The sequence below is a fragment of the Mustelus asterias genome (genome assembly GCF_964213995.1).
Source record: "Mustelus asterias chromosome 26 unlocalized genomic scaffold, sMusAst1.hap1.1 SUPER_26_unloc_40, whole genome shotgun sequence".
Lineage (NCBI taxonomy): Eukaryota > Metazoa > Chordata > Chondrichthyes > Carcharhiniformes > Triakidae > Mustelus > Mustelus asterias.
Genome location: NW_027590110.1, coordinates 210,161 through 282,249, shown reverse-complemented (window position 1 = coordinate 282,249; position 72,089 = coordinate 210,161). Strand labels below are relative to the sequence as shown.

The window sequence follows — 72,089 nt, the reverse complement described above, 5'->3', positions numbered from 1 at the left end:
GAGGACACATTGGAGGGATCTTCTAGTGAGGCATTATGGGTGGAGCTCAGAAATAGGAAGGGTGAAATCACAATGTTGGGAATGTACTGTAGATCTCCCATCAGCCCGTAGGAGACAGAGGAGCAGTTGTGTAGTCAGATACTAGAAAGGTGTGAAAAAAGCAGCGTCGTTGTGGTGGGTGACTTTAACTTTCCCCCACATTGACTGGGACTCCCTTACAGACAGGGGCTCGGATGGAGGGCAACTTGTTAGTTGTGTCTCGGAGGGTTTTTTGATACAGTATGTTGACAATCCAACCAGGAAGGGGGCCATACTAGACTTGATATTGGGGAATGAGCCAGGCCAGGTGATCGATGTTTCAATAGGGGAACACTTTGGACTTAGCGACCGTAACTCCATAAGATTTCGGGTAGTCTTGGATAAGGACATGAGTGGCCCTCGAGTGAGGGTGATTAATTGGGCAAGGGCTAAATACATGCAAATTAGACAGGAACTGGGGAATGTGGATTGGGAGCGGCTATTTGAGGGCAAATCCATGTCTGGCATGCGGGGGGCTTTTAAAGGCCAGTTGATTGACGTGCAGGACAGGCATGTCTCCGCAAAAATGAAGGATAGAAATGGCAGGATTCGGGAACAATAGGTGACGAGTGAAATTGTAAGCTTAGTGAAAGTAGGAAGGAACTTAAACGTAGAATTAGGAGGGCTAAAAGGGGCCATGAAATGTCTTTAGCAAACAGGTCAAGGAAAATCCCAAGGCTTTTTTATGCATATATTAGGAGCAAGAGGGTAGCAAAAGAAATAATCTGGAAGAAAATGTGGGTGGCCTGATTAGTAAATTTGCGGATGACACGAAGATTGGTGGAGTTGCTGATAATGCGGGGGATTGTCAGAGAATACAACAGAATATAGATAGATCAGAGACTTGGGCACAGAAATGGCAGATGGAGTTTAATCCAGACAAATGCGAGGTGATGCATTTTAGACGATCAAATTTAGGTGTGAATAATATGATGTGACAGAACTCTGAGCAACATTAACATACAGAGGGATCTGGGCATACAGGTCCATAGTTCCCTAAAAGTGGCAACGCTGGTGGCCAAGGTTATTAAGAAGGCATATGGCATGCTTGCTTTCATCAGCCGAGTAAGGGCAGAAGGTTTTTTTTAGTTAATTTAGGGCATCATGATCGACACAGGTTTGGAGGGTCAAAGGGCCTGTTCCTGTGCTGTACTTTTCCTTGTTCTTTCTTGTACACTCCATCGTGTCTACATCGGCTTTTCGGAGCAATCTCATTGTGCTCTTGTTCAGCTGCTCTCTCCCCATTGCTCTGTAATAATTTCCCTTCAGATAATGTTCTTATTTGCTTTTGAAAGTTGCTACATACTGAATCTGCTTTCGCCGCCCTCTGGATAATACACTGTGTCATTAAAAAATGTTGCCTCATGTTGCCAAATATTGTCCAGTTGATCAAGCACTTTTGAGGTGTAATCATTGTTGTAATGTAGGCAATTGGGGAAAGCAAGCTCCCACAATGTGATTATTACCCGATAGTCAGTTTTTGTGATCCGACGTGGATTGTGGGATAAATATTGGCCAGAACACCAGGAAAAATACACCCTCTGCTCTTCTTCCAAAGAGCGCAACGTGATCAAACAAACATACAAAATAGGAGTAGCAGCAGGCCATTCTGCCCCTCGGGCCTGCTCCACCATTCAACAAGATCAGGCTAATCTATTTCTGTTTCGAGTTCAACATTCCCGCCTACCCACGATAACCTCTGATTTCCTCACCTAACAAGAATCTATCTACCTCTGCCATAAAAATATTCAGTGACCCAGCCTCCACCACCTTCTGAGGCAGAGAGTTCCAAAATCACACAACCCTCTGATAGAAACAAATTTTCCTCACCTCTATCGAACATGCCCACCCAAAAGACAGCACCTATGGCAGTGCAGCACTCTCACTATACTGCACCAATTTTGGATTTTGTGCTTATAATTTCTGAAATGGAGCTTGAAGTCAGGGCATAGTGACCCAGGGATGGGAGCAGTTCCCGTTGGGGGTGGTCCCCATTGGGAATGGTCCCCGTTGGGGGTGGTCCCCATTGGGGGTGGTCCCCGTTAGGGGTGGGACACATTGACCCAGGGATGGAAGTAGTCTCCATTAGGAGTGGTCTCCATTAGAAGTGGTCTCCATGGGGGTAGTCCCCATTGGGAGGGGTCCATATTAGGAGTGGGACACACTGACCCAGGGATGGGAGTGGTCTTCATTGGGTCCCCATTGGCGGTGGTCTCCACTGGGAGTGGGACACACTGAGTCAGGGATGAGAGTGGTCTCCACTGGGAGTGGGACACACTGAGCCAGGGATGAGAGTGATCTCCATTGGGAGTGGTCTCCACCTGGCCCCCATAGGGGGTGGTCACCATTGGGACTGGAAGAAACTGACGCACGGATGGGAGTGGTCTCCATTGGGTTCCAACTTGGAAAGGTCCCTATTGGATGTGGGACACTCTGACCCAGAGATGGGAGTTGCCTTCATTGGAAGTGGGACACAGTGACGCAGGGATGGGACTGGTCTCTCTTGGAAGTGGTCTCCATTGGGGATGGTCTCCATTGGGGGAGTTCTCAAATGGGAGTGATCTCCATTAGGGGTAGTCTCCATTGGGGGTACTCCCCACTGGGAGTGGATACACTGACGCAGGGATGGGAGTGGTCCCCATTGGGAGTGGGACACACTGACGGAGGGATGGGAATGGTCCCCATTGGGAGTGGGACACACTAACACAGGGATGGGAATGGTCCCCATTGGGAGTGGGACACACTGACGGAGGGATGAGAGGGGTCCCCACTGGGAGTGAGACACACTGACCCAGGGATGGGAACAGTCTCCATTGGGAGTGGGACACACTGATGGAGGGATGGGAGGGGTCCCCACTGGGAGTGAGACACACTGACCCAGGGATGGGAACAGTCTCCATTGGGAGTGGGACACACTGATGGAGGGATGGGAGGGGTCCCCACTGGGAGTAAGACACACTGACCCAGGGATGGGAACAGTCTCCATTGGGAGTGGGACACACTGATGGAGGGATGGGAGGGGTCCCCACTGGGAGTAGGACACACTGACAATGGGATGTGAGTGGTCCCCATTGGGAGTGGGACACACTAACCCAAGGATGGGAATGGTCTCCACTGGGAGTGGATACACTGATGGAGGAATGGGAGGGGTCCCCACTGGGAGTGGGACACACTGACGCAGGGATGGGAGGGGTCCCCATTGGGAGTAGGACACACTGACCCAGGGATGGGAGGAGTCCCTATTGGGAGTGGGATGCGCTGACCCAGGGATGGGAGTTGCCATAGGAACATAGGAATTAGGAGCAGAAGTAAGCAAATTCAGCCCTTCGAGCCTGCTCCGCCATTCAATCAGATCTGGTCTCAAATCCATCTCCTCACCTGCTCCCCATCTCCCTCTTTCCCTTTTTTTAATTGGAAATATATCTATCCCCTTCTTGAAATCATTCAATGATTCAGACTCCACCACGCAATGGGGCAGCGAGTTCCACAAATTCACCACCCTCTGCAAGAAGTAGTTCCTCCTCATCTCAGTTTTAAATCTACCGCCTCTCAACCTATACTCTGTGACCTCTCGTTCGAGATTGCCCCATAAGAAGAAACATTTGGTTAAAATTTTATATACCTCGATCAGATGCCCCCTCACCCTTGTCAACTCCAGTGAGGACAAGCCCAAACTATTTAATCTCTCCTCATACATCAACCCCTTCATTCCGGGAATCAATCTGGTGAACCTCCTCTGAACTGCCTCCAATGCCACCACGTCCTTGCTCAAATAAGGAGACCAAACCTGGACATGACTCCAGCCGTGGTCTCACCAACACCCTATACAATTGCAGCAACACTCCTCTACTTTTATACTCCAGTCCCTTTGCAATAAATGGCAACATTCTATTTGCCTTTTTTATTACCTGCTGCACCTGCATACCAACTTTCCACGATTCATGAACAAAGACACCCAGATCCCTCTGCCCGGACACATTTTGAATCTGCTTCCCATTTAGGTAATAATCTGCCTTTCTATTTTTTCTGCCAAAATGGACAACCTCACACTTATCCACATTAAGCTCCATCTGCCAAATTTTGGCCCATTCTCTTAGCCTACCTATATCCACCTGTAGAGTCTTTATATCCTCTTCACTGCCTGCTTCCCCATTATTTTAGTCTCATCCACAAATTTTGCTGTGTTACACTCTGTCCCCTTCTTGCAGATCAAAGAACTCATGCAAGTTTTTCAAGCACAACTCACCCTTCGTAAAACCATACTGACAATGAGCTTTGTCCTTCCAAATGCTCAGCCATCTCCTCCTTAATGATTGATTCCAGCAACTTCCCCAGCACAGAGGTCAAGCTAACTGGCCTATAATTTCCTACTTTTTGCCTCTGTCCCTTTTTGAATAAGGGCGTCACATTAGCGTGTTTCCAATCCATCGGGACCTTACCGGAATCCAGGGAATTTTGAAATATCACAACCAATGCATCCACTATCTCTGCGGCCACCTCCTTTAATACCCTCGAGTGCAGACCATCAGGCCCCAGGGACTTATCTGCCTTTAATCCCATTAGTTTATTCAATACCTTCTCCTTAGTGATATTTATTGCACCAAGCTGCCCTGCATTAAAGACAGTTTTTGAAAAATCTTCATTTTTCTCCACCATGAAGACAGAGGCAGAATATTGGTTTAGTGCCTCCGCCATCTCTGTGTTCCCCAATAATACCTCACCAGTATCGTCCTCTAAAGGGCCAACATTTAGTTTAGCTATTCTCTTCCTCCTTATATACTTGTAGAAGCTTTTGGTTTCTGTGTTTATGTTTTCTGCTAGCTTCCTGTCGTAGTTCACCTTAGCTCCTTTGATTCTATTTTTAACAGCCTTTAACTGAACCTTAAAGTTCTCCCAATCCTCCAGCTTGCCACTAGCTTTGCAGTAGTTTCCCTAGTTTTTGCCTCTATGTAGGGTGAATATGATAGGGTGAATGCACTCAGTCGTTTTCCCAGGGTTGGGGAATCGAGAACTAGAGGGCATTGGTTTAAGTTAAGAGGGGAAAGAATTAATTAATGGGAACCTGAGGAGCAACCTTTTCTTTTTACACAGAGGGTGGTACGTGTGTGGAATGAGTTGTCAGAGGAAGTGGTTGAGGCAGGGACATTGACAACATTTAAAAGGCATTTGGACAGATACATGGATAGGAAAGGTTTTGAGGGATATGGGCCAAAAGCAGGCAAATGGGGTTAGCTTCGATGGGCATTTTGGTCAGCATGGACCAGTTTGGGCCGAAGGGCCTGTCTCCATGCCGTAGATTCTATGTCCTCTTTGACTTCCTTGTCTTGCCATGGAACGTTTTCCTTCCTTTAATAATTCCTCTTCCTCTCAGGAATATACTTTAATCGAGAGATATTCAATATCTCCGTCAACATCCGCCATTGTTCCTTAACGGTCCTGCCCTCAAGTATTTGTGTCCAATTTACTTGGGCCAACTCTTTCCTCAGACCTGTATAATTACCTCTGCCCAACGCTAAAACTCTAGTATGGCACTCTGGCTTCTCTCACTCAATCGGAATCCGAAATTCTAGCAGATCCAAGAGGATCTTTAACAACAAGACTATTTATCAACACTTCTTCGTTACTAAATCTAAAATAGCCTGTTCCCTGGTTGGTTCCATAACATATTGCTCTAAGAAACAATCCCTCATATACTCTATAAAATCTCCCTCGAGGCTACCTTTGCCAATTTGATTGATCCCGTCTATATCCATGTTAAAATGACCCACGATTACCTTATGCCCTTCTCATAAGCCCACATTAGTTTATATTGGTTTATACTATGCCCCACTTTGGAAGTATTGCTTGGGGGCCTGTAAATTGCTCCGACCAATATGTTTTTTCATAGAACCATACAGCGCAGAAGAGGCCCTTCGGCCCATCGAGTCTGCACCAACACATCCTCTTTTTTTTATTCCCACCATATTGATTCAACATAGATCTAAACGGGTATGATATAATTGGGATTACAGAGACATGGCTGCAGGATGACCAGGGGTGGGAATTGAATGTCCCAGGGTATTCAATATTTAAGAAGGACAGCCATAAAGGGAAAGGTGGTGGAGTGGCACTGCTGGTTAAAGAGGAAATTAACACAATAGTGAGAAAGGATATTAGCTCTGACAACATGAAGTCTGTATGGGTAGAGTTGAGAAATACCAAGGGGCAAAAAACATTCGTGGATGTCATATGTAGACCCCCAAACTGCAGTGGTCATGTTGGGAACGGCATTAAACACGAAATTAGAGATGCATGTGGTAAGGGAATATCGGTGATCATGGGTGATTTTAATCTGCACATAGATTGGGCAAATCAAATTAGCAACAATGCCGTAGAGAAAGAATTCCTGGAGTGCGTATGGGATGGTTTTCTTGACCAATATGTGGAGGAACCAACTAGAGAGCCGGCCATCTTAGACTGGGTACTGTGTAATGAGAAGGGAATCATAGAAACCCTATAGTGCAGAAAGAGGCCACCTGGACTGGGAGGCCACCCATCGAGTCTGCACCGACCACAATCCCACCCAGGTCCTACCCCCATATCCCTACATACTTACCCGCTAATCCCTCTAACCTACGCATCTCAGGACACTAAGGGGCAATTTTAGCATGGCCAATCCACCTAACCCACACATCTTTGGACTGTGGGAGGAAACCGGAGCACCCGGAGGAAACCCACGCAGACACGAGGAGAATTTGCAAACTCCACACAGACAGTGACCCAAGCCGGGAATCGAACCCAGGTCTCTGGAGCTGTGAAGCAGTAGTGCTAACCACTGTGCTACCGTGCCGCCCCAATCATTCCCAGTTTAGCTGTACGAGACCCCTTGGGGATGAGCGACCATAACATCAGGAATTTTTTTATCAAGGTGGAGAGTGAAATAGTTGATTCGGAGACTAGGGTGCTTAATCTTAATAAAGGAAACTATGAGGATATAAGGTGTGAGTTGGCCTTGATAGATTGGGGAGAATTACTTAAAGGGATGACAGTGGATAGGCAATGGCAAACATTCAAGGAACAAATGGGGGAACTGCAGCAACTCTTTATTCCTGTCTGGCACAAAAGCAAAATGGGTAAGAGGGCCAATCCATGGCTTACAAAGGAAATTAGAGAGAGTATCCGATCTAAGGAAGAAGCATATAGATTGGCCAAGAAAAATAATAGGTCTGAAATTTGGGAGCAGTTTAGAATTCAAACAAAGAAGGACCAAGTGATTGATTAAGGGGGAAATACAGTGCAAAAGTAAGCTTGCAGGGAACATAAAGACTGACACTGAGGGTTTCTATAGATATGTGAAGAGAAAGAGGTTGGTGAAGACAAATGTAGGTCCCCTACAGACAGAAATGGGGGAATGTATAATAGGAGACAAAGAAATGGCCAAGCAACTGAATATACTTTGGTTCTGTCTTCATAAAAGAGGACACAAATCAGATGCCAGAAATGTTGGAGAATGCAAGATTTAGTGAGAGGGAAGAAGAGCTGAGGGAGATCAATATTAGTAGAGAAATGGTGCTGGAAACATTGATGGGATTGAAGGCGGATAATTTCCCAGGGCCTGATAATCTATATCCCAGAGTACTTAAGAAAGTGGCTCCAGAAATAGTGGATGTATTGGTGGTCATCTTCCAGGATTCTATAGATTCTGGAACAGTCCCTGCAGGTTGGAGGGTAACGAATGTCACTCCAATATTCAAAAAGGGAGGTAGAGAGAAAACAGGGAATTATAGATCAGTAAGCTTAACATCGGAAGTGGGGAAAATTCTCAAATCCATCATCAAGGACCTTATAGCAGAGTATTTAGAAAGCGTGGCAGAATCAGACAGAGTCAGCATGGATTTATGAAGGGGAAATCATGCTTGACAAATCTGTTGGAATTCTTTGAAGATGTAACTAGTAGAGTTGACAAGGGGGAGCCAATCAATGTGGTATATTTGGACTTTCAGAAAGCGTTTGACAAAGTCTCGCATAAGAGAATATCGTGCAAGATGAAAGCGCATGTGATTGGGGGAAGTGTATTGAGATGGATAGAAAACTGGTTGGCAGAGAGGAAACAAAGAGTAAAAATTAATGGTTGCTTTTCAAATTGGCAGGCAGTAACTAGTGGGGTGCCACAGGGATTGGTGCTGGGACCCCAGATATTCACAATATATATTAATAATTTGGATGAGGGAACAAAATGTAACATCTCAAAGTTTGCAGATGATACCAAGTTGGGTGGGAGGGTGAACTGTGATGAGGATGCAGAGATCCTACAGAATGATCTGGACAGATTGGGTGAGTGGGCAAATCAATGATAGATGCAGTATAATTTGGATAAATGTGAGGTTATTCACTTTGGAAGTAAAAACAAGAAGGCAGATTACTACCTGAACGGCTGTAAATTGGGAGAGGGGAGTGTGCAGCGGTACCTGGGTGTCCTTGTGCACCAGTCACTGAAGGTAAGCACACAGGTGCAGCAGGCGGTAAAGAAGACAAATGGTATGTTGGCCTTCATTGCGAGAGGTTTCGAGTACAGGAGCAGGGATGTGTTGTTGCAATTATACAGGGCCTTGGTGAGGCCACACCTAGAGTATTGTGTGCAGTTTTGGTCTCCTTTTCTGAGGAAGGATGTTCTTGCTGTCAAGGGAGTGCAGCGAAGTCTTACCAGGCTGATTCAGGGAATGGCGGGACTGATGTATGAGGAAAGATTGACTAGGTTAAGATTGTTTTTGCTGGAGTTCAGATGAATGAGAGGGGATCTCATAGAGACTTAGAAACTTCTAACAGGACTAGACAGGGTAGATGCAGAGAGGATATTCCCGATGGTGGGGGAGTCCAGAACCAGGGGTCACACTCTGAAGATTCAGGGTAGACCGTTTAGGACGGAGGTGAGGAGACATTTCTTCACTCGAAGAATGGTGAGCCTGTGGAATTCGTTACCACAGGAAGTAGTTGATGCCAAAACATTGAATGTATTCAAGAGGTGGCTGGATATAGCACTTGGGACGAATGGGATCAAAGGTTATGGGGAAAAAGCAGGATTAAGTTATTGAGTTAGACGATCAGTCAGGCAGCATAGTCGGTGCAGGCTCGGAGGGCCAAAGGGCCTGTTCCTGTACTGTAATTTTCTTTGTTCTTTGTACGGTGAAATGTATAGGTTGTTGCACACTATACAGACGAAGCATACCGTTCATAGAGAAGGAGTGCAGAATGTGTTACAGTCATAGCTAGAGTGTAGAGAAAGATCAACTTTAATGCAAGGTTGGTCCATTCAAATGTTTGATGGCAGCAGGGAAAAAACTGTTCTCGAGTCGGTTGGTACATGACCTCAACTTTTCTATCTTTTTCCCCAATGGAAGAAGGTGGAAGAGAGGATGTCCGGGGTGCATGGGGTCCTTAATTTTGCCGGCTGCTTTTCCGACGCAACGGGAAGTGCAGATAGAATCAATGGATGGGACTGGGCTACATTCATGACTCTTTGTAGTTTCTTGCGGTCCGTTAGAATAATGGTGTTGGAGGCTGAGCTGTAGTCAATAAATAGGAGTCTGACATAGGTGTCTTTGTTATCTCGGTGTTCCAGGGTTGAGTGCAGGGCCAGGGAAATAATAATGCCTGTTCACTTCTTTCCTGCTTCTGATGTGGCGACACGGTGGTTAACACTGCTGCCTCACAGCGCCAGGGACCGAGGTTCGACTCCTGGCTTGGCTCGCTGTCTGTGTGGAGTCTACACGTTCTCCCCATGTCTACGTGGGTTTCCTCCGGGTGCTCCGGTTTCCTCCCACAGTCTGAAAGACGTGCTGGTTAGGGTGCATTGGCCGTGCTAAATTCTCCCTCGGAGTACCCGAAGAGAAGCCGGAATGTGGCGACTAGGGGAATTTCACAGTAACATCATTGCAGGGACAAACTGATTGCCAACTGGACATCACATTATGTTAATGTAAGCCTTACTTGTGACTAATAAACTTTAATACAGCCTTGGTGTCATCGTTAACCCATAAAGCAACTCCATCTCCTGCCCTATCCTGTCCATCGTTCCACAATACTGAGTAAGCACCCTTGGACATTCAACTCCCAGTCCTGCTCCTCCTTAACCATGTCTCTGGAATCCCCACCAAACCTTACCCATTGGTCTCGATTGGTGCCACAACCCAGGGTCCCCACAGGGAGTGGCACTGCGCCTGCGCGGCCGCGGCCCCGACCCCTCGCGAGACCGGAAGTGAGCAGGCGCGAGCAGCCGGCAGCCGTTTCTCAATCTCTCTTCACGTTCTGGCGATTAACCGCCCCCCCCCCCGCGCGCGCCTGAGGCCGGAGTTTTTAATTATTATTATTTTCCGCTCCCGTCGGGAATTCTAACTGGGTTTTACCGCTGAATCACCCTCTCCCTGGCCAGACTCAAACTTTTACCCGCGGGGCCGGCAACACATTCGCGTCCGAACCGGCCGTCCGCCTCCTCGAGGCTTCACTCGTTTCGTTTCCGATTGGTTAACGCGGCTGTCAATCAGAGGCACCAAGGGTTTCGATTGGTTGTCATGCCTGTCAATCACTGTCCCTTAGATCCACCCATCTTGTGGCTGATTGGCTTGTTCCCTTCGCTCCGGCTGCTGATTGGCTATGTCACGTGTGATTCATAGCCCCCCCCCAAGGTCCGCCTTCCTCGCTTGTGATTGGCTTTGTTGCCTTGTCTCCAGCCTCCGATTGGGTAATCCGATAGTCAATTAATCTGTACCTTGGCGCCCGCCCATCTTGCTGCCGATTGGCTCCTTCGCTCTCCTCCACACCGTATCTGATTGGCCTAATCGGCGATCAATCATTGTGACCCTGGGAACCGCCCACGTTTCTGTTGATTGGCCTCTTGCCTTTGCTCTCTCCGGGTTCCGATTGGTTGATAGCTCCTGTTCGGCTGTCAATCAAACCCAGTGAGTCATTGCCCCTGGGCTTCCTAAAGACATGTTGTGGAGGTGCTGGTGTTGGACTGGGGTGAACACAGTAAGAAGTCTCACAACACCAGGTTAAAGTCCAACAGGTTTATTTGGTAGCACAAGCCACTAGCTTTCGGAGCGCTGCTCCTTCATCAGGTGAGTGTGAGTTGTGTTCACAAATAGGGCACATAAAGACTCAAACTCAATTTACAGAATAATGGTTGGAATGTGAGTCTTTGCAGGTAATCTTAAAGGTTACATTGTGAGTGGAGAGAGCGTTAAGCACAGGTTAAAGAGATGTGTATTGTCTCCAGACAGGACAGTTAGTGAGATTTTGCAAGTCATGGGGTTTACAGGTAGTGTGACATGAACCCAAGATCCCGGTTGAGGCCGTCCTCATGTGTGTGGAACGTGGCTATCACTCTGCTCAGTGACTCTGCGTTGTGAAGGCCATCTTGGAGAGCGTTTACCCGAAGATCAGAGGCTGAATGCCCGTGACCGCTGAAGTGTTCCCCAACAGGAAGAGAACACTCTTGCCTGGTAAAGTGGACCTCTTCACCGCACAGGACCTTCAACTGATGCTATACACTAGATACATCGATGACATTTTCTTCCTTTAGACTCATGGTGAACAATCACTGAAACAACTATATGATGACATCAACAAGTTCCATCCCACCATCAGACTCACCATGGACTACTCTCCAGAATCGGTTGCATTCTTGGACATACGCATCTCCATCAAGGACGGTCACCTCAGCACTTCACTGTACCGCAAGCCCACAGATAACCTCACGATGCTCCACTTCTCCAGCTTCCACCCTAAACACGTTAACGAAGCCATCCCCTATGGACAAGCCCTCCGTATACACAGGATCTGCTCAGATGAGGAGGATCGCAACAGACACCTCCAGACGCTGAAAGATGCCCTCATAAGAACAGGATATGGCGCTCGACTCATCGATCGATAGTTCCAACGCGCCACAGCGAGAAATCGCACCAACCTCCTGAGAAGACAAACACGGGACACGGCAGACAAAATACCCTACATCGTCCAGTACTTCCCCGGAGCGGAGAAGCTATCACATCTTCTCCAGAGCCTTCAACATGTCATTGATGAAGACAAACATCTCACCAAGGCCATCCCCACACTCCTACTTCTTGCCTTCAAACAACCGCACAACCACAAACAGACCATTGTCCGCAGCAAACTACCCAGCCTTCAGGAGAACAGTGACCACGACACCACACAACCCTGCCACAGCAACCTCTGCAAGACGTGCCGGATAATCGACATGGATGCCATCATCTCACGTGAGAACACCATCTACCAGGTTCACGGTACATACACTTGCAACTCGACCAACGTTGTCTACCTTCATACACTGCAGGAAAGGATGCCCCGAGACATGGTACATTGGGGAGACCATGCAGACGCGACGACAACAGATGAATGAACACCGCTCGACAATCACCAGGCAAGAGTGTTCTCTTCCTGTTGGGGAACACTTCAGCAGTCACAGGCATTCGGCCTCTGATCTTCGGGTAAGCGTTCTCCAAGGCAGCCTTCACGACATGCGACAGCGCAGAGTCGCTGAGCAGAGACTGATAGCCAAGTTCTGCACACATGAGGACGGCCTCAACCAGGATCTTGGGTTCATGTCATTCTATCTGTAATCCACGACTTGCCTGGGCTTGCAAAATCTCACTAACTGTCCTGGCTGGAGACAATACAAATGTCTTTAACCTGTGCTTAACCCTCTCTCCACTCACATTGTCTGTATCTTTGAGACTTGATTACCTGTAAAGACTCGCATTCCAACCATTATTTTGTAAATTGAGTTTGTGTCTTTATATACCCTGTTTGTGAACAGAACTCCCACTCACCTGATGAAGGAGCAGCGCTCCGAAAGCTAGTGGCTTTTGCGACCAAATAAACCTGTTGGACTTTAACCTGGTGTTGTGAGACTTCTTACTGCACTCTTAAAGCGTCATATTCTCCTCTTAAAGGGACAGCTCCCTCCAGGGGAACACATTTCAATAACTGCTGCTTTAATGCTAACTTATATTTCTTCTCCCATTGCTCTTCTCTGTTGTATATCATTCCAAACATTTAAAATCCAGATGTGTAATTTAAAAGAGACTTATTTTGGGCACATTTCCCAACACCAAGTCTCACTTTCCACCCAGGAGGAGGCCATTCGGTCCCTCGAGTTTGTTCCATCATTCAGCTAATTCATGACTGATCTGGGTCACCTACCTTGAATCTGTTAATACCCTTTGCCTGGAGAAAATTAATCAGCCACAGTGAGGCCAGCACTGGATGTGGCTGGGCGCCGTACACCTCCCTTTGGAACGCTCCACCCCACTGTGGACTGTGGATGCTCACTCGATGAGCATAGTCCAGGCAGAAATCAATAGGACTTTGGGTGGCAAAGGAGGTGGGGAGAATGCAGGGAGGTGGAGTTGAGGTAGATGATTAGTCATGATCTTATTGAATGGCAGGACAGGCTTGAGGGGCCGAATGGTCTACACTAGCTCCGATTGAGAGAGCTGTATGCCCTTGAAGAAGTGAAACCAATCAAGGCACTGTTTTGTTTTTAAATCTTTTTGAGTCCAAAGTGACTGAATTATTCTGCCACCTTGTCTCTGTCACTTCTCTGGGCTAATCCCATGATCCAGGAATGTCTCCTTTGGTTAATGTTGTCCCTTGTACTTCTACCTGACAGGGGAGTTGGCACTTCCTCCACAGCAGATATGGCGGATTGGCAGTCACACTTTCGGAATGAAGATGAGGAGGATCCAGAGGAAGCAGAGGAAAACGAAGGGAGGTCTCCCCTCAACCTCCTCCACTCCAGAGAGAACAGCCCTAGCTCCCTCAACCTTTCCTCATAAGACCTACCCTCCAAATCAGGCAGCTTCCTGGTAAATCTCCTTTGCACTCTTTCCAGCGCTTCCACATTCTTCTTATAGTGAGGTGACCAGAACTGCACACAATATTCCAAATGTGGTCTCACCAAGGTCCTGTACAGTTGCAGCATAACCCCACGGCTCTTAAACTCCAACACCCTGTTAATAAACGCTAACACACTATAGGCCTTCTTCACAGCTCTCTTCACTTGAGAGGCAACCTTCAGAGATCTGTGGATATGAACCCCAAGATCTCTCTGTTCCTCCACAGTCTTCAGAACCCTACCTTTGACCTGATGGGCCAAATGGCCTCCTTCTGCACTGTAGGATTCTACGATTCTAACATGCTGTACACCTCTCGATAATAAACATTTGAGGCTGATGAGACGGGTTTTTGATAGGAGAGGGAAACAGGCAGGGAAGTGGAGTTAAGGCCACAATCAAATCAGCCGTGATCTCATTGAATGGTGGAGCATTCCTGTTCCTATTTATTATGTTTAAGTACAACACACTGCGCACGTTTTGATAATTCTAACCCTGACCTGAAACCATAGCCTCAATGAGTGACAGAACAGTACTCACCAGTGCTTCCCCCAGATGTTATATAGGGTGGCACAGTGGTTAGCACTACTGCCTTACAGCGCCAGGGATCCATGTTTGACTCTCGGCTTGGGTGACTGTGCGGAGTCTGCACATTCTCCCCGTGTCTGTGTGGGTTTCCTCCAGGTGCTCCAGTTTCCTCCGGAAAGATGTGCTGGTTAGGTGCATTGGTCCTCTGGTTCTTGATCCTTCCACCAATGGGAACAGTTTCTCCCTCTTGACTCTGTCCAGATTCCTCGTGATTTTGAACTTTTCCAAGGAAAACAGTTCCAACTTCTCCAATCTATCCACATCACTGAAGTCCCTCATCCCTGGAACCACCTGGACCTTTTCTGAAGCCGTCATATCTTTCCTAAATTGCAATCTCCAGAATTTGACGCAATACTCCAGTTGATGCTGGACCAGTGTTTTGTAAAAATTCATTTTCACTCCCTTGCTGTTGTACTCTGTGCTGTTATTTATAAAGACCAAGATCCCATGTGCCTTTTTATCCACTTTCTCAACTTGTCCTGCCACCTTCAGTGATTTATGCACATATACACCCAGGTCTCTCTGCTCCAGCACCCACTTTAGAATTGTTTGTTTTATTTTATATTGTGTCCTATGCATTCTTCCAACCAAAATGAATCAGAAAGAGGCTATTCGGCCCATCGAGTCTGCACCGACCACAATCCCACCCAGGCCCTACCCCCATATCCCTACATATTTACCCTCTAATCCCTCTAACCTACGCATCTCAGGACACTAAGGGCAATTTTTAGCATGGCCAATCAACCTCACCCGCACATCTTTGGACTGTGGGAGGAAACCGGAGCACCCGGAGGAAACCCACGCAGACACGAGGAGAATGTGCAAACTCCACACAGACAGTGACCCAAGCCGGGAATCGAACCCAGGTCTATATAGCGTGCAAGAAACTATACTTTTCACTGTATACTAATCCACGTGACAATAAATCAAATCAAACCAGGATGACATCCCCCCCCCCCCCAACCCCTGCAGTCTTTCCGGGGCCTTCTCTGAGTGATGTCACTGCGGTTCTAGCAGTTAGAAGGTCGTTGAGCCACAGCTATCGATTTTTTTTTACAAAAGAGAATGTATTACATCCACTCACAGAGATGTCCAGCTGTTACAAACACCATAAATCCCTCCTAATACAAAGAAGCGTGTAGTGGTTGGAGAATGATCACAAGCTGCGATTACTCGGTTTTGTCACCGGCCGCTCTTTTCTATCAGTTAAGGTTGTGACGTGTTGATTTATGTTTCAGAGGACATTCGATACGCAGGCAGGGACAGCTTAGTCTTCCTCATCGATGCCTCGGAGGCCATGTTTGAAATGAATGGTGAGGCCACTTCAGCATTCGACATGACTATTCAGGTAAGAGGAGACCAGTGACAGTGCTGTAGGTGACAGTCGTTAAGTATGTTCAGGGCTGAGGTAGACAGATTTTTAATCAGTCAGGGAATCGAGGGTCTTGGGGATAAGGCGGGAAAGTGGAGTTGAGGATTATCACATCAGATCAGTCATGATCTCATTGAATGGTGGAACAGACTCAATGGGCTGAATGGCCTCCTTCTGTTCCTATGCCTGATACTCTAATGGTCCTATAAAACCAGATGTCTGTCTCTCCCTCACATCTCTGAGAGACACACACACACACAGTCCCTCTTCTTGAAAACATTCAAGGCACATTTTTACCTCAAAAAAGGTTTTTGAAATTTGTCCTGATGTTTTTCAAAAATACTGTGAAGAAAATCTACCGTGCAAAAGGGACAGCACGGTGGCACAGTGGTTAGCACTGCTGCTTCACAGTGCCAGGGACCCAGGTTCGATTCCCGGCTTGGGTCACTGTCTGTGTGGAGTTTGCATGTTCTCCCTGTGTCTGCGTGTGCTGAGTGTTTTAAGAACATAAGAAATAGGAGCAGGAGAAGGCCATCTAGCCCCTCAAGCCTGCCCCGCCATTCAGTAAGATCATGGCTGATCTGATAGTAGTTTAGTTCCACTGACCCGCCCACTCCCCATAACCCTTAATTCCCTTATTGATCAGAAATCTATCTACCTGTGACTTAAACATATTTAATGAGGTAGCCTCCACTGCTTCAATGGGCAGAGATTCCCTACCCTCTGAGAGAAGAAGTTCCTCCTCAACTCTGTCCTAAACTGACTCCCCCTTATTTTGAGGCTGTGTCCTCGAGTTCTTGTTTCCTTTCTAAGTGGAAAGAATCTCTCTGCCTCTACCCTCTCTAGCCCCTTCATTATCTTATATGTCTCTATAAGATCTCCCCTCAGCCTTCTAAACTCCAACGAGTACAGGCCCAATCTACTCAATCTCTCCTCATAAGCTAACCCCCTCATCTCCGGTATCAACCTGGTCAACCTTCTCTGTACTCCCTCCAAGGCCAATACATCCTTCCGCAAAGGTCGGTTGATAGTGCTGCTGACTGATTAGACTCTCTCTACTTGCAGTGTGTCCACAGGGTTTACACCAGTAAGATTATTAGCAGCGACCGTGACCTTCTGGCTGTCGTGTTCTTCGGGACTCAGAAGCACAAGAACTCTGTTGACTTCAAGCATGTTTATGTCCTCCACGACTTGGACACACCAGGCAAGTTTATCCCCCAGATCTGGAGCAAGTCCGTTTAAACTCGGTGTGGGGTATGTCCCTCCCTTGGGACTCTGCTCTGTGCACGTTGTGGTGTAGGTACGCAGCTGGGAGCAGTAAAGTGACAATAACCAGGCAATCTGATTCAGTGATGTTGATTGAGAAGTAAATATTGGCCGGAATACTGGGAATACACTTCAGAAGTATTGACTGTAAAGCGTTTTGGGACATCTGGGATTGGGAAAGGTGCTATATCAATGCAATTGGTGCCTTTCGGTTGCACTTTTCACATTTACCCACCGTCTTCTCATTGGATCACTGATATGAAGAGCAGGCAACAGGCATGATGGACTGAATGGCCTCCTCATCATAGAATCCTACAGTGCAGAAAGAGGCCATTTGAGCCAGTACTGACAACAATCCCAGGCCCTATCCCTGTAACCCCATGTCTTTACCCTGCTAATCCCCTGACACTAAGGGTTAATTTAGCATGGCCATTCCACCTAACTGTACGTCTTTCAGACTGTGGGAGGAAACCAGAGCACCCAGAAGAAACCCACGGGGAGAATGTGCAGACTCCACGCAGACAATGACCTGAGGTCGGAATTGAACCCGGGCCCCTGGCGCAGTGAGACGGCAGTGCTAACCACTGTGCCACCCGTGCCACCATGTATGTAAAATTCTATATTTCCTTGATCCCATTTCCTTTGTCCCTCTGTCCAGTTGGGTTAACATTCTTTCTGCCTCAACCACAAAACTTGAAAATAAATTTCACATGTTTACAACTCACAATTCTCCAGGACTTGTCTGGACCACAGGAACGGAATGAACATTCTGCTAATAAGAATAGTCTATTTGAAACTCCAGATTTAACGCCCATTCTTGGACCTAATTGCTAATTACCGCAATCTCAGCCCGTCCAGAGCCACTAAGCGGACAGCTCAAGTCCAGATGAGATTCCGTTTCCATGGAGCAGAACATGTGTCTCCTCGAGCCCACTTCCACTGGAGGTGTGGGGAACTCTGGCTGGCATAAAGAACAAAGAACAATACAGCACAGGAACAGGCCCTTCGGCCCTCCAAGCCCGCGCCGCTCCCTGGTCCAAACTAGACCATTCTTTTGTATCCCTCCATTCACACTCCGTTCATATGGCTGTCTAGATAAGTCTTAAACGTTCCCAGTGTGTCCGCCTCCACCACCTTGCCTGGCAGCGCATTCCAGGCCCCCACCACCCTCTGTGTAAAATATGTCCGTCTGATATCTGTGGCATGAGGCACCATTTTGCAGGACAGCTCAGACTGAGGTTCAAAACGCACAAGTCCTTGGATGCATTGTTTTGAGGTCCTGGTGGAATAGAAATATTGTGGTTACAAATTGTGGTGAACCATCGTTGGTTCCCATTGGATACTGCTGAGCCGGGGCTGGCCAGGACTACAAGGATGTACATATGTTACTGTTGGATTGTGCTATTGTTGCTGTTGGGTTAGGGTGGGGTTGTTACACCTTTGTATTGTAGTGTTGTGGCACATCCCAGTCGGGCTCCGCCTCCTGGGAGAGGTATAAGAGTCCCTGCTCTGGCCGGGACCCCTTCAGTCTGGGATAGTGTATATAAGTTCTGGTAGCTTCATTAACAGTAAATAAAAGCCTTTCATTTACTGAGCTTCAAGCCTCGTGTCTGAATAGCGCATCAATTTTATTTACTGTCGTTAAACTCTCGTCGAAAAAAAAAGAGAGAGAGTATGGAGCAAATTCTCAAGCCGGAACGCCTTATGCTAGATCCACGTGCGGTGGGCGCTTCTAACACCTTCGACCACTGGCTGAAGTGTTTCGAAGACTACCTGGCAGCCTCTGCAGCGGTCACCACAGCTGATGACAGACTCCGGGTCCTCCATGCGAGGGTAAGCGACACTGTCTACCTCGCGATCCGTGCGGCCACTAATTACCCCAAGGCCGTCGAGCTTCTAAAGAAGCGCTATACCAAACCACCTAACGAGATACACACTCGTTACCTCCTAGCCACTCGACGACGGCAGTCTGGCGAAACGATGGAGGACTATGCCAATGAGCTCCTACAGCTAGCCAGGGGCTGTGACTGCAAAGCTGAGTCGGCTGAGCAGAGCATGTACGACCTCACCCGAGATGCGTTTGTGGCCGGGGTCGGATCGTCGTACATTCGACTTAAACTGTTGGAGAAGGGTAACCTTAATCTTACCCAGGCCATCGAGTTAGCAGAGATGCTCGAGTCGGCTTCAAAGAGCTTAGTTTTATATCCGGAGGACCACGTGGAGACAACGTGGCAGGAGCAGTCGCAAATCCCTCCTCGTCCCTCGGGTTCGAAATGCTGTGTAATGGCGTGCTCCCATTCGGGCCAGACGAAGGCTGCAGCCCCGTGCGGCCCGCGGTGCTACTTCTGTGGAGGAGCAAAGCATATCCGGCAAAAGTGTCCCGCTAAAGCTGTATTGTGTACCGCATGCGGTAAAAAAGGGCATTATGCAAAAGTGTGCCAATCTAAACCCAGGAACAGCAGTGCGGCCTGCGATTCTTCAGAGCTTGGGTCATCATCGTCGAAGTTGTCGCGGGGTTCGTCCACGTGCGAGACCAGGACGACGCCATTACGGTCGACGGAGTCGGAGGAGTATGACCACCAGGGGTCGCTGAGTTTGGCGCCCTCACCCACGTGCGATTCATGGGGGCAGCCATGTTGGTCGACACTGACCACGAACGACCAGCAGGGGTCCTCCGCATCGATTTCAGCTGCCTGCAGTGGCGTTCATGAACCAACGGTGGCGTCGATCATCCTGGACCAGGCCAAGCCTCATAGACTCGACCGTTCTATGATGAATATCCAGGTAAATAATCATGTGATTTATTGTCTGTTTGACAGCGGGAGCACTGAGAGCTTTATCCACCCAGACACTGTGAAGCGGTGTGGACTCCAGATTCAACCTGCCAAACAGACAATCTCTATGGCATCGAGGTCCCGGTCTGTTGCCGTGCTAGGGAGTTGCGTGGTAACCTTGAAAGTACAAGGCACAGTTTACGAGCGCTTCAAGCTCCTTGTGTTGCCGTATCTTTGCGCGCCAATACTTCTCGGACTAAACTTCATGGTCCACTTGAGGAGTGTAATCCTACAGTACGGTGGGCCACTCCCTTCACTGGCAGTGGGAAAACAACAGCAGCCTCCAAATTGCCCAACGCGCCCCGCCTGTAGCCTCTCGACGCTGAAGATCACCACACCCTCCTTGTTTCAGAATCTTGTGCCAGGCTGCAAGCCCATCGCGACTAAAAGTAGGCGTGACAGCACTGAGGATCAGATCTTCATTAGATCTGAGGTTCAGCGGCTCCTCAAAGAAAGGATCATACAACCCAGTGTTAGTCCGTGGTGAGCACAGGTCGTGGTGGTCAAGAGCGGGAACAAACCCCGGATGGTCATTGACTACAGTCAGACCATTAACCGATATTCGCAGCTGGATGCGTATCCCCCCCCGCGCATATCTGATATGGTCAATCAGATTGCGCAGTACCGGGTGTTCTCCACCATAGACCTCAAGTCTGCCTACCACCAACTCCCCATTCGCCCAGAGGACCGACAATACACGGCTTTTGAGGCGGATGGTCGCTTGTATCATTTTCTCAGGGTTCCCTTTGGTGTCACCAATGGGGTCTCGGTCTTCCAGCGTGCTATGGACCGAATGGTGGACCAGAACGGGCTGCGGGCTACCTTCCCGTACCTGGATAATGTGACCATCTGCGGCCATGACCAGCAGGACCACGACACAAACCTCCTGAACTTCCTACGCACTGCTTCTCGCCTGAACTTGACCTACAACAGGGAGAAGTGTGTGTTTCGTACGCGCCGTTTAGCCATCCTAGGATACGTGGTGGAAAACGGGGTCATTGGCCCTGATCCAGACCGTATGCGCCCCCTTGCTGAACTTCCCTTACCTACTAGTGCAAAAGCACTGAGAAGATGCTTAGGCTTCTTCTCTTATTATGCGCAGTGGGTTCCCAATTACGCGGACAAAGCCCGTCCGCTCATTAAGTCCACGACTTTTCCCCTAACGCCAGAGGCCCGATTGGCCTTCGATAAATTGAAAGCCGACATCGCGAAAGCTACGATGCACGCGGTAGACGAGTCCATCCCCTTTCAGGTGGAAAGCGATGCATCTGATTTCGCCCTGGCCGCCACACTTAACCAGGCGGGCAGGCCCGTCGCATTTTTTTCCCGCACCCTCCAAGGCCCCGAAATTCGGCATTCAGCGGTGGAAAAGGAGGCCCAGGCCATTGTGGAGGCCGTCAGACACTGGCGCCATTACTTGGCGGGAAAACGGTTCACCCTGATCACGGACCAGCGGTCCGTGGCGTTCATGTTTAACAACACGCAGAGGAGCATGATCAAGAATGACAAGATCTTGCGGTGGAGAGTTGAACTCTCCACCTATAACTACGATATCATGTATCGTCCAGGGAAACTCAATGAGCCCTCGGATGCCCTCTCGCGTGGAACATGCGCTAGTATTCAGGAGGACCGTTTGCACGCCCTCCATAATGATCTGTGCCATCCTGGGGTCACTCGGCTCTACCACTTTGTAAAAGCCCGCAACCTGCCTTACTCAGTGGAGGACGTCAGGTCGGTAACAAGGAGCTGTCGGATTTGCGCGGAATGCAAACCGCACTTTTACCGACCTGACCGGGCACATTTAGTCAAGGCCACTCGTCCTTTCGAGAGACTGAGTGTGGATTTTAAGGGCCCCCTTCCCTCAACAGATCGGAACGTGTACTTTCTCAATATCATCGATGAGTACTCTCGGTTCCCTTTTGTTGTTCCCTGCTCGGATACATCCGCTGCCACGGTGATCAAGGCATTCCGTGATCTTTTTACCCTGTTCGGGTACCCCAGCTACATCCATAGCGACAGGGGCTCGTCGTTCATGAGCGATGACTTGAGGCAATTCCTGCTCTCATACGGGATTGCCTCTAGTAGGACCACGAGTTACAACCCTAGGGGTAACGGACAGGTGGAACGTGAGAATGCTACAGTCTGGAAGGCTGTCTTACTGGCGTTGAAGTCAAAAGGTCTTCCAGTCTCCCGTTGGCAAGAGGTGCTCCCTGATGCGCTCCATTCTATTCGCTCCCTCCTGTGTACGGCAACCAATGCTACTCCTCACGAGAGGATGTTCTCATTCCCTCGGAAGTCTTCCTCGGGGACCTCATTACCGTCTTGGTTGACGTACTCAGGACCCGTCCTCCTGCGGCGACATGTAAGGGCCCGCAAGTCCGACCCGTTGGTCGAACAGGTCCATCTCCTCCACGCCAACCCTCAGTATGCCTATGTGGCATACCCTGACGGCCGAGAGGACACGGTCTCGATCCGAGACCTGGCGCCAGCAGGGGACGTAGCAACCCCTGTCGCTCCCATACCCCCAGTAACAAACCCATTATCTCTTATTTCTTCCCCGGACACGGCGCGGGCAGCATCGGGACCATTGCTTAACCATTTTACTCCCATGTACAGCTTGCCTGAGCCCAGAAGATGGTCGCCACCGCAGGGCGTGTCAGGATCCCCTGGACTACCGTCACCTCAGGGTCAACCGGCCTGTGAGTCCGTGGAAGAACAGCTGGACGCCGTTTTGGGGAGAACGCCACCGCAAGTGCCTACTCCGGTGTCACCGCCGGTATTGAGGAGGTCTCAACAACGGTGCGGTCCCCCTGACCGTCTGAACTTATGGACTGCTGACATTTTATTCTGGGTTTTTTGTACCCCGCCGGCCTTTGTTTTCAAAGGAGGGGTGAATGTGGTGAACCATCGTTGGTTCCCACTGGATAGTGCTGAGCCAGGGGCTGGCCAGGACTACAAGGATGTACATATGTTACTGTTGGATTGTGCTATTGTTGCTGTTGGGTTAGGGTGGGGTTGTTACACCTTTGTATTGTAGTGTTGTGGCACATCCCAGTCGGGCTCTGCCTCCTGGGAGAGGTATAAGAGTCCCTGCTCTGGCCGGGACCCCTTCAGTCTGGGATAGTGTATATAAGTTCTGGTAGCTTCATTAACAGTAAATAAAAGCCTTTCATTTACTGAGCTTCAAGCCTCGTGTCTGAATAGCGCATCACAAATGCAGGTCAGATGCTGGGAACTCTGCGGGGAGTAACTCACCTTCTGACTCCCCCAATATCTGTCCACCATCTACAGGGCACAAGTCAGGAGTGTAATGGAATACTCCCCACTTGCCCGGATGAGTGCGGCTCCAACTTCACGCAAGAAACTCGACACCATCCAGGACAAAGCGGTCCACTTGATTGGCATCACATCTACCACCTTCAACACTCTCACTCTCCTCCACCGAGTGGCAGCCGTGTGTACCATCTGTAAGATGCTCTGCAGCAACTCACCTAAGGCTCCTTCAACAGGATAAAGTAGACGTGGAGCGGATGCTTCTGCTGTTGGGGCATTCGAGGACGAGAGGTCATAGTCTTAGGATAAGGGGAAGCAAATTTAAAACAGAGTTGAGGAGAAACTACTTCTCCCAAAGGCTTGTGAAACTCTGGAATTCGCTGCCCCAAAGTGCAGCGGATGCTGGAACAGTGAGTAAATTTAAGGAGGAGTTAGACTGATTTTTAATTGGGAATGGGTTGAAAGGTTATGGGGAGAAGGCAGGAAAATGGGGATGAGGAGCATATCAGCCATGATTGAATGGCGGAGCAGACCCGATGGGCCAAATGGCCTAATTCTGCTCCTATATCTTATCAACTTCTGAACAGCACCTTCCAAACCCATGACTGCTACCATCTAGAAGGAAAAAGGCAGCACATATCTTGGAACTCCGCCACCTGCAAGTTCCCCTCCAAGCCACTCACCATCCTGACTTGGAAATATATCGGCCGTTCCTTCACTGTCACTGGGTCAAAATCCTGGAAGACCCTCCCTAACAGCACTGTGGGTGTGCCTACACCACAGGGACTGCAGCGGTTCAAGATGGCGGCTCACCACCTACTTTCTCGAGGGCAACGCCCACATCCTATGAAAAAAAAATTAAAAAGCCAAGAGGAGGAGAGTTCTAACCCCAGGATCCTTAAGTTTGAAAGTGTGAGAGCAGGTTTCTGAGGCTTCTCTCCCTAATAGGTCATCATCCTGTATCTATGGAAAAAGAACATGGGCCATTTCCTGTTTTTTATTCATTTGTGGGACACGGGCGTCGCTGGCTGGCCAGCATTTATTGCCCATCCCTAGTTGCCCTTGGAGGGCAGTTGAGAGTCAACCACATTGCTGTGGATCTGGAGTCACATGTAGGCCAGACCAGGTAAGGAAGGCAAATTTCCTTCCCTAAAGGACATTAGTGAACCAGATGGGTTTTTCTGACAATCGACCATGGTTCATGGTCATCAGTGGATTCTTAATTCCAGATTTTTTAAAAATTGAATTCAAATTCCACCGACTGCTGTGGCGCCATTCGAACCCGGGTCCCCGGAACATTAGCTGAGTTTCTGGGTTAATAGTCTAGCGATAATACCACTGGGCCATCGCCTCCCCTGGTGTGTTTAATAGATTGATGTTCTAATCTGACTCTCTCTGTCTGGGCTCAGGTGCTAAGCGAGTACTGGAGTTGGACCAGTATGAGGGGGAGAAGGGGAACAAGTCCTTCAAGAAGAACATAGGCCACAGTACCGATGACGCGTTGAGCGATGCTCTCTGGGTCTGCTCCAATCTCTTCAGTGACGTCACGCTGAAACTGAGCCACAAGCGCATCATGCTGTTCACCAACAATGACAACCCACATGCTAAAGACAGCTCCAAAGCACGACTGACCAGAACAAAGGCCAATGACCTGCGAGAGACAGGTCGGCAAACCACTGTTACCATCAAGCATTTGTCAGCGACTGGTTCGAAGATGTTGAATCACAAAGTCCTCACTTAAGATTGCAGTTGCATTGCCGTGAAGTGCAACTTTATGTGAAACAACTTTAAACAAATCAGGTTTTCCCATTAAAACCAATGTGAAAGCTGTCTTTAGAGTCTGTAGGACATTTCTCAACATGATAACCTGCGAGTGAAAATATTTAACGTTGCTGAATTACTATGGCGGTCGATGGAACAACTTTTGAAATGAAATCAATTTAAAGATGTAAATATACTTTGCTCCGGTTTTCTGCCCATCATGCTTGCCGAATCTCCCAGGTGCCACACATTCCACTCGCTGACCCTCCCTGTCGTTGCCCCTTCAGCTCCCCGCCTCTTCCACTCCCTCACCTTTCCTCTTGCTACCAGCCCTCTGGCTTATGGCTGCCGCCCCCCCCCGCGATCCTTGACCCTCTGGGTCACTGCAGACCCTCTTCCTCAGCTTGTCACCTGAGAGCAGAGATTTCAGAGGGTTATCGGACTGGGGTGCAGGTCGCAGAGACGGGGAGGGCTGAGGCAATGGATGGATTTGACAAGATTGAAAATAGTGCTTCGCACAAAATTGGAGCGTAAGTAGGCCATTCGGCCCCTCCCGCCTGCTGTGCCGTTCAATGAGATCATGCCTTGTACGTTTGTGTTTCAAATTCCACGTTCCTATCTACCCACAATAATCTTTGATTCCCTCGCCTAACAAGAATCTCTCTACCTCTGCCTTAAAGATATTCAGTGACCCCCCCATTGCCTTCTGAGACAGAGGCCGGAATTTTACCGGCACGCCTGCCCTGATTCCAGGGGTGGGTGAGGCTCGGAGAACGGCATTCTCCATTAGCCTCGGGCGGGATCGTGCGAACCTCGAGCGGACGTGCCAGTAAATTCCGGCCAGAGAGTTCCAAAGTCATGCAACCCTCTGAAAGAAAAAAATTCTCACCATCTCTGTCCTAAAAGGGCGACCACTAATTTTAAAACTGTGCCCGCTCGGTCTGGACTCTCCCACAAGAAGAAACATCCTTTCCATGCCCACCTTGTCCAGACCGTTCAGGATCTTAGTCACTTCAATCAAGTCACCCCTCACCCTTCTAAACTTCAGTGGAAACAAGCCCAGTCTGCCCAACCTTTCCCCATAAGATAAACCGCTCGTTCCAGCTATCGATCCAGCAAACCCCCTCTGAAACGTCTCCAACTCATTTACACACTTCCTTAAAATCCCATGGAATCCCTACAGTGCAGAAGGAGGCCATCGAGTCTGCACCAACCACAATCCCACACAGGCCCTATTCCTGTAACCCCACATATTTACCCTGCTAATGCGCCTGACATTAGGGACAATTTAGCATAGCCAATCAACCTAACCTGCACGTCTTTGGAGTGTGGGAGGAAACCGGAGCACCCGGAGGAAACCCACGCAGACACGGGGAGAATGTGCAAACTCCACAGACAGTGACCCAAAGCTGGAATTGAACCCGGGGGTTCGGGGCGCTGTGAGGTAGCAGTGCTAACTGCTGTGCCACCATACCTTCAATCAGACAAAAACTGCACACAGTATTTGAGATGCGGTCTCACCAATGCCCTGTGTAACTGAAGCATACCATCCTTACTTTTATGTTCAATTCCTTTTGTAATAAGGAATAACATTCTATTAGCCTTCTCATTTACATGCTGTACCTGCATACTAACTTTTCGTGATTCAAGCACAGGAACACCTAGATCCCTCTGCACCTCGGCATTCTGCAATTATTCTCCATTTAAGTAATGCTGATTTTTTAATTCTTCCTGCTAAAGTGAACAACTTCACATTTTCCCACATTATACTCGATCTGCCAGATTTTTGCCCACTCAACCTATCTGTATTCATCTGCAAACTCACGTCCCCTTCACAACATACTTTCCTGTCTATCATTGTACTGTCTGCAAATGTATCTTCCATGCCTTTGCTTCCCTCATCTAAGCCATTGATGTAAAAGGTTGAGGCCCCAGCACAGACCTCTACAGGACTCTGCTCATGACCTCCTGCCCTGCCAATCAGACAAAGACCCATTTATACATACTCTCTGTTTTCTGCCAGCCAGCCAGTCTTCGATCTAGGCTCAAATGTTACCCCGTACATCGTGAGCTTTTATTTTTCACAATAATCTTTGATGCTTATCAAATGCTTATGAGAGGCATGGGCGGAGTGGTTAGTCAGATGCTCTTTTCTAGGGTAGGAAAGTCAGGTACTAGGAGACATAGGTTTAAGGTGCGTGGGGGAAAGGTTTAGAGGAGATGTGCCGAGGCAATTTTTTTACACAGGAGGTGATGAATGTCTGGAATGCGCTGCCCGGGGAGGTGGTGGGAGCGGGTACGATTGCGGCGTTTAAGGGGCAACTAGACGAATACATGAATAGGATGGGAATGGAAGGATACGGGCTCCGTAAGTGCATACGGTTTTAGTTTAGACAGGCATCATGATCGGCGCAAGCTTGGAGGGCCGAAGAGCCTGTTCCTGTGCTGTACTTTTCTTTGTTCTTCTTGCTTTGCTTTCTGGAAATTGAAGTACAGCACATCTACAGGTTCCCCTTTATCCACAGTATATGGTACTCATTCAAAGAATGCCATTAAGTTGGTTAAACATAATTTCCCTTTCACAAAATCATGCTGACTTTTCCCAATTACCTTGGGATTTTATAAGTGTCCAGCTATAGCCTCCTTCATAGAATCATAGAAACCCTACAACACAAAAAGAAGCCATTCGGCCCATCGAGTCTGCACCGACCACAATCCCACCCAGGCCCTACCCCCACATCCCTACATATTTACCCACTAATCCCTCTAACCTACGCATCTCAGGACACTAAGGGCAATTTTAGCATGGCCAATCAACCGAACCCGCGCATCTTTGGACTTAACAATCAATTCTAACAATTTTCCCACGGCAGATGTCAAGCTAACTGGCCTATAATTTCCTGTTTTTGGCCTCCCTCCCTTCTTGAATAGAGGGGTTATATTTGCCACTTTCCAATTTGATGGAAACTTTCCAGAATCTAGAGAATTTTGCAAAATTAACACCAATGTATCTACCACCTCATTTGTTCAAGACCCTAGGATGAAGTCTATCAGGACCCGGAGACTTGCCAGCCTTAGCTCCATCAGTTTGCTCAAACCACTTCTCTAATGATTGTAATTTCACCAAGTTCCTCTCCCCTTTCCACCTCCAGATTTACAGATATTTCTGGAATGTTTATGTATCCTCTCCAGTGAAGACAAAATCCAAATATGTGTTCATTTTGTTGGCCATCTTCCTATTATCTACTATTGTCTACCCATTGGGCGACGTGGTGGCACAGTGGTTAGCACTGCTGCCTCACAGCACCAGAGACCCGGTTTGATTCCCGGCTTGGGTGACAGCCTGTGTGGAGTTTGCACGTTCTCCTCGTGTCTGCGTGCGTTTCCTTCGGGTGCTCCGGTTTCCTCCCACAGTCCAAAGATGTGCAGGTTAGATGGATTGGCCATGCTAAATTGCCCCTTAGTGTCCAAAAATGTGTAGAATCATAGAATCCCTATAGTGCAGGAGGAGACCATTCGGCCCATTGAGTCTTCACTGACAATCCCACCCAGGCCCTATCCCCATAACCTTATGTATTTACCCAGCTAATTCTCCTGATACTGTAGGTTAGGTGGATTAGCCATGGTCAATGCATGGGGTTACAGGGATAAATCGATTGGGTGGATCTGAGTAAGATGTTTTTTCGGAGAGCTGGTGCAGACTCAATGGGCTGAATGGTCTCCTTCTGCACTGTAGGGATTCTATGGTTCATTCTCACTCTCTAGAGGGCCCACTTAACTTGCTATTTTCCTGTTTAAACACCTGTAGAAACACATGCTATAAGTTTTCACATTTCTAGCCATCTTCCTCTCATACTCTAATTTCTTTCTCCTGATTAACCTTTGGTCATTCTCTGCTGTTCTTCACATTCTAACCAATGATCTGGCCTGCAGTTATATGCTTAAGTTTGACAGTTTCCTTAACTTCTTTAGTTAACCACAGAAGTGGGTCCTCCCCCTCCAAATCTTTTTAATAGTAGAAATTTGCTTATTCAGAATATTCTGAAATAGCCCCTTAAATGTCTGCCACTGGTTGTCTATTGATCTGTCCCCTAGCCTAATCTCCCAGTTCATTTAGCTAGCACAACTTTCATGCCCACATAGTTGCCTTTATTTAAGTTTAAAATACTAGCCTTAGGCCCACTCTTCTCCCTTTCAAACTATTCAGTCGTGTTGAAGCAGGGTTAGACAGTGTAGTGGCCAGACCAGTGTTGTACTGTGCATTGGAGCTTCATCGAACAACCCCTTCACTGCTTCCACTGTCCTGATTGTCACCTGAAGCGTGGTTCTGTAGGGATGGCCAGAAGGCTGTTTCCCAACATGGGTTGGTGTCCTGCCAGCCAGCATCTAAAGGGAAAGGGTAACTAAAGGAAGGGTAAGACCTGCAGCCCACGCCAGCCTGCCCTGTGACGTGATGGTACGAAGACCGGAACTAAACACTTCTTCCTCTCTTTCCTCATTCTATCCCTCCACTCCCCGCTTCCCCCCCCAGTCACCGACATAGTCTGCTAATCAAGGCAAATAAACAGGCCCAAAGTCATACCCGTCAGGCAACCAAAACCAGTCTAGGAGATCACAGAACAAATCTGATTTTCTGTACTTCACAATCTTTACCCTCGTCAAGAACTGGGTCCAGCTCCAACTTAAAGAATCTGAGAAACGTTGCAGGGAAAATTGCCGATCATTTTTGTCAAAAGACTGGGCGGAATTTTCCCATCCCGCCCACCACGGGAATCGTAGCGAGCGGGACATGGACCCTTGGGGGTGAGCGTGGCTGGAAAATCCCGCCCATCATCTCGCGAGCAATAATAACAGAAGCTTTGCCTTTTGCTGCTATGCTGTGAAAGGCGTGTCTTTGTCTCTGCCCTTGTCTGTGTACAGGGATCATCCTAGACCTGATGCATCTGAAGAAGCCTGGTGGGTTTGACATGTCTCTCTTTTACTGCGACATTGTCAGTGTATCAGAGGATGGGGATGCAGCTGTGCAAGGCGAGGGGTCAGCCAGGTTGGACGATCTGCTTCGGAAAGTGTGGGCCAAGGACTACAAGAAGAAGACCGTCACCAGGTCAGCAGTCACTCAGAGTAGCACCGCGTCTCCTGGGTCCTCGGAGAGCTTCTAATGTACTCCCTGCGGACCTTGGCAGACAGAACGTCCGTGTTCATGCACACAATCTGCTCAAATGTACGGACGATCTTCATAGATTAGGCACTCGGGGCATGTTTCCACTCGCAGGGAAGAGCGAAACCAGAAACCGTCAACACCAGGTAGTGACCAGGCCAGGAATGCAGGAGAAATTTCTTTACCCAGAGAGTGATGGGAATGTGGAACTTGGCTACCACAGGGTTGTAATGAATGGTGTAGCTGCGTTTAGGGAGAAGCTGGATGAGCATGAGAGAGAAAATCATTGGCCGGTTACGCTGATAACGCTAAAAGGGAGAGGGGAGGGAGAAAGTTAATGGGAAGCGGAAATACTGGCATGCAGCTGTTGGGCTGAATGGCCTGTTTCTCTGCTGCGTCTCTTATGTTGAAACATCATAAAGTGCATCATGTTACTTTGACAGGAATCGGCCATACAAAGAATATAGTACAGCACAGGAACAGGCCCTTCAGCCCTCCAAGCCTGCGTCGACACAGGACGCCTTTCTAAACTAAAGACCTGTCGTCTCTACATAGCAAATTCCTCCATTCCCAGCCTTTTCATGTATCTATCCAGATGCCTCTTAAACGTTGCTATTGTATCTGCTTCTACCACCTCCTCTGGCAGTGAGTTCCAGGCACTTACCACCCTCTGTGTAAAAAAACTTGCCTCTCACATCTCCTTTAAACTTTCCCCCTTTTTGCCTTAAACCTCTGTCCCCTAGTAATTGGCATTTCTACCCTGGGAAAAAGACTCTGACTTTCCATTCTATCCACGCCTCTCATAATCTTGTAGACTTCTCTCAGGTCGCCCCTCAGCCTCTGACGTTCAAATGAAAACAAATCAAGTTTGTCCAATCTCTTCTCATAGCTAATACCCTCCAAACCAGGAAACATCCTGGTAAACTTTTAATGTGGCGACCAGAACTGTATGCAATATTCCAAACATGCCCTAACTAAAGCTCTATACAGCTGCAACTTGACCTGCCAAATTTTGCATCCTATGGCCCAACCGATGAAGGCAAGCATGCCATACGCCATCTTGACCACCTTATCCACTTGTGTTGCCACTCTCAGGGAACTGTGGACCTGTACGCCCAGATCCCTCTGCATGTTAATGCTTCTAAGGGTCCTGCCATTTACTGTGTATTTCCCTACTGCATTGGACCTTTCAAAATGCATCATCTTTGATTTGATTTATTATTGTCACATGTATTGGTATACAGTGAAATGTATTGTTTCTTGCGCACTATACCAACAACGCATACCATTCATAGAGAAGGAAAGGAGAGAGCGTAGAATGTTACAGTCATAGCTAGGATGGAGAGAAATATCAACTTAATGCAAAGTAGGTCCATTCAAAAGTCTGATGGCAGCAGGGAAGAAGCTGTTCTTGAGTCAGTTGGTACGTGACCGTATCTTTTGGTGGAAGAGAGAATGTCCGGGGTGTGTGGGGTCCTTAATTATGCTGACTGCTTTGCTGAGGCAGCGGGAAGTATAGACAGAGTCAATGGATGGGAGGCTGGTTTACGTGATGGATTGGGCTACATTCACAACCTTTTGTAGTTTATTGCGGTCTTGGGCAGAGCAGGATCCATACCAAGCTGTGATACAACCAGATAGAATGCTTTATATGATGTATCTGTAGAAGTTGGTGAGAGTCATAGTGGACATGCCAAATTTCCTTAGTCTTCTGAGAAAACAGAGGCGCATTTGTCTGGATTAAATTCCATCTGCCATTTCTCCGCCCAAGTCTATCCAGACTATCTATATCCTGCTGCATCCTCTGACAATCCTCCTCACAAACATTGGTAAACATAGCAACTATTTTCCACACACACTTGAACAGTGAGATAATGACCAGATCTGTTTTTTGGAGGTTAATTTGACAGGACAGAGCTTCCCTGCTCTCCAAAGTAAAGTTTATTTATTAGTCACAAGTAAGGCTTACATTAACACTGCAATGAAGTTACTGTGAAATACCCCGAGTTGCCACAGTCCGGCGCCTGTTCGGGTCAATGCACCCTAACCAGCACATCTTTCAGAATGTGGGAGGAAACTGGAGCACCCGGAGGAAACCCACGCAGACACGGGGAGAATGTGTAAACGCCACACAGTGACCCGAGCCGGGAATCGAACCCGGGTCCCTGGCGCTGTGAAGCAGCAGTGCTAACCACTGTGCCACCGTGCCATCCTCCATGTGGTGCTGTGGGATCTTTTACATCCAACTGACCAAGTCGTCAGGACCTTGGCTTAAACCCCACCGCCCCCCATCCCTAAACTGCCGCCTTCTTCAACCGCTTAATGTGCATCAGAATGTCTTTGAGTTTCAGCCCCTGTTAAACTCTCTGTTCCGGTGCCGCTTGTATTTGATGTCCTCTTTTTTTGTTTTATTTTGGCCAGGCTGAACCTGAAGCTGGGAGAAGGCGTGGAACTTTCAGTCGGAGTTTACAATCTCGTGCGGAGTGCCAGGAAACCCAGTGCCGTCCGCCTGTACCGAGAAAGCAACGAGCCCGTCAAAACCAAAACCCGCTGGTTTAACGGGGAGACGGGCAGTCTGCTCCTGCCCAGCGACACCAAGAATGCCCAGGTAAAGGACGGTGAACCTATACCGTGCTGAATTAAAACGTCAACTCCTGCCTGACCAATGGCAAAACACTGCGGATGCTGGTAATCTGAAATACAAACAGAAAATGCTCTTTCTTAATTCATGAACGAGATGTGAGTTATTGTGCATCCCTAATTGCCCTCGAGAAGGCGATGATGAGGCGTTTTCTAAACCTGCTGCACTCTGCGGTGTGAAGGCACATCCACAGTGCAGTTTCATCATGACTTTTGACACAACTGAGTGGCTTTCTAAGTCAATCAGAGGGTAGTTGAGAGTCAGCCATGCGGTTCTGGATCCTCAGACAGGCCAGACCGGGTAAGGACGGCAGATTTCCTTCTCTAAAGAGCATTAATGAACCAGATGGGTTTTTACAACAATCGGGTAATTTCATGATCACAGACTAATTTCCCCTTTATTATACAGCTCTGGCGAAGGGTCATCCAGACTCGAAACGTTGGCTCTTTTCTCTATTCACAGATGCTGCCAAACCTGCTGAGATTTTCCAGCATCTTCTCTTTTTCTCCCCCAGTTGCTGTGGTGTGGTTTGAACTCGTGCCTCTAGATCGACGGCACGGTGGCACAGTAGGTTAGCACTGCTGACTCACAGCACCAGGGACCGGGTTCAATTCCTGGTTTGGGTCACTGTCTATCTGGAGTTTGCATGTTCTCCCCATGTCTGCATGGGTTTCCTCCGGGTGCTCTGGTTTCCTCCCACAGTCCAAAGATGTGCGGTTTAGGTGGATTGGCCATGCTAAATTGCCCCTTTAGTATCAGGGGGACTAGCTAGAGTAAATGCATAGGGTTATGGGGATAGGGCCTGGGTGGGATTGTGGTCGGTGCAGACTTGATGGGCTGAACGGCCTCCTTCTGCACTGTAGGGATTCTCTGATTCTATCATTAGTCAAAACCTCTGAATTACTCATCCAGTAACAGAACTCCCCTGTTATTGTATCCCTTGTGCGTACTGTACAGAGAGAAACAAGAGTTAATGTTTTAGGTCGATGACTTTTCTTTACAACTAGCCCACGTTAGACATGCCACAGGGTTCAAACAGGTACAGAAGGAAGGTATGCACGGAGGGCTGGAAAGAGTGAAAGGGGAGGCAGCAGAGATTAAATAACAGAAGAGACAATGGTGCAAGGCAAAGATAGAATGGTAATGAGATGAGTAAATAAAGAAAAAAAGAACTTGTATTAATTAAAATAGCACCTTCCACAACTTCAAGATGGCCCAAAGCACTTCACAGCCAATGAAGTACTTCTGAACTTTCCTGCAGACAAAAGGAATATGCCCGACCCTTGCACCTGTTTTGAATTATCTGGCAGCTTGAGGAGCCTATAGCTCCCCATTGCTTTCTCCATGGCAAGACCTCGGCCAATCAGAGTCGACTTGTCAACCAATCAACACCCTTTTCTCCTGTGGTATAAATTGTCACAATTGTTTGAAATTTGACCTTCTGGGGTTTGTCCTGATGAGTGCAAGACAAAAAACTTCGACAACCTGTCTCCTTGTTCAGCATTGGTTTCGAAGTTTAGCCACTGCTGTAATGTAGGAATCTTTCTACTTACATTTGACTCTCTCCATCCCTTTCTTCCACAAACTTATTCCCTCCCTGTAACTTGCTTTTTTATTTTAAAATAAGGATCAGTACGACGTATCATTTTTATTTTCTGCTCTGTCTTTAACTGGTTACCTGTTTAAAGTTAAAAGTTTATTTATTAGTGTCACAAGTAAGGCTTACATTAACACTGCAGTGAAGTTACTGTGAAAATCCCCTAGTCGCCACACTCCGGCGCCTGTTCGGGTAACGCTGAGGGAGAATTTAGCACGGCCAATGCACCCTAACCAGCACGTCTCTCGGACTGTGGAAGGAAACTGGAGCACCCGGAGGAAACCCACACAGACACGGGGGAGAACGTGCTGACTCCACACAGACAGTGACCCAAGCCGGGAATCGAACTCACGTCCCTGGCACTGTGAAGCAGCAGTGCTAACCACTGTGTCACCGTGCCGTCCCGTTTCTGGGATACGCATCACCCTTCTTCCAATGTCCTGAATATTTTGTACCATCGTAATCCAGACAGCCAGTGGGAAGAGTCTTCCATCCCTTTGCTCTTTTTATACCGAGATTAACTTTCCATTTTTCAGTCAGACCTTCACTGGATTAGCTCTTTGAAGAAGAGGCATACGGACCCGAAATGTTAACTCTGCTTCTCTCTCCGTGCACCTGCTGAGCTTTTCCAGCATTCTCTGTTTTTATTTCAGATTTCCAGCGTCCACAGTATTTTGCTTTCGCTTCATTGAGTTTATCTGCTTGATGTGGTTACATGACCATCTATATTGATGGAATATTCCACAAAATATGTCCAGCCTAATGAACAGAGCGTGCTTGAGCCTCTGAGTTATTTAACAAAATAACACAGAGGCTGTGTTACTCATGACGGTGATCACTCATATCACACAGTGTGACCTAATCCAGAAGAGGACCGTTAGGGCGGCACGGCGGTTAGCACTGGTGCCTCACAGCGCCAGGGACCCGGGTTCGATTCCCGACTTGGGTCACTGTCTGTGTGGAGTCTGCACGTTCTCCCCGTGTCTGCGTGGGTTTCCTCCGGGTGCTCCGGTTTCCTCCCACACTCCAAAGATGTGCAGGTTAGTTGATTGGCCATGATAAATTGCTCCTTATTGTCAGAGGCACTATCAGGATAGATACATGGGGCTACAGGGATAGGGGCTCGGTGGGATTGTGGTCGGTACAAACTCAATGGGCTGAATGGCCTCCTTCTGCACTGCAGGGATTCTATGATTGCCCATCCCTAATTGCCCTTGAGAAGGTGGTGGTGAGCTTCCTTCTTGAAACGCTACAGTGCATGTGGTGTAGGTACACCCACTGTGCTGTTAGGGAGGGAGTTCAGGGATTTTGACCCAGAGACAGTGAAGGAACAGCCAATATATTTCCAAGTCAGGATAGTGAGTGGCTTGGAGGGGAACTTGTAGGTGATGGTGTTCCCAGGTATCTGCTGCCCTGGCCCTTCGAGATGGAAGTAGTTGTGGGTTTGGAAGGAGCTATTGAAGGAACCTTGGTCAGTTCCTGCAGTGCATCTTATCGATGGTACACACGGCTGCCAATGTGTCCGTGGTGGAGGAAGTGAATGCTTGTAGAAGGAGTGCCAGTCAAGCGGCTGTTTTGTCCTGGATGGTGTCAAGCTTCATGAGTGTTGCTGGAGCTGCAAGTGGAGAGTACTCCATCACTCCTGACTTGTGCCTTGCAGATGGTGGACAGGCTTTGGGAGGGTCAGCGGGCGAGTACCTCGAAAGATGTTGCTCTTTCATACAATTTAAGCCTGTTCTTGTTCTTTTTGGTTCCCAGGTTTATGGACAGAGGCAGATTGTTCTGGAGAAAGAGGAAACCGAGGAATTGAAGAGATTTGATGGCCCAGGCTTGGTTCTCATTGGTTTCAAGCCATTGTCACTCCTAAAGAAGCACCACCACATGAGACCCCCACAGTTCATTTACCCAGATGAGACGCTGATAACAGGTAACCCTCAGCCGCTGTTACTGCTGCCCTTTGGCCAAGTGGGCATGGCTCTACCCAGGGTATTTATAGAGCACAGGGTCCAAACTTCATCCCCCTTCTCCTCAGTTAGCTGATGGTTCACAAGACAGATTCATGCAGATAATGATGGGAAACCCTGCAGTGGCAGCTAGAAGTGTTAAAACGTTAGGAGCTAATGTTCCAGCATGAAGGAATCCGACTGGAGAGAGAGAGAGTGACATTTTATATATTTACAATGCAGCCGTAATAGAGAGCAGATGCAAATATGTTATCGGATAGAATACCCCTCCTCTAGAATCCCTCTACCCTAGAATACCCTAAATAGAATCCCTCTATCCTAAAATACCCTGAATAGAATACCTCTATCCTAGAATACCGTGTGTAGAATACCTCTATCCTAAAATACCCTGAATAGAATACCTCTATCCTAGAATACCGTGTGTAGAATACCTCTATCCTAGAATACCCCGTATAGAATACCTCTACCTTAGGATACGCCGTATAGAATACCTCTACCCTAAAATACCCTGTCTAGAATATCTCTATCCTAGAATACCCCATATAGAATACCTCTACCCTAGAATACCTCGTATAGAATACCTCTATCCTAGAATATCCCGTATAGAATCCTTCTATCCTAAAATACCCTGAATAGAATACCTCTATCCTAGAATACCATGAATAGGATACCACTATCCTAAAATACCCTGAATAGAATACCTCTCTCCTAAAATACCCTGAATAGAATACCTCTATCCTAGAATACCCTGTGTAGAATACCTCTACCTTAGGATACGCCGTATAGAATACCTCTACCCTAAAATACCCTGTCTAGAATATCTCTATCCTAGAATACCCCATATAGAATACCTCTACCCTAGAATACCCCGTATAGAATCCCTCTATCCTAGAATATCCCATATAGAATACCTCTACCCTAGAATATCCCGTATAGAATCCTTCTATCCTAAAATACCCTGAATAGAATACCTCTATCCTAGAATACCATGAATAGGATACCACTATCCTAAAATACCCTGAATAGAATCCCTCTACCTTAGAATACCCCGTATAGAATACCTCTACCCTAGAATACCCCGTATAGAATACCTCTACCCTAGAATACCCCGTATAGAATCCCTCTATCCTAGAATACCCCATATGAAATACCTCTATCCTAAAATACCCCGTATAGAATACCTCTACCCTAGAATACCCTGCATGGAATACCTCTACCCTAGAATACCGCGTATAGAATACCTCTACCCTAGAATACCCCGTATAGAATACCTCTATCCTAGAATACCCCATATAGAATCCCTCTATCCTAGAATACCCAATATAGAATACCTCTACCCTAGAATATTCCGTATAGAATACTTCTATCCTAAAATACCCTGAATAGAATACCTCTATCCTAGAATACCATGTATAGAATACCTCTGTCCTAAAATACCCTGAATAGAATCCCTCTACCCTAGAATACCCCTTATAGAATACCTCTACCGGAGAATACCCCGTATAGAATACCTCTACCCTAGAATACCCCATATGGAATACCTCTACCCTAGAATACACCATATAAAATACCTCTATCCTAAAATACCCCGTATAGAATACTTCTACTCTACATTACCGTGTATAGAATATCTCTACGCAGAGTACCCGGTATAGAATGCCTCGACCCTAGAATACCTTGTATAGAATACCACTACCCCAACATACCCTGTATAGAATATAACTATCCTAGAATACCATGTATAGAATACCTCTATCCGAGAATACCACGTATAGAATACCTCTACCCTAGAATACCCTGGATAGAATACCACTACCCTAGAATACCCTGTATAGAATACCACTACCCTAGAATACCCTGTATAGAATACCACTACCCCAACATACCCTGTATAGAATATAACTATCCTCGAATACCATGTATAGAATACCTCTATCCTAGAATACCATGTACAGAATACCTCTACCCTAGAATACCCTGTATAGAATACCACTACCCCAACATACCCTGTATAGAATATAACTATCCTAGAATACCATGTATAGAATACCTCTATCCTAGAATACCATGTATAGAATACCTCTACCCTAGAATACCCTGAATAGAATACCACTACCCCAACATACCCTGTATAGAATATAACTATCCTAGAATACCATGTATAGAATACCTCTATCCTAGAATACCATGTATAGAATACCTCTACCCTAGAATACCCTGAAGAGTATACCCCTATCCTTGGGAGCTGTATCACTGATTGTTTGATGCTACCTGAGCATTATTATATCTTAAGAGATGAGAAGATGAATTTGAGCTCATTGTACCTGGTCCACTTCCTCTCATTACAGCATGCGGTTACATACTGAATGGCGTGAATGTGTTCTCTCCACTGCTCTGGATCATAGATCACGCCAAAGAATTCTCACACTTTGAATCGAGGAGTCAGATGCTGAATCGTGGGCAGCATGGTAGCACAGTGGTTAGCACTGCTGCTTCACAGCTCCAGGGACCTGGGTTCGATTCCCGGCTTGGGTCACTGTCTGTGTGGAGTTTGCACATTCTCCTCGTGTCTGCGTGGGTTTCCTCCGGGTGCTCCGGTTTCCTCCCACAGTCCAAAGATGTGCGGGTTAGGTTGATTGGCCATGCTAAAATTTCCCTTAGTGTCCTGAGATGCGTAGGTTGGAGGGATTAGCGCGTAAATATGTAGGGATATGGGGGTAGGGTCTGGGTGGGATTGTGGTCGGTGCAGACTCGATGGGCCGAATGGCCTCTTTCTGTACTGTAGGGTTTCTATTCTATTCTGTGAATCCTATTACCCTGGTTAGAAACATAGAAAATAGGAGCAGGAGGAGGCCATTCAGCCCTTCGAGTCTGCTCCATCATTCATTATGATCATGGCTGATCATCCAACTCAATATTCTGTTCCCATCTTCCCCCCCATATCCTTTGATCCTCTTCGCCCCAACCAAGTGCTATATCTAACTGCTTCTTGAAAACATTCAATATTTTGGCCTCGATTACTTTCTGTGGTAGCAAATTCCACATATTCACCACCCTCTGGGTGAAGACATTTTTCCTCATCTCTGTCCTAAATGGTTTAGCCTGTATTCTTAAATTGTGATCCCTGGTTCTGTACGCCGCCCCAACCCCCCGCCATTGGGGAACATCCTTCCTGCATCTACATTGTCTCGTCTTGTTAGAATTTCAAGTTTATTTATTTGTGTCACAATTACATTAACACTGCAATGAAGTTACTGTGAAAATCCCTGAGTTGCCACACTCTGGCGCCTGTTTGGATACACCGAGGGAGAATTTAGCATGGCCAATGCACGTCTTTCGGATTATGGGAGGAAACCGGAGCACCCGGAGGAAACCCACGCAGACACGGGTTTCTATGAGATTCCCCCCCCTCATTCATCTAAACTCTGGTGAATATAATCCTAACCGACACAATCTCACCTTGGGAGTCAGTCCCGCCATCCAAGGAATCAGCCTGGTAAACCTCCGGTCTACAGCAAGAACGTCCTTCCTCAGATAAGGAGACAAAAGCTGCACGCAATATTCCAGGTGTGGTCCCACCAAGGCCCCATATATATGCAACCAGACACCCCTGCCCCGTACTCAAATCCTCTCGCTATGAAGGCCAACATTCCATTTGCCTTTTTCACCGCCTGCTGCACCTGCATGCTTAACTTCAGCGACTGGTGCATGAGGACACCCAGGTCTCATTTCACATTCCTTTCTCCTAATTTATGGCCTTTCAGATAGTAATCTGCCTTCCGTTTTTGCTACCAAAGTGGATAACCTCACATTTCTCCAAATTATACTGCATCTGCTGTTCATTTGCCCACTCACTCAACTTGTCCACATCACACTGAAGCATCTCTCCATCTTCCTCACAGCTCACCCAGCTTTGTGCCATATGCAGATTTGGAGATATTACATTTAGTTCCCTCGTCTAAATCATTAATTTATATGTCGTGAATAGCTGGGGCCCCAGCACTGATCCCAGCGGTACCCCACTAATCACTGCCTGCCATTTGGAAAAAGACCTGTTTATTTCCTACTCTTTGTTTCCTGCCTGCCAACCAGTTTTCTATCCATCTCAATACACTACCCAATCCCATGCACTTTAATTTCACACACTGATCTCTTATGTGGGACCTTATCTGAAAGTTCAAATAAACCACATCCACTGGCTGCCCCTCATCAACTCTACTAGTTACATCCTTGAAGAATTCCAGTAGATTTGTCAAGCATGATTGCCCTCGTGTAAATCCATCTGACTCTGTCCTGTCCAGCCGCTGTTTACCAAGTGCTCTGCTATTAAATCCTCCCCCACTACCGACGTCAGGCTGACTGGTCTATAATTCCCTGTTCTCTCTCTGCCTCCCTTTTTAAATAGTGGGGTTACATTAGCTACCCTCCAATCCATAGGAACTGTCCCAAAGGCTATAGAACCTTGGAAGATGAATACCAATACACCCACTATTTCTCAGGCCATTTCCTTAAGTACTCCGGGGTGTAGATTATGGGGCCCTGGGGATTTATCAGCCTTCAATCTCACTTTCCCCAACACCATTTCTCTACTAATATTAATTTCCTTCAGTTCCTTCCTCTCCCTGGACCCTGTGTTCCCCAACTTTTCTGGTACGTTATTCGCGTCCTCCTTTGTGAAGACAGAACTAGAGTATGTATTTAGTTGGTCAGCCATTTCTTTGTTCCCCATTATAAATTCCCCTGTTTCTGACTGTAAAGGATCTAGTTTGTCGTTAACAATCTTTTTCACCTCACACACCTAATAGAAGTTGGATGGCAAGGTAGCACAGTGGTTAGCACTGCTGCTTCACAGCTCCAGGGGCCTGGATTCGATTCCCGGCTTGGGTCACTGTCTGTGTGGAGTCTGCACATTCTCCCCGTGTCTGCGTGGGTTTCCTCCGAGTGCTCCGGTTTCCTCCCACAGTCCAAAGATGTGCGGGTTAGGTTGATTGGCCATGCTAAAAATTGCCCCTTAGTGTCCTGAGATGTGTAGGTTAGAGGGATTAGTGGGTAAATATGTAGGGATATGGGGGTAGGGCCTGGGTGGGATTGTGGTCGGTGCAGACTCGATGGGCCGAATGGCCTCTTTCTGTACTGTAGGATTCTATGTTTCTAAACTTTTACGGTCAATGTTTATGTTCCCCGCAAGCTTACTCTCGTACTCCATTTTCCCCTTATTAATTAGTCCCTTTGCTGAATTATAAACTGTCCCAATCCTCGTCTATAGTTTTTCTGGATCATTTGTATGCCTCTCCCTTGGACCTTTAACTATCTCTAATTTCCCTTGTAAGCCTTGGTTTGGCCACCTTTCCAGTTTTATTTTTGTGCCAGACTGGATTAAATAATCATTCTTTGAATGTTTGCCGTTGCTGATCCACCATCGTCCCCTTAAATAACATTTCCCAATCTATCAAAGCCAACTTGTGCCTCATATTCATCGTAGTTTCCTTTATTAAGATTCAGGACCCTAGTCTCAAAATCAACTACCTCACTGTCCACCTTGATGAAGAATTCTATCGTGTTATAGGGGATGAAGTAACAATTTGACCTTATCGTCGCCACTTGCTAAGCAGCTCAGAGAGGTCAGCCCCCCTGGTCCTTTCCAGCAGCCTTTGGGCCAGCCCTGGTGCCAGGTGCTTATTGTTCTGAGCTGTGTTTATGTTTCACATTCCCAACAGGAAGCACCACTTTATTCAGCGCACTGCTCACCAAGTGCCTGGAGAAGGACGTGTATGCTGTTTGCCGCTACACTCCCCGGAGGAACACCCCACCCCGATTTGTGGCGTTGGTCCCACAGGAGGAGGCGCTGGATGATCAGAAAGTGCAGACCATCCCTCCAGGTCAGTGACACTGTCTCTCTCGGATCGCTCACTGACTGGGTGAGTACACTTGATTTCTCTCTCCTTTCTGACTGAGTTATGGTCACACCAGTGCCACAGAATCTCCGGCACCTTTTCTCCCTGGAAAGACGGAGGATGAGGGGAGACTTAATAGAGGTGTATAAAATTATGAAAGGCATAGATCAGGTGAACAGTGGGAAGCTTTTCCCCAGGTCGGTGGTGACGTTCACGAGGGGTCATAGGTTCAAGGTGACGGGGGGGAGGTTTAACACAGATATCAGAAGGACATATTTTACACAGAGGGTGGTGGGGGCCTGGAATGCGCTGCCAGGCAAGGTGGTGGAGGCGGACACACTGGGAACGTTTAAGACTTATCTAGATAGCCACATGAACGGAGTGGGAATGGAGGGATACAAAAGAATGGTCTAGTTTGGACCAGGGAGCGGCACGGGCTTGGAGGGCCGAAGGGCCTGTTCCTGTGCTGTATTGTTCTTTGTTCTGCGTGGCCACATATGATAATTATTCAGACACTATTTGTCTATGGAGGGCATCGTAACTGTTGCCTATCCTACCCCCACTCACCTTCCCCACACACACACACCACATGTATACACACACCACATGTGCACACACACCACACGAACACACACACCACACGTACACACACCACACGTACACACATTACATGTACACACATCACATGTACACACATTACATGTACACACACCACATGTACACACACCACATGTACACACACCACATGTACACACAGCACACATACACACATAGCACACATTTACACACATCTCAGGTACACACACGCACCACATGTACACAGACACCACACGTACACACATGCACCACATGTACACACGCACCGCACGCACCGCACGTACCACACGTACACACGCACCACACGTACACGCACGCACCACACGTACACGCACCACACGTACATACGCCTGCACCACACGTACGTACGCACGCACCACACGTACACGCACGCACCACACGTACATACGCACGCACCACACGTACATACGCACGCACCACACGTACGTACGCACCACACGTACGTACGCACCACACGTACACGCACGCACCACACGTACTAACGCACGCACCACACGTACGTACGCACGCACCACACGTACGTACGCATGCACCACACGTACACGCACGCACCACACGTACGTACGCACCCACCACACGTACACGCACGAACCACACATACACGCACGCACCACACGTACGTACGCACCACACGTACAAGCACGCACCACACGTACACGCCCGCACCACACGTACGTACGCACGCACCACACGTACACGCACGCACCACACGTACATGCATGCACCACACGTACACGCACGCACCACACGTACGCACGCACCACACGTACATGCGCACACCACACGTACACGCACGCACCACACGTACGCACGCACCACACGTACACGCACCACACGTATGCGCGCGCACCACACGTACGTGCGCGCACCACACGTACGCGCGCACACCACCCGTACGCGCGCACACCACATGTACAAGCGCGCACCACACGTGCGCGCACACCACACATACGTGCGCACACCACACGTACACGCACACACCACACATAGGCGCGCACCACACGTACACGCACACACCACACGTAGGCACGCACCACACGTACACACACATATATACACACAGTGGAGCCTGGCTGATTGTGTGCAGCTCCAATGCAGAGAGGAACTGAAACCAGATATTTGATTTGATATATTATTGTCACGTTTATTAGTATACAGTAAAAAGTATTGTTTCTTGCGTGCTATGCAGACAAAACATACCGTTCATAGAGAAGGAAAGGAGAGAGAGCAGAATGTAGTGTTACAGTCACAGCTCGGGGTGTAGAGAAAGATCAACGTAAGAGAAAGATAGCACCACAGCCTGGGCTTGGACTCAGATGAACTAACTTCAGATTTCTATAGTTCAGAGTTACAGCGGATACATGTTACAGTGGATGGATGAAAATTGAAGAATTCATAATAACTGCTGAGAGGAAATTGATCCAATCTATAAAGGGGAAAAGACTGCATGGCTGGGGGAAAGAGAAGGCTCTTGAGACGCATTGGATAAGCTCTTTCAAAGAGCCAGTATAGCCATGATGGGCTGAATGGCTTCTATGCAGTGTCATTCAATGAAGCATTTACCATCGCTGTAGTCCTGCATTACATTGGCAGTGCAGTGATTTTAGACGTGGGTCTTCACTTGTGGTTTCCTCCCTGGGAACAGTAACCTGACGATAGGCAGAGTTTTTTAAGCGATGTTGATTGAGGGATGAATACTGGCCGAGACACCAGGGAAAACTCCCCTGCTGCTCTTCAAAACAGGGTCGTTAACATCCACCTCCGAGGGATGTGGGGACCGCAGTTTTCTGTCACGTCTGAAAAGCATTAAAGTACACAAAGAATCCAAACACCCCACGGAGCTGCAATCACCACTCACACACGCAGCTTGGGTCACTGTCTGTGTGGAGTCTGCACGTTCTCCCCGTGTCTGCGTGGGTTTCCTCCGGGTGCTCCGGTTTCCTCCCACAGTCTGAAAGATGTGCTGGTTAGGGTGGATTGGCCATGCTAAATTCTCCCTCAGTGTACCCGAACAGGAGTGTGGCGACTAGGGGATTTTCACAGTAACTTCATTGCAGTGTTAATGTAAACCTACTTGTGACACTAATAAAAGAAACTTTGAAACTTTAAACTTTAAAACTTTACTAGTCGTAGCTTTGACCTGATTTCTGCAAAAACGCGAATGTTCATCCCAGGTCATCCCATCAAACGCAACTCCTGAGTCGGGCAGAGTGGGCGTGTGAAATGCTCACCGATTCCTGGTACAAACAAAACCTTTCCGTCGTTTTCCCATCAGGATTCCACCTGATTTATTTGCCTTACGCCGACGATGTCAGGAAGATCGGCTTTACGGAGAAGCGAGTGGCCAGCGAGGATCAGATCGAGAAGATGAAATCAGTGGTGCAGAAGCTCCTGTTTAAATACAGGTCAGTCGGAGGTTCCAGCGATACTTTCTGCGCCATTAGAGGATCACTGTCTGTGCGGAGAGTCTGCACGTTCTCCCCGTGTCGGCATGGGTTTCCTCCGGGTTCCTCCCACTGTCTGAAAGGTGTGCGGGATTGGCCGTGCTAAATTGCCCCTCAGTGACCCAGATGTGTAGATTAGAGGGACTAGCGGGGTAAATAGATTGGGTTACGGGGATAGGACCTGGGGTGGGATTGTTGTCGGTGCAGACTCGATGGGCTGAATGGCCTCCTCCTGCACTGTAGGATTTCTATGATTTCCCCTGTGCAGATGAACAGGAAATTTCTGCAAATTCTCCTTAAAATAAAATGGTGACCATTTCTATCCCTCTGGATTAGGCCTGAGAGCTTTGAGAATCCGGTTCTTCAGCGGCATTTCCGTAATCTGGAGGCACTGGCCCTCGATTTGAAGGAACCGGAAAAAGTTGAAGATTTGACACGTGAGTATCCTGCTGTACAGCTCGTACCCACTGCCCAGCAGCAAAAGGAATTAATTTGATTTGATTTATTATTGTCACATGTATTAACACACAGTGAAAAGTATTGTTTCTTGCGCACTATACAGACAAAGCATACCGTTCATAGAGAAGGAAAGGAGAGAGTGCAGAATGTAGTGTTGCAGTCATAGCTAGGGTGTAGAGAAAGATCAACTTAATGCGAGGTCGGTCCATTCAAAAGTCTGACAGCAGCAGGGAAGAAGCTGTTCTTGAGTCGGTTGGTACGTGACCTCAGACCTTTTCCCGACAGAAGAAGGTGGAAGAGAGAATGTCCGAGGTGCGTGGGGTCCTTGATGATGATAAGGAATGATAGTGATTATGATAAGATAGTGATTGTAAAGACTAAAAAAGCCCAGCTTTCACACGTAGTCTGTAACAGAGCAGTATATCGGGAATATTTCCCATTGGATTCAGGGCCCCGGGGCAGGTATGAATATTGGGTAATTGTTGAATCCAGTTGTAATGCTCCCTGGGGGGCAGAGAGGGGTTGCTGGGGGCATGAAGAGGGGAGACATATGGCAAAGTGGGGGGGGTTAAGGTGGGGGAACTGGGGGATGCGGAGAGGAGAGTCAGTGTATCAGCAAATGCATACTGTGGCAATTACAGTAATTGCCTTATTGAAGACAGGCGATGGTTATTGACTCAACCTCTGAAAGAGTATAAATGGACACAGCAGGAACAGATACTGTGGGGGAATCAGAGGAGCTTGTATCTGTACTGAGCTGTATGTAGAATAAACTTGCTGAAGGAAAAAGACCAGCTGCTGTATTATTCCTCCACTGTTAATAAGAGGGAGCTCGGGGCGGGGGGGGGGGGCGGTGCAGAGCTCAGGGGAGGTGGGGGCAGAGCTGGGGGGAGGAGCAGATAGGGGGGAGAGAGGGTGAGCTGGGGGGAGAGGGGGAGCTGGCAGGGAAAGGGGGAGCTGGCGGGGAGGGGGAGCTGGGGGTGTTGAGCTCCAGCTGACAAAGGGGCAGCGCTCCGAAAGCGAGTGGCATTTGCTACCAAATAAACTTGTTGGACTTTAACCTGGTGTTGTTAAACTTCTTACCGTGTTGGAGAAGGGCAGCTGAGGGGAGTGGGGGCGAGAGAGAGGGGGTGCTGGGGAAGAGAGAGAGGGGGTGCTGGGGGAAGAGAGAGGGGGTGCTGGGGAAGAGAGAGGGGGTGCTGGGGAAGAGAGAGGGTGGGTGCTGGGGAAGAGAGAGAGGGGGTGCTGGGGAAGAGAGAGGGGGTGCTGGGGTAGAGAGAGAGTGGGTGCTGGGGAAGAGAGAGAGGGGGTGCTGGGGAAGAGAGAGAGTGGGTGCTGGGGAAGAGAGAGGGGGTGCTGGGGAAGAGATAGGGGGTGCTGGGGAAGAGAGAGGGGGTGCTGGGGAAGAGAGAGGGGGTGCTGGGGAAGAGAGAGGGTGTGCTGGGGAAGAGAGAGGGGGTGCTGGGGAAGAGAGAGAGAGGGTGCTGGGGAAGAGAGAGGGGGTGATGGGGTAGAGAGAGGGGGTGCTGGGGAAGAGAGAGAGGGGGTACTGGGGAAGAGAGAGGGGGTGCTGGGGAAGAGAGAGTGGGTGCTAGGGAAGAGAGAGGGGGTGCTGGGGAAGAGAGGGTTAGCTTGGGGGGAGAGGAGAGGGGGAGCTGGGGGGGGTAGAGGGGGAGCTTGGCGTGGGGGAGAGGGGGAGCTGGGGCGGGGAGAGCTGGGGGGGGAGAGGGGGAGCTGGGGGGGGAAGAGGGGGAGCTGGGGGGGGGAAGAGGGGGAGCTTGGGGGGGAAGAGGGGGAGCTGGGGGGGGAGAGAGGGGGAGCTGGGGGTGGGGAAGGGGGGGGAGAGGGGGGGACCTAGGGTTGGAGAGGGGGAGCTGGGGGGAGGGAGAATTGGGGTGGAGAGGTGGGGGTGGAGATGGGGAGTGGGGGTGGGGAGAGGGTGGAGGTATACTGTGAAATGTCTGACACTGGGAAGTTCCGAAGAACAAAAGGACGTTGGCGTGTTTGTCCATAGATCTCTGAAGGTGGAAAGGCAGGTTAATAGGGTGGTGAAAAAGGCATATGGCACACTCGCCTTTATCAATCGGGGTATAGATTACAAAGCAGAGAGGTCATGATGGAGTTGTATAGAACTTTGGTGAGGCCGCAGCTGGAGCACTGTGTGCGGTTCTGGTCGCCACATTATAGGAAGGATGTGAACACACTGGAGGGGGTGGAGAGGAGATTCACCAGGATGCTGCCTGGGACGGAACATTTAAGTTATGAAGAGAGATTGGATAGGCTTGCGTTGTTTTCTCTGGAGCGGAGAAGACTGAGGGGCGACCTGATCGAGGTGTTCAAGATTATGAGGGACATGGACAGGATGGATGGGGAGCAGCTGTTGCCCTGAGTTGACGGGTCAGTTACGAGGGGACACAAGTTAAAAGTGAGGGGTGGGAGGTTTCGGGGGGATTTGAGGAAAAAGGTTTTTACCCAGAGGGTGGTGAGGGTCTGGAATGCGCTGCCTGGGAGGGTGGTGGAGGCGGGATGCCTCACATCCTTTAAAAAGTACCTGGATGAGCACTTGGCACGTCATAACATTCAGGGCTATGGGCCAAGTGCTGGTAAATGGGATTAGGTGGGCAGGTCAGGGCATTTCATGCATCAGTGCAGATTTGGTGGGCCGAAGGGCCTCTTCTGCACTGGAGGATTCTGTGATTCTGAGCTGGGGGCAGAGAGGGGGAGCTGGGGGCAGAGAGGGGGAGCTGGGGGGCAGAGGGGGAGCTGGGGGAGAGAGGGGGAGCCAGAGGGGAGATGGGGTGCTGGGGGGGAGGAGGAAAGGTAGAGAGGTGGAGAAGGGGGCTTGGAGAGGGAGAGCCGTGGCGGGTGGGGGTGGGGGCGCGGGGGCTGGAGGGAGCGTGGGGGGAGAAGCTGGGGCGGGGGGAGAGAGGAAGCTGGAGAGGTGCAAATAAATGACTTTGATAGAGGAGCGTAATAGGGGAAATCGTCTTTTCCCCACACAGTGCCAAAGAATGATGTTATGGACAGGAGAATCGGACAGCTGGCATAGGAGTTCCTGGAGCTGGTTTATCCCCCGGGCTATAACCCAGGTGCAAAGAGCCAACAGAAGAGGAAGCTCAGTGAGTACTGCGGCAAGGGGAGCAAATTAAACGTTGTGTCAGTAAATGCTCCGCGTGGGATACAAGTGAGCCACACGGACACGGAAATCTCTGCTCAATTCTCTCAGAACTGAACCAGCTGGTCGCCAAAAGAAACAAAGAATTGCATTTTTTTCGCGCCTTTCCTCAGGACATTGTAAAACACTACAGTCAGTGAAGTGCAGTGGCCGCTGTAATTTATTACAACCCTGTTAGGAACATTTATAGAGAATTAACTGACCATAATTACCTGACAGAACTACGTCACTAGATTTCAACTTTTTCAAATAAAAACAAACTTTATTGTATTTTAGAGTTAAACAAAGCAAGCACTATTAACTCAACACCGCAGTTTATCAACGAACAAAGAACAGTACAGCACAGGAAACAGGCCCTTCGGCCCTCCAAGCCTGTGCCGCTCCTTGGTCCAACTAGACCAATCGTTTGTATCCCTCCATTCCCAGGCTGCTCATGTGACGATCCAGGTAAGTCTTAAACGATGTCAGCGTGCCTGCCTCCACCACCCTACTTGGCAGCGCATTCCAGGCCCCCACCACCCTCTGTGTAAAAAACATCCCTCTAATATCTGAGTTATACTTCGCCCCTCTCACCTTGAGCCCGTGACCCCTCGTGAACGTCACTTCTGATCTGGGAAAAAGCTTCCCACCGTTCACCCTATCTATCCCCTTCATAATCTTGTACACCTCTATTAAATCTCCCCTCATTCTCCGTCTTTCCAGGGAGAACAACCCCAGTTTACTCAATCTCTCCTCATAGCTAAGACCCTCCATACCAGGCAACATCCTGGTAAACCTTCTCTGCACTCTCTCTAACGCCTCCACGTCCTTCTGGTAGTGCGGCGACCAAAACTGGACGCAGTACTCCAAATGTGGCCTAACCAGCGTTCTATACAGCTGCATCATCAGACTCCAGCTTTTATACTCTATACCCCATCCTATAAAGGCAAGCATACCATATGCCTTCTTCACCACCTTCTCCACCTGTGTTGCCACCTTCAAGGATTTGTGGACTTGCACACCTAGGTCCCTCTGTGTTTCTATACTCCTGATGACTCTGCCATTTATTGTATAACTCCTCCCTACATTATTTCTTCCAAAATGCATCACTTCGCATTTAAACTCCATCTGCCACCTCTCCGCCCAATTTTCCAGCTTATCTATATCCTGCTGTATTGCCCGACAATGCTCTTCGCTATCTGCAAGTCCAGCCATCTTCGTGTCATCCGCAAACTTGCTGATTACACCAGTTACACCTTCTTCCAAATCATTTATATATATCACAAATAGCAGAGGTCCCAGTACAGAGCCCTGCGGAACACCACTGGTCACAGACCTCCAGCCAGAAAAAGACCCTTCGACCACTACCCTCTGTCTCCTATGGCCAAGCCAGTACTCCACCCATCTAGCCACTTCTCCTTGTATCCCATGAGCCTTAACCTTCTGAACCAACCTGCCATGTGGGACTTTGTCAAATGCCTTACTGAAATCCATATAGACGACATCCACGGCCCTTCCTTCATCAACCGTTTTTGTCACTTCCTCAAAACACTCCACCAAATTTGTAAGGCACGACCTCCCTCTTACAAAACCATGCTGTCTGTCACTAATGAGATTGTTCCGTTCTAAATGCACATACATCCTGTCTCTAAGAATCCTCTCCAACAACTTCCCTACCACGGACGTCAAGCTCACCGGCCTATAATTTCCTGGGTTATCCCTGCGACCCTTCTTAAACAACGGGACCCCATTCGCTATCCTCCAATCCTCAGGGACCTCACCCGTGTCCAAAGAAGCGACAAAGATTTCCATCAGAGGCCCAGCAATTTCATCTCTCGTCTCCCTGAGCAGTCGAGGATAGATGCCATCAGGCCCTGGGGCTTTGTCAGTTTTAATGTTCCCTAAAAAACCTAACACTTCCTCTCTTGTAATGGAGATTTTCTCTAACGGGTCAACACCTCCCTCCGAGACACTCCCGGTTAACACGCCCCTCTCCTTCGTGAATACCGATGCAAAGTATTCATTTAGGATCTCCCCTATTCCCTTGGGTTCTAAGCATAATTCCCCTCCTTTGTCCCTGAGAGGTCCGATTTTCTCCCTGACAACTCTTTTGTTCCTAACGTATGAATAGAATGCCTTAAGATTCTCCTTAATCCTACCTGCCAAGAACATCTCGTGACCTCTTTTTGCCCTTCTAACTCCCCGTTTGAGTTCTTTCCTACTATCTCTGTATTCCTCCAGAGCTCCATCTGTTTCCAGTTGCCTGGACTTAACGTACGCCTCCCTTTTCATTTTAATCAGATCCTCAATTTCCCTGGTTATCCACGGCTCTCGAATCCTACCTTTCCTATCTTTCCTTTTTACAGGCACATGCCTATCCTGCAGCCTTATCAATAATTCCTTAAAAGACTCCCACATGCCAGACGCGGACTTACCCTCGAACATCCTCTCCCAATCAACATCCACCAATTCCTGCCTAATCCGGTTATGGTTAGCCTTCCCCCAATTTAGCACCCTGCCCGTAGGACAGCACTCATCCTTGTCCATTTCTATCCTAAAGCTAACAGAGTTGTGGTCACTATTTGCCACATGTTCCCCTACCGAAACTTTGACGACCTGACCGGGCTCATTTCCCAGAACTAGGTCCAGTATAGCCCCCTCTCTAGTGGGATTGAAGAATGCAGCAATTGCTTTACTCTGTTGAAAGCTTCTTCCTGGGGAATCTTCCAAAACCAACGCTGGTGTTTCTTTAGCGGAATATACAAGGGGGCAAAATAATGTCAACAAATTCAGTACAAATGCCCACAGTAATTCACCATTCCTAAGAGTGACTCGAGCTCGGATGTGTTTCTGGGGGCAGGTGCCTCCTTTATGGCTCTGACCTTGTCTTCCATGAGGTGTAATCCTTGGACATCTACACAATACCCCAGATAGGCGACCTCAGTGACTTGAAAAGTACATTTCTCCTTCTTGAGGTGGATTCCAGCCTCTTGAAATCTCTCTAGCGCCTCCTCTAAGTTTGCTAAATGCTCGGCTTCGGTCGATCCAGTTATGAGAACATCATCAAGGTCTACACAACTCGTGACAGCCCCTGCAGCAGACTCTCCATTGTCCTCTGGAAAATCGCACATGCTGAAGGCATACCAAAAGGCAGGCGTGTGTACTGGAACACGTGTGTGTTCACCGTGACATAACCTCGGGAAGCATCATCTAATTCGAGTTGCTGATATCCATGAGTCATATCCAGCTTTGTATAAGACTGACCTCCAGCCAGCTTTGCAGACAGGTCTTCAATCTTTGGGATTGGATATTTATCCAACTTGGCAGCACAATGAGCTGTTAACTTGTAATCACCATAAGTGTGGACAGTCTTCTCCGGTTTCAATACGGAGACTGTAGGTGTTGCTCATTCCGTGAACTGAACTGGCTGGATAATGCTCAGTCCTTCCAATCACTGCAATTCAGTATCTAAATTCTCTTGTAAAGCATATGGTACGAGTCAGACCCTGGGTCCACCTCTGGGTCCACGTAGACCTTCACTTGCAGGCCTTTTATTTTGCCTAAATCATCATTCAAGACACTCTCGTATGGGCGCCACGGTGACACAGTGGTTAGCACTTCTGCCTCACAGAGACTTGGGTTCGATTCCCGGCTTGGATCACTGTCTGTGTGGAGTCTGCACATTCTCCCCTTGTCTGCGTGGGTTTCCTCCAGATGCTCCAATTTTCTCCCACACTCCAAAGATGTGCGGGTTAGGTCGCTTGGCCATGCTAAATTACCTTGCTCAAGGGGGATTAGCAAGGTAAATATGTAGGGTTACGGAGATAGGGCCTCGGTGGGATTGTGGTCGGTGCAGACACGATGGGCCGAATGGCCTCCTTCTGCACTGTAGGGATTCTATGATTTCTTCATCGGCTGTGCTGGCCACTGCTGGGACTGCACCTGGAAGAAGAGGATGGCACAGAAGGTGGATGAGAGGAATCTATTGGTGGCAGGGGCAGTCACAGAGGCTCCAATGCTTGGGCTGGGGTGGGGGAATGGTGTCAGCAGGCTGTATCTTTAGTCACGGAATTGGATAATGCTCCCGGGAGCCCCCCTCCCATTGAGTAAAGAGTGACAAAATAGGAGACCACACATGACGAAGGGTCGTCTGGACTCGAAACATCAGCTCTTTTCTCTCCTTACAGATGCTGCCGGACCTGCTGAGATTTTCCAGCGTTTCCTCTTTCGGTAGGAGATTACATACCTGCCTGAGCCTATTGGTACTGAGTGGTCTCCCCACAGGGTGGCAGACCCCCGCCGCCCCCCACAGTGAGATGTGGGAAGAGACGATTGATTGGCTCTGTATGTGGTTTAATTAGCCTCTGGATGGAGGAGGTCTTTCTACTCCATTCTCTGCCGCTGGTAAAATGGTCAGAAAGAATCGAGCACCCCATTCTCCAGCCCCTGACTACCCTCCCCATTTTAACAGCACCTTGCCTTCCAACCTGGCCCAGGGAGTTTGACACAAATTTAGCTCAATATTCCAAGGAGATGATTGGTTGATTTATAGAGCAGCGCCCCACCTTCTTGAGGTGGTGAGAGCGGTGAGCATTAATTAATTCAAATCAAAATTGGATTGATTTCAGAAAATAATATTTTTGAATACTCTATGAATAATTTTGGATTTGATGTCTGGTGTGTGTAGTGTATGGAAGAAACAGGTGTTTTTTCGATCTCTGGTTCCCAAGGATTACCCTCGCTGGGGGTTTTCCTCACCTCATGTCTGAGGCTGTTGGAGACAAATTGATAAGAGATTGATCGCTGTGATTTGGCGATCTTGTGGCGCAGTGGGTTATTGTCCCTGCCTCTGAGCCAGGAGCTCTGGGTTCGAGTCCCACCCCAGGACTTGATGCCCAAGGAAGTTCATAACGCGGCCAAACAGGTTGAGAATCAGCCTGTAAAATCCTTCCAAACACAAGCCAATGTCAGGCGGTGAGAGTGGGAAAGATTCCTGGTCAGACATGTGATGGAAAGAATGTTGGAGCCTCGACCATCACTGACCATAGCTCCAGACTACAACACGCGTGGGAAAGTGCAGCAACTTGGAGAATTGGAGGGGTTGAATGGTTGATGTGGTCCTGATTAGGGCGGTGATGCGCGATTAAATCACTCGGGAGGCTGGATCGTACCCGGGAAATAAAGGCTTTTATTAGTAACAAGAATGGAGCATACTATATAACAATACAATCCCAGACTAAAGGGTCACCAGGCAGTGCAGTGACCTTTATACTCCTACAGGTAGGCGGAGCCAACCGGAGTGTACCACAGAACAATACCAACAGGTAGAACACCCCAACCCTAACCCCAACAGTGACAACAGTAACATATGTACAAGTACCCATAGTGCTAACCATCTATGGTTCAGTACCCATAGTGGTAACCATCTATGGTTCACCACAGGCGGCATGGTGGCACAGTGGTTAGCACTATTGCCTCACCGCGCCAGGGACCTCGATTCGATTCCCAGCTTGGGTCACTGTCTGTGTGGAGTTTGCATGTTCTCCCCGTGTCTGCGTGGGTTTCCTCCGGGTGTTCCAGTTTCCTCCCACAGTCCAAAAAACGTGCTGGTTAGGTGCATTGCCCGTGCTAAATTCTCCCTCAGTGTACCCGAACAGGCGCCGGAGTGTGGCGACCAGGGGACTTTCACACTAACTTCATTGCAGTGTTAATGTAAGCCTACTTGTGACATCTGAGAGTACCTGAGAGCTGGCACTCAGCCTCTGCGAGGTAGCGGTCAGTACACCAGACGGCAACAGCGCCCCTTTGCCGACAGGTTTGATGACAAAGTCGGGGTTGGACCTGAGGGAGTGAAGAGCGGAAAGTTCAGAAGGAGAGAGGTTGGAATGGGTGAGGGGGAGGCAGAAAAATTAAGATGACCAATGTCCTGTTGACTGTTCCCAGTGAAAAGATTGAGGGCAGGGGTAATTGTCTCGGTGGGGGTGTCCAATTGGAGGCAGAATGTTGGAGGCACATGAAAGGATCTGTGGAACAGGGGGAGGACTCTTGCCCAAAGAAGTGGGCACGGAGTCGAAGGCGGCAGAAGAAGAGTTCACATCATGTTGAGCCCGGAATTCATTGAGGTGGGGACGTAAGGGTACAAAGCTGAGTGCTTTGCTGAGAACAGCACGCTCAGCCTCAGAGAAGGGAGGGTCGGAGGATATGGTGAACACACGGCAAGGGCTGGCGCTAGAAGAGATGGAGTTTGAGGGATTTGGGACTGGCGGAGAGCCGAGGATGGGCAGTGGTGTTGATGAGTTGTTGAAGCCTGTGTTCCTTAACATCTGCAAGAAACAGGAAAAGTTTTTTGTTAAGACACCGAATGATGCGGAGGATGAAACGAAACTGGGGACAGGGACAGCTTTGAGAGAGAGTAAGACAGTGCTGCTGGAGTGACTCTGAGCTGACAGCTTCTTGTCGAAACCACAGCAGATCCCTCACTTCCTGCGCGGAAGAGTACTTTGTGCTGAGAAGGAGGCATTTAGTTGTGCCTTGAAGCTGTGGCCGTTGTCTCGAACACTCAGTTGTGATGGCTTTCATGGTTGGATTACCTATAAGCACTCACGTTGGTGGGATTATTGCTTTGGGCAGAGAGTGGGAGACTGTACGTGAATAATAAACCCAGTGCATAATGAACACGGCAGATCTAACTGTGCCTGTCCCCATAATGAAGTCAAATTAATGAAACATCACATTTCTTGTGACAGGATTGTTACTTCACAATCTCTGACGGAGTTGTACAGTCATTCCTCCCAGCTTCTCAAACTGCTGCTGATTTCATCAGCAAACTTTGTTCCAGGACTTTGTTTTAGAAAAGAATAGATGAATAATTTTGGTCGGATGTATTAGTTCAGAGAGGCTCCTTATTTTAACTTTGCTTTCTTTCAAAAGGTTATCATTGCCACCTCTTGTTCTTTACTGGACTGAAATGTCTGAGATCAGATGAATGATTCATGGCCTAACATTGCCACAAATAAAATGAAACTCGTTTTCCAGCTCAGGATGCCTTATCCCACTGTAAACCCACACTGTTCAAACTCTGATCACACCCCCCCACTCCCCCCCACCCCAAACTCACTCTCCCCCAGGAAGTCCTTGGTGAGTCTCACTCGAATTCCAATATGCTTTTGATTTTGGTTGGAGAAGATATTAAACGAACCCTGTTTACTTGTGGCGCGGTGGGTTAGTGTCCCTGCCCCTGAGCCAGAAGGTCCAGGTTCGTAATCCCAATCCAGGACTTGACGGCCAAGGACGACACATTCTAAACGTGGTCAAACAGGTTAACCATCAACCTGCAAATCCTTCCAAACATGCCAGCGGCAGGCGGTAAGAGTGGGAGAGATACCTGGTTAGGCATTTTTTTGGCACGTAGCAATTAGAAACAGGAGAAGTGTCAGGAAACAGAGGTAGTTTAAGTGATCTATACATTTTTTGTTAAATATTAGAAACATGGTACAGATTTAGGTCGGATTAATTTAGTGTTTGTCCCGGAAAGGGCACAACCCAGGTTAGATTCATGTTAAACAAAGTTGTTTGTATATGTGGGGGAAACTGTTTTCTGCGTTGTGCTGAGTGAGTTTACGATGAGGAAAGTAAACACAAGCTGGTGGAAAGAATGAGATGTTGCTTAGCAGCTAAAGGGGCACTTTTCGGGAGAAAACCTTTTGCGTCTTAATGATTCACTGAATCCAGGTAGTTGGAGATAGGATGCTAGAGAGGGGACAGCTCCCAGCTCTGCTAGAAACTGGAAAGCTGTACATTGGAGTAATAGGCATGAAAGCAAGCTCCCAAGAAGCTCAAGGGCGGTTAATTCTGGAAACTCCCAAGTTTCCCGGAAGACTGAAGTGAAAGGATGAAAGAGGAATGCCATTGGAACAAGACACTGGCCCCTGAAAAGCTGGAAGTGCAGACCTGTGTGAAGTCAGTGAGGGAAAAGCCAGACATCTGAAGCAATCATAAGCTTGGTAGCCTTACTTCCAGCCTTTTGAAACAATAGTATTCTGTTGGGGACTCAGTACCCGGGAGTTTTTGTGTAGAGGTTTGGATGCATGTTGCAATTAAAAACAAAGGAATACTGAAAGGAGAGTTGGAAAACCTGGATGTGGGTCCTTGCTAAAACAGCTGAGAGAAAGCCTTGTTTGAAAGGATAATTGGAAAACCTGGAGGTGGATCCTTGATGAAAACACCTGATGGAAATAATTGGTTGAAAGAAGATTTTAAAGCATTTTTTTTGAGAGTGGAATTCAGAATCATTCATGTGACAATCATCTGAGGAGGGGGAATTTGAGGCGAAATAGATGGAAGATCGATTGAGTGGCATCTGCCACTGGGATTCAGAGAGGGGTGTTGTCTGACCACAGTTAGCCTCTTGAGTTACAGGGACTGTGTGGTTATTGAGAGCATTGTAGTATGAGTTATGTTGTGTGACCTGTGCTATTCTTGAAATCTGAGTACATTTGTGAAAATAAGAGGGGAGTGAAGAAATATTGCATTATTATCAAATTTTCAAAGTTGTCCTGAGATTCGTTATTACTACATATTCTAAAACAAAAGTGAGAGTTAGGGTCTATTGAGCTGGGCATCCATTCTGGGATCTCCCTGTTCAGTAGTAACACCAATCATAACAAAAGATGCCTCGAGCCTGCTCCACCATTCAATAAGACCCTGACGGATCTGATTGTAACCTCAACCCCACATTCCTGCCGACCCCCGATAACCTTTCACCCCCTTATTAATCAAGAATCTATCCAGCTCTGCCTTAAAAACATTGAAAGACTCTGCTTCCACTGCCTTTTGAAGAAGAGAGCACTCCCTGAGAAGAGAATAATTCACTTCATCTCTGTCTTAAATGAGCGACCCCTTATTTTTAAACAGTGACCCCTCATTCTAGATTCTCCCAGAAGAGGAAACATCCTCTCCACATCCACCCTGTCAATACCCCTCAGGATCATAAATGTTCTGATCAAGTCACCTTTTATTCTTTTAAACTCCGGCAGATACCAGCCTAACCTCATTAGACAGCCCACCTTTCCCTCATGTTAGAACTTTGCAGCTTCTACCATAGATCTCGCTGACAAAATGTATGTAAAAGTGCAGTGACTTGCACTCCCTGAGTGGGATTTTCTGGCCGTGCTCTCCCCAAGGCTGGAAAACCCTGCCCGAGGTCAATAGATCTTTGCATGATCCATGTCCCGCCCGCTACGATTCCTGTGGCGGGGGGGGTGGGGGGGTGGAGGCTGTTGGGAGAATTTCATCCCCTGAGTGACTGGAACACGTTGCCTCCATAGAATAAATTTTGAAGCTCTTCATCTGAATCCAACCTCAACAACATCAGTGGTGGCCTGTCCTGTTTACCACTCTCTCCTTCAGCCAGTTTCTGGCAAAGAGCCTCCCACCTTTGATAGAATTATTTAAAAATGTGATCGAGTGTGTGGATGAGGGAAGTGCAGTTGATGTAGTTTATATGGATTTTAGCAAAGCCTTTGACAAGGTCCCACATGAGAGACTGATTGAGAAGGTTGAAGCACATGGAATTCAGGGAAACTTGGTGAGATGGATCAGAAACTGGCTTAGTCTTGGACCTGTCAAGTGGCGATGGTTAGATCCTCTCTTGTTGGAGATGGTCATTGTCTGGCTCTTGGGCAACGCGGTGGCACAGTGGTTAGCACTGCTGCCTCAAAGCGCCAGGGACCCGGGTTCAATTCTGGCCTTAGGTCATTGTCTGTGTGGAGTTTGCACGTTCTCCCTGTGTCTGCGTGGGTTTCCTCTGGGTGCTCCGGTTTCAACCCACAGTCCAACGATATGCCAGTTAGGTGGACTGGTCTTGCTAAATTGCTTCTTAGCATCCAAAGATAGGTTAGGGGGATTAACGGGGTAAAATACGTGTGATTACCAGGATAGGATTGAGGGGATAGGGCATGGGTAAGAGTCGGTGCAGATTCGATGGGCCGAAATGCCTCCTTCTGCACTGTAGGGATTCTATGATTATATGAATATTACTTGCCACTTGTCATTCCAAGCCTGGATATTGTCCAGATCTTGCTGCATTTGAACATGGACTGCTTCAGTATCTGAGGAGTTGTGAATGGTGCTGAACATTGTGCAATCATCGGCGAACATCCCCACTTCTGACCTTATGATGGAGGGAAGGTCATTGATGAAGTAGCTGAAGATTGTTGGTCCGAGGACACTACCTTGAGGGACTCCTGCAGAGATGTCCCTGGATTGAAATGATTGCTCTTCAATCACCACCACCATTTTCCTTTGTGCCAGCTATGACTCTAACCAACGTAGAATTCCCTCCTGATTCCCATTGATTCCAGCTTTGCGGGGGCTCCTTGATGCCACACTCAGTCAAGTGCACCCTTGATGCCAAGGGCAATAACTCTCACCTCACCCTCTGGAATTCAGCTCTTTTGTCCATGTTTGAACCAAGACTGTAATAAGGTCAGGAGCTGAGTGGAACCCAAACTGGGCGTCACTGAGCAGGTTCCTGCTGAGTAAGTGCCGCTTGATTACGACTCTCACCAACTTTTACAGATACACCATAGAAAGCATTCTTTCTGGTTGTATCACAACTTGGTATGGCTCCTGCTCTGCCCAAGACCACAAGAAACTCCAAAAGGTCATGAACGTAGCCCAGTCCATCACGCAAACCAGCCTCCCATCCATTGACTCTGTCTACACTTCCCGCTGACTCTGTCTACACTTCCTGCTGACTCAGTCTACACTTCGTGCTATACAGACAAAGCATACCGTACATAGAGAAGGAAAGGAGAGAGTGCAGAATGTAGTGTTACAGTCATAGCTGGGGTGTAGAGAAAGATTAACTTAATATAAGGTAGGTCCATTCAAAAGTCTGATGGCAGCAGGGAAGAAGCTGTTCTTGAGTTGGTTTGTATCTTTTTCCCGATGGAGGAAGGTGGAAGAGAGAATGTCCTGGGTGTGTGGGGTCCTTGATTATGCTGGCTGCATTTCCGAGGCAGCCAGAAGTGTAGACAGAGTCAGTGGATGAGAGGCTGGTTTGAGTGATGGACTGGGCTTCATTCACGACCATTTGTAGTTTCTTGCGGTCTTGGACAGAGTAGGAGCCATACCAAGCTGTGATACAACCAGAAAGAGTGCTTTCTATGGTGCATCTATAGAAGTTGATGAATAGTGGACATGCCAAATTTCCCTAGTCTTCTGAGAAAGTAGAGGCGTTGGTGGGCTTTCTTAACTATAGCGTCGGTGTGAAGGGACCAGGACAGGTTGTTGGTGATCTGGACACCTAAAAACTTGAAGCTCTCAATCATTGTCGAGGTGTCAAATATGCAAGAGCAAACTCTCTACTCCCCTTCCCCTCCCCCTTGACCCTGTAGTCCTGCAAAATTATTTCTCTTCAGATAATTATCCAATTCTCTTTCGAAGAGTTGTGAAGTAGGAATCACAGCAGCCAATTTGTACACAGCAAGCTCCCACCATCAGTGACTTGTTCATCTGTTTTAGAGATGTTTATTGAGGGATAACTATTAACCAGACATGAGGACAGCTCGACTGTTCCTCCTTGAAAAGGGATCTTTAGCGATTATCTGAGGGCGAACGGGGCCTCGGTTTAATGTTTCATCCAAAAGGCAGCACCAAGACTCTCTTCTTGGATTAGACCACCAGAGCCCTGTGGCAAACGCAATATACTGCGGATGCTGGAATCTGAAACAAAAACAGAAAATGCTGGAAGATCTCAACAGGTCTGACAGCATCTGTGGAGAGAGGATAGAGCCAATGTTTCGTGTCTGGATGACCCTCTCCTGACTCGAATCATTGGCTCTATTCTCTCTCCACAGCCCTGTGACGATTGTTTTAGTCTCTGAGACACGGCTGACACAGTCCAGGGGATCCAGGCCCAATCCTTCAGCTCTGCAGGAGTCAGCCAACATCAGCAGCAGGTGGCACGGTGACACAGTGGTTAACACTGCTGCTACACAGTGCCAGGGACCCGGGTTCGATTCCCGGCTTGGGTCACTGCCTGTGTGGAGTTTGCACGTTCTCCCCGTGTCTGCGTGGGTTTCCTCCGGGTGCTCCGGTTTCCTCCCACAGTCCAAAGATGTGCGGGTTCGGTGGATTGGCCATGCTAAATTTCCCCCTAGTGTCAGGTGGATTAGCTGGGTAAATAAATGGGGGTTATGGGGATAGGGCGTCGTTAGGATTGTGGTCGGTGCAGATTCGATGGGCTCAATGGCTCCTTCTGCACTGTAGGATTCTATGATTCTAACAAGACTACTGTTCCTGACTGAGAGAAGGAAAATCTGTCTGGGTCCAGCCCTGTCCCCCCTCCCCCCACCGTCCCCTCCCCCCATTGCCTCTCCCCACCCCCCACATCGCCAGCCCGTGTTTCCCTGAGGATAGTGGATAGGAAGGGAATTGGGTCCTCCAGGAGATAAGTAGCCCTGCTCCTTAAGGAAGAGTGGTATTGCGGGTGAGTTAGTGCGGGGGCAGGCGGTGATTACCCTCCCACAATCTTCATTCCTGTCGGGGTTAATGGGGGTCAAACCTCATCGAACAGGCCCGCAGGGTGAACACTGGGAACAGGAGTCTCAGAGAACGGGCCACTGAGAACGCCCAGGTTTCTTTGAAACAGCATGGCCTTTGATGAAGCGATTGTAAAACATTGAGATCCAGAAGCAGAAAGGGAAGGAAGGATCAAAGTGCATTTGTGTAATTTTCTGCAGTGATTAATAGACCATAAAGGAGAATAGAGAGACCTCCAGCTGATTAATGATGATTCAAAGTGTCGTTTGACTTTGCTCCAAGACTCTGTTAACAGCTCCATTGAAGCGGAGCATGAAGGCTTCATCCATGGTGATATGTTGCAGTGAAGCACCTCCCCTCCAGCCCGTTTTTCTCTCTTCCTCTCCTCAAGGCTCTCGCATGTGGTACTAAATATCTCCCCGATCAGCAGCTAGCTACCTCACCTGATTGGCCATTCACTGTGTGGGTACGGTTACGCCCACATCTGAGCAGAATTTTCCACTCTGGACAAAAGTCCATTGATGGGAGCGGGAAGTCGGAGTGACGTTCACAATCACAGCACAGAAGGAGACCATTTGGCCCACCATGTCTGCTTCATGACTTTGTGCCATTTCCCTGGCTTTTCCCCGTACCCTTACACAATGTTTCTATTCAAATAATCATCCATGGTTGGTGCAAAAGGTTGGAGGTTGGTGCAAAAGGTTGGATTTCATGGGATAAAGGGGGAGGTGGCTAGATGGGTGGAGAACTGGCTTGGTCACAGAAGACAGAGGGTGGTAGTGGAAGGGTCTTTTTCCAGCTGGAGGCCTGTGACTAGTGGTGTTCCGCAGGGCTCTGTATTGGGACCTCTGCTGTTTGTGATTTATATAAACGATCTGGAAGAAGGTGTAACTGGGGTGATCAGCAAGTTTGCGGACGACACAAAATTGGCTGGTCTTGCAGATAGTGAGGAACATTGTCAGAGGCTACAGATGGATATAGATAGGCTGGAAATTTGGGCAAAGAAATGGCAGATGGAATTCAATCCAGATAAATGCGAAGTGATGCATTTTGGTAGAGCTAATGTAGGGGGGAGCTATACGATAAATGGCAGAACCATAAAGGGTGTAGATACGCAGAGGGACCTGGGTTTGCAAGTCCACAGATCCTTGAGGGTGACGTCACAGGTGGAGAAGGTGGTGAAGAAGGCATATGGCATGCTTGCCTTTATAGGACGGGGCATAGAGTATAAAAGTTGGGGTCTGATGTATAGAACGTTGGCCCGGCTGCATTTGGAATACTGCGTCCAGTTCTAGTCGCCACACTACCAGAAGGACGTGGAGGCTTTAGAGAGAGTGCAGAAGAGGTTTACCAGGATGTTGCCTGGTATGGAGGGGCTTAGTTATGAGGAGAGATTGGGTAAACTGGGGTTGTTCTCACTGGAAAGACGGAGGATGAGTGGAGACCTAATAGAGGTGTATAAAATTATGAAAGGCATAGATAGGGTGAACGGTGGGAAGCTTTTTCCCAGGTCAGTGGTGACGTTCACGAGGGGTCATAGGTTCAAGGTGAGGGGGGGGAGGTTTAACATGGATATCAGAAGGACATATTTTACACAGAGGGTGGTGGGGGCCTGGAATGCGCTGCCAGGCAAGGTGGTGGAGGCGGGCACACTGGGAATGTTTAAGACTTATCTAGGTAGCCACATGAATGGAGTGGGAATGGAGGGATACAAAAGAATGGTCTAGTTTGGACCAGGGAGCGGCGTGGGCTTGGAGGGCCGAAGGGCCTGTTCCTGTGCTGTATTGTTCTTTGTTCTTTGTTTGTTCAATGCCCCCCCGAATGCCTCAGTTGAACCTGCCTCCACCGCACTTACAGTCAGGGCACAACTTCGTGTCCCTCCCGACCCACCCTCGCCCCACAGAACTGAAAGGAAGCCACATAAATACACACATCGATCACTGCTTTTTCACTTGTGAAAACATGTGTATGTGAATAATTGCTGAATATGGTACTTTTGCTTTTATCAATCGTGGTATAGAGTATAAGAGCGAGGAGGTGATGTTGGAGCTGTACAGAGCGTTGGTGAGGCCACAGCTGGAGCACTGTGTGCAGTTCTGGTCACCTCACTATAGGAAGGATGTGATAGCACTCGAGGGGGTACAGAGGAGATTCACCAGGATGCTGCCTGGGACAGAGCGTTTGAGCGATAAGGAGAGACTGGATAGGCTTGGATTGTTTTCTCTGGAGCAGAGAAGGCTGAGGGGGGACATGATTGAGGTGTCTACGATTATGAGGGGTGTGGACAGGGTGAATAGGGAGCAGATGTTCCCCTTGGTTGAGGGGTCAGTCACAAGGGGGCACAGTTTTAGGGTGAGGTGCAGAAGATTCAGAGGGGATTTGCGAAAACTTTTTCTCACTCAGAGGGTGATGGGAATCTGGGATGCGCTGCCTGGGAAGGTAGTGGAGACCGGAAACCTTACAACCTTTAAAAAATATTTGGATGAGCACTTGAAATATCAGAACATTCAAGGATATGGGACACATGCTGGAAAATGCGATTCGCGCAACTTTAGTGGTAGTAATTGTCAGTGCAGACTCGATGGACGGAAGGGCCTTTTCTGTGCTGTTTGGCTCTATGGACAGGATTGTTTGGCCTCCCAGCCGCATGCTTCCCGCCTGCAGGAGGCGGCGTGTTGCTTGCGAGCAGCGGGATTCCGTGGTCCTGCCGCTGTCAATGGGAATTCCCATCGACGTCACCCCAGACCGGCGGCAATCCCACGGGCAGGGGGTGCGCTGTCAGCAGGACCGGAGAATCCCACCGGCGTGAAGGTCTGGAGAATTCCAGCCGATGACTCTGAAATCCAAGCTTCCGTCTTGTCAGGATGACGGTAAAGATGGTCAAGAATGCGATGTGAGTTTTGAGACGAGCAGATGTGGAACTTGCTGATGAGCAACGAGATGGATAAATCAACATAGATCTAGAAATAGGTCAGGAGGCCATTCGGCCCTTCGAACCTGCTCTGCCATTCATTACGATCATGGCTGATCATCCAACTCAATAGCCCAATGCTGCTTTCTCCCCATAACCTTTGATCCCATTCACCCCAAGTGCTATATCCAGCCGCCTCTTGGATACATTCAATGTTTTGCGATCAACTACTTCCTGTGGTAATGAATTCCACAGGCTCACCACTCTTTTGGTGAGGAAATGTCTCCTCACCTCCGTCCTAAACGGTCTACCCAGAATCCTCAGACTGTGACCCCTGGTTCTGGACTCCCCCCACCATCGGGAACATCCTCCCTGCATCTACACTGTCGAGTCCTGTTAGAATTTTATAAGTCTCTATGAGATCCCCCCTCATTCGTCTGAACTCCAGCGAAAACAATCCTAACCTAGTCAATCTCTCCTCACACATCAGTCCCGCTATCCCCGGAATCAGCCTGGTAAACTTTTGCTGCACTCCCTGGAGAGCAAGAACATCCTTCCTCAGAAAAGGAGACCAAAACTGTGCACAATACTCTCGGTGTGGCCTCACCACGGCCCTGTAAATTGCAACCAATGACATCACTGCAGCACAGGCCAGTGCAGATGGTCATGAGCCAATCCAGAGCAAATACTCCAATACGCCATCATTCCGTACATTCCAGAGTATCATTCAGGTTCAGAAGTTAACTTCCCCACTTCCTCTTACAAAATCAAAGAAGTTATTGCCATAAATTCATGTGAGTGAAATGTCTGGTGAATCCATATCAGCGGCTCCGTCTGCAGGAGGATTCCGTTCCTTGTCCTGTAGAGACTTTCTGAAGAGGAAGTCTTGAGAGTGATGATGGTTAGAGCTATCAACATGTGACCAGCTGCAGCCACTGTATCAGAGCAGCAATATTCCCCGCTTTGAAAAACAGAATTTAAACAGGAGAATATGGAAGCGGGACTGATTTTTAAGATTTTCTTGCTTCATCCCTTGTTGGCATGGCAATTTAGATAGCTTTTCTTCACTCTTTCTTCAAATAATTATCAATTACATCATCGTAGGTAAAATCTTGTGACAACGCACTTTCAATTATCAATATTGCTGAACGTGTCAAATGTTCCTGACTCATCTTTGCAAATTATTTTTTTAACTCTTTTCAATACTTTGACTCTAACAATCCCATGCAAGGCCTCATCACCATACAGAGTGGGAGCTGATTTATCCCACGGGGCAGAGAGACCCCTTGCCTTTGCTTCTAGAACCCTGCCAGATGCAGAAAACGAGTATTCGCAGATAGGCAAGGGAAGTTTGGAGGTGGTCTATGCAGTCAAAGAACAAAGAAAATTACAGCAAAAGGACAGGCCCTTCGTCCCTCCAGGCCTGCACCGACCATGCTGCCCGACTGAACTAAAACCCCCTCCCCTTCCGGGGACCATATCCCTCTATTCCCATCCTATTCATGTATTTGTCAAGGCGCCCCTTAAAAGTCACTATTGTATCTGCTTCCACTACCTCTCCTGGCAACGAGTTCCAGGCACCCACCACCCTCTGTGTAACAACTTGCCTCATCTATCTCCTTTAAACCTTGTCTCTCGCACCTTAAACCTATGCCCCCTCGTAATTGATTCTTCCACCTTGGGAAAAAGCTTCTGACTATTTACTCTGTCCCATGCCCCTCGTAATCTTGTAGACTTCTATCAGGTCACCCCCCTCAACCTCCATCGTTCCAGTGAGAACAAACCAAGTTTCTCCAACCTCTCCTCATAGCTAATGCCCTCCATACCAGGCAACATCCTGGTAAATCTTTTCCGTCCCTTCTCCAAAGCCTCTACATCCTTCTGGTAGTGCGGTGACCAGAATTGAACACTATATTCCAAGTGTGGCCTAACTAAGGTTCTGTACAGCAGCAACATGACTTGCCAATTTTTAAACTCAATACCCCAGCCGATGAAGGCAAGCATGCAGTAGGCCTTCTTGACTACCTTATCCACCTGCGTTGCCACTTTCAGTGACTTGTGTACCTGTACACCCAGATCCCTCTGTCTACCAATACTCTTAAGATTCTGCCATTCACTGTATATTTCCCATCTGTATTAGACCTTCCAAAATGCATTACCTCACATTTGTCCAGACTAAGCTTCATCTGCCAATGGATAACCTAATGGATGACCCTAAATAACTTGTCAATTGAATCCTCGAAACTGCGTGTATTGAACACTATCTGCACGGTATCGTTTGCTTCAAGGATGTTGACTAAACTGAAAGATGTTGACAAAAGCAAAGACTGTTTTCCAGCACATGTGGCCAACATGCTGGTTCTGTTCTTTTATAGTAGGAATATCAGAACCACACAGTAGGACTTATTACATTCATTTCAATGTCTCAAAAGGTAAAGGCATAACTACTGTAGTGTGGCGATGGTAGTTATTCCCTTAATTGGAATAGAGGCACTTTGCCTGACTCGATAGCTTTCTACTTGGGGATTTAGGATGAATATTACTTTAAATATTGATAGATATCTTAACTATTGTCTGTAACGTTGATAGGACGAGATTCTCCAATAGGAATAAAATTAAATTTATTCTTCCGAGATCCATCAATGTTATACTTATCATCAAAAGTGAATTACACGTTAGATTCTTGAATAAACTTTTATATAATTTAGAAAGTATATTGCCTCATATAACCTGTTATACCCAATCTCATGAACCCATCTCTGTACACTCTTCAGTGGAGAGGAGCATTGTTGAGGAAAGGTGCCCGGACCCTCATAACATCCGGCTTGTTAAAATCTGGCAAAAACATGTTAAAAAGGCTAAAATAAAAGCAAAACGCTGGGGATAGATAGAGTCATAGAGGTTTACAGCATGGAAACAGGCCCTTTGGCCCAACTTGTCCATACCGCCCAGCTTTTACCATTAAGCTAGTCCCAATTGCCAGCTTTTGGCCCGTATCCCTCTATACCCATCTTATCCATGAACTGTCTAAATGCTTATTAAAAGACAAAATTGTACCCGCCTCTACTACTACCTCTGGCAGCTTGTTCCAGACTCTAATCGCCCTCTGTGTGGAAAAAATGCCCCTCTGGACCCTTTTGCATCTCTCCCCTCTCACCTTAAACCTATGCCCTGTAGTTTTAGACTCCCCTACTGTTGGGAAAGATGTTGACTATCTACCTTATCTATGTCCCTCATTATTTTATAAACCTCCATAAGATCACCCCTAAGCCACTTATGCTCCAGGAAAAAAGTCCCAGTCTCTCCAACCTTTCCTTATAACTCAAACTATCAAGTCCCGGTAGCATCCTCGTAAATTTTTTTGTCTAGTTTAATAATATCCTTTCTATAATAGGGTGACCAGAACTGTACAGAGTATTCCAAGTGTGACCTTACCAATGTCTTGGACAACTTCAACAAGACGTCCCAACTCCTGTATTCAATGTTCTGACCAATGAAACCAAGCATGCCGAATATCTTCTTCACCACTCTGTCCACCTGTGACTCCACTTTCAAGGAGCTATGAACCTGTTCCTGTGGTGGACCTCAGTTGTGCCTTTGTCCTATATGGACCACCGTTGTGTGTGTTTGTTATACCTGGACACATCCCCTTCCAGTTTGGTTCCTCCCCTCGGCACCTAGTATAAAGGTGGCTGTCTCCTCCCCCTTGTTCAGTCCAGGTTGGTTATTTGTTGGGATCTGCTCCTGATTCTGTTGTGAATAAAAGCCTACACTTATATTGGCATATCGGTAGTCTTTCGCCTTATTGATAGCGCATCAATTTTATTCACAACAGTTACCCGTATGGAGCAGTTTCTAAAACCCGACAAGTTAGCATTAGACCCTCAAGAGGTTGGAACCTCTGATAAATTTGATCATTGGTTGGACTGCTTCGAAGCATTCGTCGACACCGCTACGGCCATTCACTTTGGTAGGAATAACAGATGTGTTGAGTATAGGGCTAACGGGAGGACTTTGAATAGTGTGGAGGAGCAGAGGGATCTAGGTGTATGTGTGCATAGATCCCTGAAAGTTGGGAATCAAGTAGATAAGGTTGTTAAGAAGGCATATGGTGTCTTGGCGTTTATTGGTAGGGGGATTGAATTTAGGAGTCGTAGCGTTATGTTGCAACTGTACACAACTCTGGTGCGGCCGCACTTGGAGTACTGTGTGCAGTTCTGGTCCCCACATTACAGGAAGGATGTGGAGGCTTTGGAGAGGGTGCAGAGGAGGTTTACCAGGATGTTGCCTGGTATGGAGGGGAGGTCCTATGAGGAGAGGCTGAGGGATTTGGGATTGTTTTCGCTGGAAAGGCGGCGGCTAAGAGGGGATCTTATTGAAACATATAAGATGATTAGAGGTTTAGATAGGGTGGATAGTGATAGCCTTTTTCCTCTGATGGAGAAATCCAGCACGAGGGGGCATGGCTTTAAATTGAGGGGGGGTAGTTATAGAACCGATGTCAGGGGTAGGTTCTTTACCCAGAGGGTGGTGAGGGATTGGAATGCCCTGCCAGCATCAGTAGTAAATGCGCCTAGTTTGGGGGCGTTTAAGAGATCCGTAGATAGGTTCATGGACGAAAAGAAATTGGTTTAGGTTGGAGGGTCACAGTTTTTTTTTTTAACTGGTCGGTGCAACATCGTGGGCCGAAGGGCCTGTTCTGCGCTGTAATGTTCTATGTTCTATGTTCTATCGACACCGACGCCGCTAAACTCCACGTGCTCCGCGCCCGGGTAAGCGAAGCTGTCTATGGAATCTTCCGGGACGCTGCTACTTACGCGGACGCTATCGAACTCCTAAAAGGGCAGTTCCGAAAGAACCCTAACGTAGTTTACGCCAGACACCTCCTAACTACCCGCAAGCAGCAGCCAGGAGAATCGTCCGCCCAATTTCTGCGCGCCCTGCGGGTCCTAGCTCGAGCTTATGACTGTAAGGCTGTTACAGCAGCTCAGAACATGGAGGACCTGATCCGCGACGCCTACGTTGCGGGCATTGAGTCTACATACATCCAGCAGCGTCTGCTGGAACAAGATGACCTAGATCTCCGAAGAACAGCCACAATGGCTGAAACGTTAGAAGCGGCCTCCCATAATCTCAGGTCTTACCTTGCATCCCGTTCCACCGACGGCTCCACCGCGACGGCTGTTCCGGCGGGGCCCAAATGTTACTTTTGTGGCCTACCTAAGCACCCTGGGCGTTGCTGCCCGGCAAAGGACGCGATTTGCTCCGGATGCGGTAAGCTAGGCCACTTCGTTAAAGTCTGCCGAGCAAAGCCGCTTCCGAAGCCTCGTGGAGCCATGTGTGCTCCGAGGGTGCAGCCATCTTTGATGCAGGCGGCGGCTGCACGCGAATCGCCATCTTTGATGCGGTCACCGGAAGTGCGGGAATCGCCATCTTTGATGCGGTCACCGGAAGTGCGGGAGTCACCATCTTTGAGACTGGCATCAAGGCGAGCTGAGCAGGAAGCTTCATCCGTGACGTCATCAGACGGCGACGAAGATCGATTCTTCTTTAATTCAACAGTGGCATCGATTTGCCTGGACCAGTCGCAGCCTCATCAACTCTCCAAGTCCATAATGGAAATCAAGGTAAATGACCATGCAGCAAACTGCCTGTTCGACTGCGGGAGCACAGAAAGTTTTATACACCCTCGCACAGTGCGTCAATATGCCCTTCCCTTGCGACCCTGGAGCCAGACCATCTCCATGGCCTCGAATTCCCACTCAGTGGAGGTCCTCGGGTGCTGTTTGGTGACCCTGACGGTACAGGGCACAGTCTACGAGCGTTTTCGGCTCCTCGTGCTGCCGCGACTCTGCGCAGCTGTACTGCTGGGGTTAGATTTCCTCAGCCATCATAGGAGCGTCACCCTGCAGTATGATGGCCCTTATCCCCCGCTCTCCGTCTGCCAGGCGCCGTCACGGCAGCGCCCCTCGCGCACCACCTGCAGTCTCTCGATCCTCAAGATCACCGCCCCCCCCCCCGTTATTTGATAACCTCACCCCGGATTGTAGGCCTATAGCCACCAAGAGTAGGCGCTATAGTGCGGATGACCAGGCCTTCATTCGGTCCGAGGTACAACGGCTGCTCCGGGAAGGGATTATCCAGGCCAGCACCAGCCCCTGGAGGGCGCAAGTGGTCGTAGTTAAATCGGGGGAGAAACACCGCATGGTGATTGACTACAGCCAGACCATAAATAGGTATACTCAACTGGATGCGTATCCTCTTCCCCGTATCGCGGACATAGTCAACCGCATCGCGCACTATAGGGTTTTCCCGACGATCGATTTGAAATTGGCTTACCACCAGCTCCCTATCCGCTCGGAGGATCGCCCATATACTGTCTTTGAGGCGGATGGCCGCCTCTACCAGTTCCTCCGAGTCCCCTTTGGTGTCACCAATGGGGTCTCAGTCTTCCAACGGGCCATGGATCAAATGGTAGACCAGCACGGGCTACGGGCCACTTTCCCGTATCTGGATAACGTCACCATCTGCGGCCATGACCTGCAGGATCATGATGCCAACCTACAAAAATTCCTTCGTACGGCCACTTTCCTGAACCTCACATATAATGAGGCGAAGTGTGTTTTTCGGACACGCCGCCTCGCCATCCTTGGGTACGTGATCGAAAATGGTGTCCTTGGCCCCGACCCAGCCCGTATGCATCCCCTTATGCAGCTTCCCCTCCCTACTACCCTCAAAGTACTGAGGAGATGCCTGGGCTTCTTCTCCTATTATGCCCAGTGGGTTCCCCGTTACGCAGATAAAGCCCGTCCGCTCCTAAAATCGACCTCTTTTCCCCTGGCGGAGGAGGCCCGTCGGGCCTTCGACGACATCAAAGCGGACATCGCGAAGGCCGCGATGCACGCTGTGGACGAATCCATCCCATTCCAAGTGGAAAGTGATGCGTCTGACTTTGCCCTAGCTGCCACCCTTAACCAGAGGGGCCGTCCGGTGGCCTTCTTTTCCCGGACCTTACAAGGCCCTGAGATTCGACACTCCTCGGTCGAGAAGGAGGCCCAGGCCATCGTGGAAGCCGTCCGGCACTGGCGCCATTATCTCGCGGGCCAACGATTCACCTTAATTACAGACCAGCGGTCAGTTGCCTTCCTGTTTAACACCAGGCAAAAGGGCAAGATTAAGAATGACAAGATCTTGCGGTGGAGGATTGAGCTCTCCACCTACAGATATGACATCATGTACCGGCCCGGAAAGCTCAATGAGCCCCCAGATGCCCTGTCCCGTGGATCATGTGCCAGCGCCCAACTAGACCAGCTACAGTCCCTCCATAATGACCTCTGTCACCCGGGTGTCACCAGATTTTTCCATTTTGTCAAGTCCCGTAACCTGCCCTTCTCCCTTGAGGAAGTCCGGACGATTACCAGGCAATGCAGGGTCTGCGCTGAGTGCAAACCGCAGTTCTACCGGCCAGGTAGGGCGCACCTTGTAAAGGCCACTCGCGCGTTCGAGCGCCTTAGCATTGATTTTAAAGGCCCCCTCCCCTCCTCTAACCGCAATGTTTATTTCCTGAATATCATTGACGAATACTCACGTTTCCCTTTTGCCTTCCCCTGCTCGGACATGACCATGGCTACAGTGATTCGGA

The 72,089-nt window shown here is 48.4% G+C and overlaps 1 pseudogene; it reads left to right on the top strand.

The window, feature by feature from the left end:
• The first annotated feature begins 13,772 nt into the window (after window positions 1-13,772).
• Window positions 13,773-61,883, top strand: LOC144482157 (X-ray repair cross-complementing protein 6-like; annotated as a pseudogene).
• The last annotated feature ends 10,206 nt before the right edge of the window (window positions 61,884-72,089 follow it).